Source organism: Oreochromis aureus, linkage group 14, assembly GCF_013358895.1.
Source record: "Oreochromis aureus strain Israel breed Guangdong linkage group 14, ZZ_aureus, whole genome shotgun sequence".
NCBI lineage: Eukaryota > Metazoa > Chordata > Actinopteri > Cichliformes > Cichlidae > Oreochromis > Oreochromis aureus.
Genome location: NC_052955.1, coordinates 10,265,457 through 10,337,545, shown reverse-complemented (window position 1 = coordinate 10,337,545; position 72,089 = coordinate 10,265,457). Strand labels below are relative to the sequence as shown.

The following is a 72,089-nucleotide window of genomic DNA, read 5'->3' as shown; positions in this document are numbered from 1 at the left end:
TCTGAGTCGGGAGCAACCCTCAGCACAAACGAAAACTAAACCATCACTTTCTGGGCTATACTGCGACGGAGATGCTGGCACAACTACCGGCACGGCAGATGGGGCAGCGGGGGATGAAGAGGAGTTTACACCTGCATCACGAACAAAATAAGGCTTCATCAGATTAACATGACACACATGACGTTTTCTCCTACAGTCTGGGGTACCTAAAACATAATCTGTGTCACTGAGTTTCTCTTCAACAGTATAGGGCCCACAGAACTTTGCCTGGAGAGAGGATCCAGGAACGGGTAGGAGAGTCAACACTTTGTCACCCACTTCAAATTTTTTCTGCACAGACTTTTTATCAAATTTCTTTTTCATTTTTCCCTGAGCCGCGGAAAGAGCCTCGTGTGCAATTTCGCATGCTTTATGCAGACGCTCCCTAAAACAACTTACGTAATCTAATACGCTCTGCTCGGAGATAGCTGTGTCGGACAGATATTTCTCTTTAAGCAGGCGCAGGGGACCACGCACTGTGTGTCCAAACACCAGGTCTGCGGGACTGAAACCCGTGGACTCCTGCACACTCTCTCTCACCGCTAGAAGGAGAAGTGGCAGACCCTCGTCCCACTCTCTTCCTGACTCGAGGCAGAACTTCCTCATCATGGCTTTTAAAGTTTGGTGGAAACGCTCAAGCACACCCTGTGATTCGGGATGATACGCACTGGATTTTTGATGCTTGATGGACAGCGATTTTAATACCTGAGCGAAAATCTTGGACATGAAGTTAGACCCTTGGTCCGTTTGAACTGATTTTGGCAAACCGAAAGTGGAGAAAAAGTGTAATAATGCTCTGACGATGGCTTTGACTTTGATAGTGCGTAACGGAATAGCCTCGGGGAAGCGTGTGGCGGCGCACATCAAAGTCAAGATGTACTGATGTCCTGACCTTGTTTTTGGAAGTGGACCTACACAATCAATGATTATTTGCTCAAATGGTTCCCCTAAAGCCGGGATTGGATGCAATGGAGCGGGAGGAATAACCTGGTTGGGTTTTCCAATGACCTGGCAAACATGGCAAGAACGGCAATACTTGGTCACATCAGACTTCAAACCTGGCCAGAAGAAGTGACACAGAATACGATGGTAAGTTTTCCTAATTCCTAAATGTCCAGAGAAACTGTCATGTGCGAGGCTGAGTACCTGGGGACGGAATTTTTGCGGTACAACTACCTGTTGAAATACGTTCCAGCCTAGATCACTAGATGAGGGAGGATGCCATTTGCGCATTAACACGTCATTTTCAATGCTGTAGACACGGTGATTCTGATCGCTGGAATTTGCGGTGAGTAAACAATTGGCCAAAGTCGGGTCATTCTGTTGCACATGAATAAAGTCTGTTTTGTTTATCTCAAAAGACAGGTCAGGTGCAGCAGGTAATATTTTCTCAGACACACATTTTTCAGCTTTTTCCACAGGCAGTTCAGCTTTCTCAGGAACAGCTTCAGAACATAGAAAAGAGTCAGATAAGTCAACATCACCGTATTTGTGCTTGTGGGCGCACGTGACAACACAGGCAGGAATAACAGAGGGCAGACTGTCAGCAGCAGGTTCAGAAACAAAAACAAAATCGTCGACGGGGTTTTCAATTACTTCAGGGATTGGGAAAACCTTTCCGTTGGCTAGATCATTCCCCAGAATCATAGTAACCCCCTGCACGGGCAAGCGAGCGCGCACCCCAACTGTTACCTGGCCTGAAACGAGAGGTGACTGTAGGAAAACTCTGTGCAGCGGAGCTCGTAACACACTCATTTTCACTCCCCACACGAGAGCATCAGCACCACAAAACGAGTTACGTGAAAAAGGCAACGCGCTTTCCAAAATGAGAGACTGGGCAGCCCCAGTGTCGCGCAAAATTACAATCGGCACGCGATCCTCCTCTTTCCCAGTCAGTGAGGCGAACCCTTGTGAAATGAAAGGTCGGTAACTGCTGTCAAGACTGTCATTTCCTGGTTCATCACTGACGGGGTTAGGAGTAGAGACTGACCGAACGAAACCAACACTTATTGGCTTTTTCAATGTGTGAATTTGCTCTTTGCGACGAAGTGACGGGCAATTAGCAATGAGATGGCCAGTATCATGGCAATAAAAGCATTCTCGGACAGACATGGGAACCTGATCAGGGCGCGTTTGACACTTAGGGGAAACCCTCAAACTCCTCGCAGGTTTAGACAATGGAGCACATTCATGGCGCACAGCTGAAAACGTAGCGCGATGGGTTAACACAAACTCATCTGCGAGAACAGCAGCTTTAGACAACGAATCCACCTTTTGCTCATTGAGATACACAACAACATTCTCTGGAAGACACGTTTTGAATTCTTCCAGCAGGACCAATTCTCTTAGCTGAGCAAAGTCCTTCACTTTACTTGCAGCTAACCACTTATCAAACAAGAGAGTCTTCTCCCTGGCAAACTCTACATGTGTTTGGTTGGCAGATTTTTCACATGACCGAAACTTTTGGCGATACGCCTCAGGGACTAGCTCATAAGCCCTTAAAATAGTGGATTTCACAATTTCATAATCCAGACTGTCATCAATGGATAAGCTCGCACACACTTCCTGTGCTTTCCCCACCAATTTACACTGCAGCAACAAGCTCCACACATCCTTGGGCCATTTCAAAGTGGTTGCGATGCGTTCAAAGGCATTAAAGTAAGAGTCAACCTCACTTTCTCTGAAAGGTGGCACTAAAGCAAATTGTTTGCTTGCATTAAATTGGTCAGAGGAGAATGGATCAGAAGATCTACTCACAATTTGGCTCACTGGGGTAGAGGTAACATTGCGTTGTCGGGAAGGATCCAGCTCCATAGCCCTTATGCGGAGATGCATAAGCTCAACTTCTTTGGTTTTAGCCTCAAGCTCCACCTCTTTCAGGCGAAGGGCGAGCCTAAGATCCTCCGTAACCAATCCTGGTAATTGTCTGGCTGGGCTAACGTTTGGGATCTGAATGGCAGCAGGAACCTCCGCCCCTGGCGTCATCCATCCACTGGCAGCTTGTGGGATGGTTGCAGCAGCTTCTGCTCCCGCATCCACCACCAAACCTCCAGTTGCCTCAACCGGCCGAGGTTTCGACTTCACAATTACCCCTTTATCCAATAGCTGTGCTGTCAGACACTGCTTAATTTCTGCCTTTTTGGCATTCAAAGGCACACTAACATTAAACAAATTTGCCACCAACAACAAATCTGCCTTTGTGCATCGATCCAATTTGTCCATGGTGGGTTGTTGTGCAAAATCATCCACTTCAAAAGTCATTGTGACTAGATCACCCCCAACACTACAAGAAAACTGCCAACCAAAAACTGCAGACAACCCACAAAACACAATGAGCAAAAAGAACGGCAAAAGAAAAGAGCGGACGAGCCCCCACTTTATGCTACGCCCCAGTCTAGGGGTACAGGAACGCAACATAAGTTTGAAAAGATGGCCCCGCCCTGGTCCCCAAAACCATACACAGAGAAAACCAATTTCTTAATGAATGGTGGTTTATTTTTGCTACACTGGAATAAAGAAGCTCAGGGGTGAACAAAGGCCAAAATAACAAACAAAACAAGCTAAGTCAGGAGGAGGTGCTGTCTAAACCCTATGTGAAACCAAAAACCAAACAAAAGACAAGCGCTACACCTTACTCCCTGACCGTGATAAACAGGAGAAAACAGTGCAAGGAAAAACAATAGGCAGCTCACCCCTTCTGTTCCAGTGCTATTTACAAAGTGCTATTTACAATGAAAACTAATGTACACACTATATACAAAACTGAGAAAACCGCAAAAAGTCACAGGCACAACTGTCATGGGTTTTGGAGGCCAGGGTCAGGTCTGCTGCTGCCGTCAGTGGCTGCCCCGGGACAACTGCTGGTGATGGATTTTGAATGCGGCCACATGATCTGCGGACCAATCAGGAGCCGTCAGCTCATCCAGTCAGGGCCTGCCAAGATTTAAAGACACAGACAAAGAAAACACAGCCACCAAAACAGATTATGGCCAGGACCATAACAGACGGGAGCAACACGAGATCGGGCGGCTAGGAAGGCTACCTGGATTCCCCCCATATGATCTTCTGTCTGAAGGTAGGCTACAGCTCTGTATGCCTTCTCAGATGCATCGGAGAAGATGTGGATGCTTTGCTTGGAAAGGGATAGGTCTGTCTCTGGCTGCACGTAACAATGTGGCAGGGAGACATCAGGGAGCTGAATCAATTCACTTTCCCATGCATTCCACAGCTCCAGCAGGTCGATTGGCAGATTTGGAACATCCCAGTCTCTCCTTTTCCTCCAGCGATGCTGCACCAGGATTTTGGCCCGAGTGGTGTAAGGAATGAGGAGGCCAAGCGGATCATACTGCTTGGCCAGAACCCAATAGATGTTGCGCTGTGTGGGCTCCACCAACTGCTCAGTGTGCCGAATCTGATATCTGAGCTCGTCAGACTGACAGTGCCATTGCAGGCCCATAGTCCGCTCTGGTACATCAGTCCCATCGGGGGAGAACCACAGTTCACTGCTCTGTGAGATTGATCCAGGTGGCATATGACTGACAAGTTCTGGGCAGTTGGAAGCCCACTGTCGTAATTCGAAGGGGCTGCTGTGATCCAGAACGCGCCGCTGTAGAGCATAGGTGGCACAGCAGGGACTGCATGTCGTCCTGAAGGGCAACACCTGCCATTAGTAGACATCTGGTTGCTTCGTGCGATCAATATCTCTCCAGAGGAACCGGAGGAAAGGCTTGTCCTGAGTCAAGAGGCGGACCTGATGAAACTTCCCCTTGATGTCACTGCTCAGTAACACACCCAGTAACACACCCAGGAGTGTTGAGCCCAGGGTAGGACCAGCTAGGAGATGCTGATTCAGGCTGGTACCATTGTGCACAAAGGAACAGTTGAAGACAATGCGATCCTTGCCATTATGATGAACCATGTGGTGTGGTATGTACCAGGTGCTGCCATCTATCTCCATGTCTGCGATGGTCAGTTTACTCACATAGCCTGCATCCACCAGCTTCTGAATTTCCTGATTATAGGTGGCTGCTCGTACAGGCTCCTTCAGGAGGCCCTTCTCCGTGACTCGCAGGTGACCCAGGACGGAGTCCTTAGTGGAACGAAGCAGGATTGGTTCTTCTTTTCACAGCAAAGGGGTGGCGTATCAGTTGATACCATCCACCTCCACTCTGATGGTCTTCTCCTCTAGCATCTTGACAGCCATGGTATCCTGTTTTGAATGTGTGGCCACCTTCTCATTCTGGTATGGGAGAACATCCATCTGCCAGAGCTTGGCCACATTACTGAGAAGTTCAGCACAGGGAGTCAGGGTGCTTGTGAGTGGAGGCTTGATGTAGGAGAACCTTGGCTGGACCCTGCAGAGTCCAACCCAGCCGGGTCTTGAGTGCAGCTGGTCCTCCCCGTGAACCCAGATGTACAGGCTCTATTGGAGTCAGGAGATGTGGGTAGTCAGAGCCAATCAGCAATAATGGTTGAGCTTGGTGAAACGAATGAAGTGGAAGACTTCGCAGGTGGCTGTATGACCTTTGCAGTGTGTCAACTGGATGTGAGTGTTTGGCAAGCCCAAGCTCAGTGGCAGTGAATGCTCTTTGGATCCGGAACCATTTCCGAGGGTCAGTGGCGGAGGCTATAGAGAAGGAAACGGAATGCCCTTCCACCGTTCTAATGTCCTGTTGGATGGTTCGAAGAGCCAACTCCTCCCTCGTTCCCTGAAGGCCCAGCTCTTGGGCAGCACTGTGAAGAAGGATCGTGCGCTCTGACCCATCGTCTAGGATGGCATATGTCTCTAGCTTCCTTTTGCCGTTATAGAGGCACACCCTGACCATTTTCAGTAGCATGCAACTGGTCCCCCAGATTGGATCAACGTAGTAAGTGATGGGTTGGACAGCTTCCTCCGCCGGTCTGTAAGAGCTAGTGGATCGCAATGCATTACCGTCATGGAGTGTCTCCAAATGCACCTGACTGCATTGCTGGCATCTAGCTTTCAGGTAGCATTGCGCCTCTGGATGGTCCCTTCCGCATCTCCAGCACCGCTTGCCTGTCTGAGTCCAAGACAACTTCTGCTCTGTATTGAGCTTCTTGAAATCTGTGCACTGATTGAAATTGTGCTGAAGATTATTACAGAAGGGGCAGAATTTCTTCTGCTTCCCCAGTTTGGAAACTGGACGTGATGCCTGTTTCGAAGGCTCTGATCCTTTAGCAGGAGGGTCGTAGCCCAATAAGACGGTCGTGGTTGCTGATCTCTGCTTGGGTCTGGCACCCTTCCCACGATCCACACGTGGCTCTCGAGGTTGCTGAGGAGGATGAAAATACACATCATCATCTTGGATTCGGACTTCGTATTCAGGCCACTCTGCCAAATCTGCTAAGGTCGGGATGGGTGTCTGAAGAGGATTGATGAACTGCTTAAACTGCGCTCGACGATTGTGTGGTAGTTTGGACAGCAGTCTGGTGAGGTGTGACCCACACTCTAGTTCTGCTCTCCCCTCTTTCCCAAGCTGTTCCAACATTCCCACGAGAGCCCTCACTTTAAGGTCGAAAAGACGGAATGCTTGGCTGTCACCACTCCGTACCAAAGACTCCGACAACACGTCAGTGATCCGCTGCAGGGCAAGTTTGTGAGGTTGACCATACAGCTCTATTAGAGATGACATGGTCTGGCTGTATGGGTAGCGGCTATTGCTGTAGGAATCTGCAATCAGGAGGACGTCTTCCAACTTGAGGTGATTGACTAGGATCCGGTACTTGAAATGTTCACTTGCATCATGAGGCAGGATATTGTCAAGTGCCATTCGAAAACGAGTGAACTGTCTTGGGTCATCAGACGTGACGTATGGAATGTGTGGTATTTGTCCCTGGTACACGGTCTCTGTACTCGGTAGAGGTTCGTGCTGACCATATTTCCTCCAGTCTTTTGAATCAGTTGGCGGCCAGCGAGGCAGGTCCTCAGTCATCTCCCGGAAGCTTTCTGGTTGTTGGTTGTTGAAAGGTGTATGGCTCTGCATATTCAGGGGTGACCTGCCTCTTCACACATGCTCCAGGGCCATACTCGTCCTTCATGTTAATTTTCCTGACCGGTTCAGTCACACGAAGTTGACTGTACTGATAAGGTGACGTACATCTGAAAGGAGCTAAGGATGCTGCACTAGCAGGAATTTCTGACACTGGAGGTGGTGGAGGAGGGAATGGCTCAGCACTCTGAGGATCAAGTGGAAGTTATGCCTCTGGCCAAGGTAAATCCTGTATGTCATCCTCTGGTATGTGAAAGGAATGTACAGTGTGTGGGTAATGCCTGGAGGCATGGTCAGGATGAGGAGACTGAGGCATGGAATTAGTCCACAAGGATTGCCTCTGGTCCTGGGTACTGGAGCCTAATGCAGAAGGTTGGGGAGCTGGCGACGACTGGAGGGCTGAGGGCTGGAGAGAGAGAGCACCAAGCAGAGTTTGAACCTCTCGTCTGAGCTGATTATTATCTTCCTGCATTTCTCTCAGTGCTGATAATACCACGTCCGAGGTGCCATGCTAAGAAGCCCGGTCAGCTGGAGTGGCTGAGGTGTTGGGATGTGCCCCATGGTCATCAGGGGAGTGGTTGTGCGACGCATTCACCTGTGGTAGTGATCTCCTCGGCAACTGAACCAAGAAGTCATCGAGGTAACGAGGGCGATGACCATCGCGACGAGGACGAGGAGTGGATGAGAAAGCCATCTTGCCTGTGAAACTGTAGATCCGGCTCAAAGGACCATGTAATGGAGGTTGTCACTTTAAGAGGGACGGACTTGACCTCCTGACTATGAATGATGAAGATGATAAGGTGCTGACTCTATGAATCCACAATCTCAACAGGGTTGTCCGATAAGAACGGATGGCTTATCCACAAAATCCACTGCCACTCAGGTATCTGTCGTTCACTCATTTATTTAACAAAAATCCGAGGTACACATCCATAATGTGAGTGAGGGGATTTAATGGGCTGTAAAATGCTATATGCCGTGTGGTGAAGTGATGGTGTGGTTTCTGTTGGAAAGAACATAAAAGTCTTACATAATTACGTGAACAGAGTGAATTAAATGTGTAATACAACAATACTGGGTGGTGGACCATTGAACCAAAATAAGGGAGTATCAACAGATGCTAATTTTACTATTTACATAAATCTTAACTAGGCACTTTACACAAGAGCCAATATTGGAAATTAGTGACGGTCCCTTAATGACTGCATGGCAGAGGCTGCTTTGCAGTAAACGGCAGCAACATTCGGTAAACAAAGTGTGCGCCAAGGATTTAAACAAGGGAGGATAATGGCCGCAGCAAAGAACAAACAGGATAAAAAACAGAAACTTACAGTCTCATGGACGCACACCGCTAACAGCATAAGAAGGAACGAAAATCCACACGGTGAGTAAACTAAACCTCTGCAGACTCTCCCCAACTGCAGCTACTACCGAACTCTCTGCGTCGAAGCGTTTGCGTAATGATGAGGTAGAATTGTGTCTTCTGATTGGTGAGGAGGATGGTTTGCCTCACCGCTGATTGGCTAATCGGCAGCTGTATGCTGATATATTTACTCAGCAGATGTGGCTCTGTTCGTGAGTTCTGTCGACTGGCTGGCCTTTTGTACAGTTCGTCATTATAAGAAGTGTGTGTGAACTAAAAATCAAGAATGTGGGATACTGTTTGTCCGTGATTTGGACAGCCCAGTGCGTGCTCCTGACACAGGGGGAACAAATTCTGTTGGGGATACCTACCTTGGCACTAGGGCTGGTTATCATCACGGATCTCTACAATCAGTTGGATTCGATTAGATTCAATTTTGACTCAGACAGTCAGAAATATTATAATTCTGATCATTTATCAGTATTGACACTTATCATTTTAAAAAAAAAAGAAGAAAAAAAACAGCGACTCACAGCACTGTAGACACAGTAGACTCGTGCGTAATAAGCAAGTAGATGCAAAAAACAGAGATTTTTAGATGGGGAAACTGTTCATGAAGTACACTGAGAAAGAGAGAGAGAGAGAGAGAGCGCTGTGCAGGAAGTGTGATTTTATCTTGGTGGAAGCAAAACAGCCAAAGTAAGAAGGAATTAATGACGATGTTTATCAAATGTGAAGCGTAGTTTTGATCTTCTTTTGCTGCTGGTTCAGTGAATTTGGTCGGAGAGTGACAAAACCGGCAGCATCAGAAGCTATGAGATGTCTGCTTTCAGTAACGACGGCGTGTCTGTGTATGTGCCGTCGAGTGAGAAAGCCGACATCTCACAGATGCGTCTGATGCATCGGGTCCGTGCTTTGTGTTTACGTTTTTGTGTGGAATCCGTTTACCTGCTCTCATTTGCTGTTTTAGCTGTTTGGTGGTTGTTGAAATAGTTTTGTGAGCTTTAACCTGAGAACCTCGCGTTTCTGGCTAAATACAGTTATATTTAAAAATCGATTCAGGATTGAATAAATCGATCGGAAAAATCGGTTATTGAAACCCACCCCTACTTGGCACCACCGTTGTGCAGGTGATGCCAAAGGCAAGATCATGCTTTTTATTTGTTTTTGTTTTTAATGTCTCTGTAAAGCACTTTGAATCACCTTGTTGTTGAATTGTGCTATATAAATAAACTTGCCTTGCCTTGCCTTGCCTTTATCATATTTTCTAGTCTTTGGCTTGGAAGGAAGTTGGTTTGGAAGCATATTTGGTGATGCTTCATTTCTGCTTTGCGTTTGTGTGGGAGCCCTGTTAAAAACCCCGCTATGCTAGCAGTCTTTTGAATCTTAATACATTATTGCATTATGTTTTGAGAAAGGGGTTCTTGATCTATCTTTCGATTTCAGTTCAATTCCATTCAATTCCATTTTATTTATATAGCGCCAAATCACAACAACAGTTGCCTCAAGGCCCTTTATATTGTACAGTAGATCCTACAATAATACATACAGAGAAAAACTGAACAATCATATGACTCCCTATGAGCAAGCACTTTGACGACAGTGGGAAGGAAAAACTCCCTTTCAACAGGAAGAAACCTCCGGGAGAACTAGGCTCAGGGAGGGGCGGCCATCTGCTGTGACCGGTTTGTGTGAGAGAAGGAAAACAGAATAAAGACATGCTGTGGAAGACAGACAGAGATTAATAACAGGTACGATTCGATGCAGAGAGGTCTATTAACACATAGTGAGTGAGAAAGGTGACTGGAAAGGAAAAACTCAATGCATCATGGGAATCCCCCAGCAGCCTATGTCTATTACACCATAACTAAGGGAGGATTCAGGGTCACCTGGTCTAGCCCTAACTGTATGCTTTAGCAAAAAGGAAAGTTTTAAGCCTAATCTTAATAGTAGAGATACTTTCTGTCTCCCGAATACTAACTGGAAGCTGGTTCCAAAGTAGAGGGGCCTGAAAACTGAAGGCTCTCCCTCCCATTCTACTTTTAAATACTCTAGGAACAACAAGTAAGCCTGCAGTGCGAGAGCGAAGTGCTCTAATAGGGTGATATGGTACTGCAAGGTCGTTAAGATAAGATGGGGCCTGATTATTTGAGAATTTGTATGTGAGGAGCAGGATTTTGAATTCAAGCCAATACAGGAGAAATATGTTCTCTCTTTCTAGTCCCTGTCAGTACTCTTGGTGCAGCAATTTGGATTAATTGAAGGCTTTTCAGGGAGTTTTTAGGACTTCCTGATAATAATGAATTACAGTAGTCCAGCCTGGAAGTAATAAATGCATCAACTAGTTTTTCAGCGTCACTCTGAGACAGGATATTTCTAATTTTAGAGATGTTGTGCAAATGGAAGAAAGTAGTCTTACATATTTGTTTAATATGTGCATTGAAGGACATATCTTGGTCAAAAATGACTCCAAGTATCCTCACAGTGTTACTAGAGGCCAAGGTAATGCCATCCAGAGTAAGAATCTGGTTAGATACCATATTTCTAACATTTTCAGGGCCGAATACAATAACCTCAGTTTTATCTGAATTAAGAAGCAGAAAGTTAGCGGCCATCCAGGTCTTTATGTCTTTAAGACATTCCTGCAGTTTAACTAATTGGTGTGTGTTATCTGGCTTCATAGATAGATACAGCTGGATGTCATCTGCATAGCAGTGAAAATGTATACTATGTCTTCTGATGATACTGCCTAAGGGAAGCATGTATAATGTAAACAGAATACATCCCAAAAGGTTGATTCTGTTCATTTGGAGGTAGCTTTGTATTTATATGTGACTTTTTTCCTTAGTTCTTGCAGTCCCTTGTGCTTCCTATGTTAATCATGTAATTTTCTAGTTCTTAGTTATTTGTTTAATTTAGTTCCATTTCATGTCCAGGTTGTCTTGTTTGCACCTGTGTTTTCTCCTTGTATTTAGTCAGCCTCATCACTGAAAATCATCTGCAAAGCGCAGCACAAGCTTGCCAGTGTGTACTGGCGCATGTGATCTACCTTCATACAACCAATACAAAAGCAAAGCCTACAGCCATGCTATCTTCAACCACACAATGAATGAAAACATGGAAGAAAAGTTGATTCTATGCCTATCCAAGTGCAAGCAACTTCATGACACAAGTTTTATGGCATAGAAGTTCAAAGCACACAGGGACCTCTGTAGGAAAGCAGTGTTGTAGTAACATATTCCTAGTGAACAGGGCATGTCATGTTTTTTAAATAGTGAAATAAATAGTTGTATTTTGATGGGTATATGTGTAGTTTCTGTTTATTCACTGAATACCTTGGTTGTTATCTGAAATAATATTAACATTATATTAAATACACTTGCTGGCTGGAGCTGAACAAAAACACCCTGATAACAGAGTGTGCATAGACTGTTTCTTCCTATCCTATGCAAGGCCACCTGGGTTGGCTGAAAGACTGTTTACTTAGCCTGGAAGGGCGAAGGACACTGTCTCAGCTGAACTCTGGACACACATATACACACACACATATATACACATGCAGATATACACTCATCCCCCCCCCTTCTAAACGCCTTCGAGGCTTATTCCCTCCCAATGCAGACGGTGGATGAAAGGGGACCAGCGCATATGCTGCAGGCCTGGATGCACTGTCTACACTGGCTGTCTCTCACCTTTTACCCATCCCCAGGGCCGTGCAGAGACGTTTATAGGGGCGGGTGCTCAAAGCTAAAAAGGGGCACATTGAACCAGGGTGAATAATAACAACACACATTCATCAAGAATCTAATATGGGACTGCATCATACTATATCACTGTTGTGAGGCAAAGCAAACATAGCCTATGTTTTACCTGATGGGTACAATGTTGCTGTTGAGGGGTTGCTGCTGCTCCTGCTGCTGATAGTGCTGGAGGGCAGGGCTGTGTTGATCTGAGACTGTAGACATTAAAAAGTCCATAGGAGAGATGGTAGCTGATTAAAAAAGTGTCATGAGATAATAACAAAATGCAAAGATTGGTGACAGTGCTTGGAACCATAAGGCAACAAAAAACTGAGAAATAAACTAGACTCTGCCTGTGAATCACTCTTTGCCTCTCTTCCTCCTTCCATCCCCTCATTTCATCTATCACTCTCCACTTGCTGTCCATCTGAGAACAAGGCACAACTTGCTAGTGCAATAAACTATTATTTAATTATCCACACTTAACAACTCTTACACTTAATCTATAATAAAATGATGACAGAAAAATGTTATAGAAGCAAAACATTTCAGTTGTGCTTATTATTATTTTTATACTGGAATACCTCTCCAACAACTGGTACATGTGTTAATGTTACCTGTGCTCTTTGTAATCCAGCTGCTGAGGGATCCACTGCCTTTAGTAACCTCACATAGCTCCTACTGTTTCCTCCTCATGTCCTTACCAGCCATGTCTGGACAATGTTATATTATGAGTAATAATTCAAAAATCCATATACATAAAACACACACATGCACGCACACACAGTGACATTTTAGACCTTCTTCAGAATACTGTATATACTGTGGGCACAAGTTTGCATCATGGTGCTGATCCAGAATCCTTCACTTATTATTTATTGCTAGAGCTACAATAATAAAGCAATGAGGAAAAAAAGTAATAAATTTATAATAATGTATTTATGATGATTCCATTTGTTTCACTATCCACTCTGTGCAGGGAGAAAGCTTATTACATTTTTAAACTGTAGAGATACAATAATTTTGCTGCTGTAAAATCAGCATTTTGTCATATTTAAAATATAAATCTAATATAATCTGTTTCTTAATGTATGTTCTTTAAAATACAGCGTGTTTTTTTTAAATATTATAATTATAATAATCCATTATTATGTGGACATGCATATTAGATCGTTTTAAGTGAAATATAAGCCCCCAGAAAGGCAGGAAAAGCCCTGTAACTTACTTTAAAACTAAATATGTTCCCTAAACGGTGACAGAGCTACAGACCCATGACAGCCTTACCCAGTGAGCCAGCAGCTATGACCAGCACTACTTGTGCAGTTAATAAAAGGACAGGTAAAGTTTGTCGCTGTGTTGCACACACAGCACGCTCATTTGTTTCAGTTCGTCAGTTGTCATAAGACAGCTTAAAAGCATGTACGTGATAAGCTAATACTCCTGTGTGCTTTAGACTACAGTGTGCACTGTACACCTACTTACTGGTTTTGTCGCATCAGTCTGTGTCTCTGAGTTAATTTGTGTTTCTCCTACAGCTCCGGACCGCAAAAATGCGCGCACACTTTGTGAGCTTGTTCCCGGCTCGTAACCAGCGCGTTCTGCCGTCAAGGGCGATCATTGGTTAATGGTGATCATGTGACTGATGCAAGCCAGATCCTTTTATTTAGCAAAAATGTGATTAATAGTTAAATATTATTGTTGAGGAGCACAGACAGGACTCCACACGCACACACACATTTAAAAAAAAAATAATTAAAATTTTAAAAAAAAAATTGCCTCAACAAAAGGGCACTTTGGGCACCCAACAGGAAAGGGGCGGGTGCTCAAGCCCCTTCCGCCCCCCCCTCTGCACGTGCCTGCCCATCCCTGTTGCTTGTCATGTGTTTCAATGGTGTATTAAGAGTTTTTCATGTGCTATGTGCAGAGGTGTTTTTTTTTCTGTTCTCAAACTGATCTCCCTCTTCGAGCTCAGTCTGGGGGGAGGTCTTTTTTTTCCTTGTCTTTCCTGATGTTGTGTATTTTCCATTGTTCGGTTCCGGGTCGCTGCTCATGTGGCTGACCGGCCAGCTACCTAGCCTGACCTGTCTTCCCAATGTAATGTTTGTGTATTGTATGTATGGTCGGCAAGGTCAGTTTCTCAATTGCCCCTCGGGCATGAATAAAGTCTTCTGAATCTGAATCTTGTTGTCAGCTGCAAAATAATGTAATTGTCACAACGAGAGCTGTAAGGTACAGATTGGACCCAAAAAAGATTCAAATGAGAAACTCAACGTACGAGGCAAGATTTATTCACAGCAAGTGAGACGGTAGAACACGCTCATGTCAGGTACAGTCACTATATACAGGTAAGTGAAAACAATGACCGTGGGCAAAATCTACTCAAGTCAACTAGTGGCTGGGGATCTATATAAAAGGGCAAGGGCAAACACACATTACTGTGGGCAATGATAAATCTAAATGCACTTGGACTGACATGACAGTTAAATATTACAAAAATGATGTTTATTTCCAAAACATGAACGAAGGTTATAACTATGAGGAGAGCTGAGATGCTAGAACTAGGTACGTGGGCCAAGTACTGTGAGTAGAGCTGTGGGTGAATATGAGCATGAGAATGGGGTCCCAGAATCCGTTTTGAGTAGCGAGGAGCAGAACCACTCTAACAACAGGGGAGAAGACTGAAGAGTTGGTGTCCAAGGGAGAGTAATTTGAGCTTACTTTGTCGGCAGGTATAGGTTTGCGAGAGGGGGAGGCGAGGCCCAGATGAGCATGTGAATGAGGTAGTCCAGAGAGGTTCCGACGAAGAGACAGGCAGATGAGACTAAGTGGGAAATGCATACCAGAGCTGTGGTGGAAAAGGAGCAACCAGTGATCGGGTTGGGGATAAATGCAGGCAGAGTGACTTTATTTTCCGTGGACTTGACTGGAGATAGAGAAAACAAGATTAGTATAAATTTTACGAGAGCAAGAAATATGAGCGGCCGAAACTAATGCTGGTTAGCTGATGTTCTGGCGAAGAATATTTGTCAACGCTGGTCTTAAATACTACAATGTTAATCAGTCTACGGCAGGGGTGTTGTGCTCTGCCTGTGCGTCATTTTTTGCACCCTCTCTAGGTGTTCTAGATGCTCCCTGTCATTTTGAAACATGTATCTCTCATGCATACTTGAATGTATGTAGTTTGAGTTTCATATGTTGTCCTGGTGCAAAGATTAAAACATTACTGTCATGGTCGGCAATGTTTTTCCTGCTCTGCTTCATGTCTCCTCCTCTGGGTGGAGATTGTCATTCCTTGCGGGAGCCACACCGTAGACCACAGGTGTCGAACTCTAGGCCTCGAGGGCCGGTGTTCTGCAGGTTGATTTTTTTAGTACACTCTCTGAACACCTAGATTGCACACTTGTCCTTGGGGGCGACTTCAACCTGGGGCTAGGCTAAATGAAGAAATGGATAGGCTCAATACAGCAGGAACTCAGTGCAATTGGCAGTCCACAAATATAATCAAACAGTATATGAGCAGCTTTGGTCTTTGCGATGCATGCCATTCCCTTCACCCCAACAGTAAGGAATATACTTTCTTTTCACATGTCCATCACTCCTGCGCGATTCTGGATTATCTCCTAGTCAGCAGTTCATTGCTGAGTGAAATCTCCAACACTGAGATTCACCCTATAACTGTCAGTGATCATGCTCCTGTACCTTTAACACTAATACACAAGAATAATACTGCGCCAAGTAAAAACTGGAGATTTAATACATCACTACTCAAAGTTGAAGAGTTTATCAAATACTTTAAAAAAGAATGGACTCTAGGCTATAATGACATTCCTGGAACATCAGCATCTATCCTCTGGGAAGCAGGGAAAGCTGTGATGAGAGGTAAAATAATTTCTTTCTCATCACATAAGAAGAAAGAAGAAAACAAAAATATTCAGGAATTAGAAAAAAACATCAAATCCTTAGAAAAAGCCTATGTGTCCCACCAAGATCAAGAAATATTGAACAAAATACACAAAACAAAACTAGAATTAAATGAAATTATTGATAAAAAGACTCAATTCTTAGTACAAAGACTTCGCCTCCAAAATTTTAAACACGGTAACAAATCCCAACAATTTCTAGCTAACCAGTTAAAAATCAATAAAGAAAAAACAACCACATGTGCTGTTAAAGATTTATCTGGGAACACAATATATGACCATAAAAAAATAAACAAAATCTTTAGGGATTTCTATGAAACTTTATATACACCACAAATAAACCCATCTAAAAACGAAATTGATCAATTTCTCGACACCGTAACTCTTCCAAAATTATTAGACACCCAAGCAATGGCACTGGATTCGCCACTGACGCCAGGTGAACTCCACGAAGCCCTGGTAAGTATGCCCAATAATAAGGCTCCAGGTCCAGACGGCTTTCCAGCAGAATTTTACAAAGAATTCTGGACGATTCTGGCACCAATTCTTCACAGAATGTTATTGGAAATCAAAGGAAATGGCAGACTACCACCAAATATGAACTCTGCAAATATTAGTCTCTTACTAAAACCAGGCAAAGACCCTGTATTTCCTTCAAGCTATCGTCCAATATCCCTTATTAATGTAGACCTTAAGATAATCTGCAAAGCTCTCTCAAAGAGATTAGAGAAAATAACCCCCCTCTTAATTCATCCTGACCAAACTGGTTTCATAAAAGGTAGGCATTCATCAACAAATACACATAGACTACTTAAGTAAAAATATTGAAACCATAATATTGTCTCTTGATGCAGAAAAGGCATTTGACAGAGTTAACTGGAAATTTCTATTTGCAACTTTACACAAATTTGGTTTTGGAAACTCTTTCGTAAGCTGGTTAAAAATGTTATATAATTCCCCAACAGCTTGTGTCAGAACAAATGACCAAACATCCTCCAGCTTCTGTCTCCGAAGGGGCACCAGGCAGGGATGCCCACTCTCCCCTTCACTGTTTGCAATTTTTATTGAACCACTGGCAGCAGCAATTAGACAGGCTACAACAATTAAGGGCATAAAATGTAAGAATGTAGAACATAAAAGCCTTTATGATGTGTTACTTTCTCTCCAAAACTCACAAACCAATCTCTTTGGGGTAATTGCATTGATAAACTTTTTCTCAAGAGTCTCAGATTATTCAATTAACTGGTCAAAATCTACACTTCTTCCGATTAATTACTCCTTCCATAATTCTTCATCTACCCGAATGCAATCTGGAAACATTAAATATTTAGGTATCAATATCTCTCCTAAACTTGCAGAATTAACTAAATTACACCACATCCCACTTGTAAAGACAGTAGAAGGCGATCTGGCTAGATGGAAATCTCTACCCATATCACTCATGGGAAGGGTCGCCACTATAAAAATGATGGTTTTGCCAAAAATAAACTATTTATTTTCAATGATCCCAAGTAAGCCATCACAAGATTGGTTCAGATCTCTAGACTCGTATATTTCTAAACTCCTTTGGAAAGATAAACCTTAAACATTACAAACGACCAAGGATAAAGGAGGACTAGATATGCCTAACTTTAATCACTACTTTTTAGCCAACAGGCTTCAGTTCATCTCTAGATGGTTAAAACACACCTTCTTAGATGAACTCTGGATAGATGTAGAACAGGCACTATGTAATAATCTAGAAATTTCAGACCTACCATTTTTCAGCTCAAACATCAAACGACATGAATGCTTTAAAAGCATCAACATCCGCTCTTCTCTAACTGCATGGTGGGAGTTTCTAAAAATAACAGAGTCTTCATTAATCCCATGCAAACGTACACCTATCTGGAACAATCCGGACATACTACAAAACAATAATATGATCAACTTTCCACATTGGAGTTGTAAAGGAATCAAATACTTAGAACATATATTAGAAGGAACAGAATTTATTCCATTTGACAGACTAGTTACACAATATGGGATCAACAAGAAAAGATTTTTGGAATATCAACAAATTAAATCCATTGTAAAAAAGAAATTTAATCCCAGTGAAGCTGAATTACAAACACCACCAAGTGTGGTACAATTTTTTAATCTTAAAACCCCTAAATTATTGTTTAAAATATACAGAACACTTTCTAAAATAGATGAATCAATATCCCTTCCTATTGCAAAATGGGAAGTGGATTTATCGATCAGCTTAGACCAAAACCTTTGGTCTCGGATATGTTTAAAAACCTTTCAATGGATCAGAAATCCCAATTTGCAATTAATACAATACAAAATATTACATAGAGTGCACTATACTGGTCATAGGATGTTCAAGATGGGCTATACGTCTTCTAACAACTGCTCACACTGTCTGGGGGTGCTCCGCCCATGGGCTGGGACTCTGGCTGGGCCTTGGGGCCTTGGGTCCTGGTTGTTGTGTCACCGGGGTGGTGGGCGGGTGGGTGCATGGGGGCTCAGCCCCGGCGCAGGGGACCTCTGGTACATCGGCCCAACTGCAGGGCTCTCTAACTGGTGGGGAGGCTGTTACATTGCAGGAGGTCTCCTCTCTACAGGAGCTCACTCTGCAGGTGGGGGAGAGATATTGGAAAGGTGGAGAATGACTCAACCTGGGTGTCTATTGTCTTGTGAAGTCTGGGAGAAGATTGGATGATGGGGTGGGTGCAGTTTTCTCTGCAGTGGGGTCAAGTGGGCTGCCCCAGACTCTGTGGGGCGGGGTGGTGCTGCTGCTGAGGGCCCCGGTCCAGATGGGCCTGGGCCCCCTTGCCCTGGTGGGTTCCAGAGTATGGGGGTGCCTACTGGGGTCAGCGGGGGAGCTGGCCCCAGGGAGGGGCCGCTTGCCCCTCCCTTTCTTCCCTCCCCATCCTCAGCTGCCTCCCTCTTCCCGCTCCACCACACCCACACACACGCAGGGCTTGGGGTGCAGGTGTGTCACCAGGGTGCAGGGGAGGCACTTCCCCCTGCTGCGTCCCCTTCTGGCCGCCTGTGCCTCAATTTTATTCCGCAACCTAGACATCCACATTACTCACACTCTCATAACACATACATATAGGGCCTTGGGGGTGGGCACGTTATACAGCGTCCAGAGGATGGTCTGTGTATTCAAACCCACCTCTGGCGCTGGTGCCCTATCCTCAATTTTAAATACATATAGACACTGAGGGTTTTCGGGAGGAGCCGTGCTGCTCTCTGGCAAGAAGCATGATGCCCTCTTGTGTTTTAAATGCACTTTAGAACAGCACGCAGCAAAACAACATATGAGCGGGCGGAGGGAGGTTTGGGGTCTTCACTCACCTCTGTTGTGTTAACCGTCAGGGCTGGGGGGCTGGGAGGAGGTGCTGGCCGTAGGATTGGGGTCTGGGGGCCTCCCTGCTACTGCAAATAAGGAGGCGGTCTGCTTTCCTCCACCCAATAGAGAGAAGGGTTACATCTCCTGGGTCCGGGTACGGTTTGCCCCTCTGGGGGCAGGAGTACCCGGACCTGGGATATAGAGTATGTTTGGGGAGTGTGAATGTGTGTACAGTGTCTATTTGTGTCTGTCTCCACGTCGGGTGAGTGCCGAGTATTTGTTTGTGTATATGGGGGTGGGAATGCACGTTTGTGTCTCCGTGCGCCTGTTCATCTGTGTCTATATGTCAGCTTGGGTCTTAGACTTCACCTCTCTGGGAACATCTCAGGCTCTCCAAGGTATGGAGGCCTATCTCCCCTCACCACACTCCCTGCCAGTGGCTGATTCCCTCAGATGTTGGTTTGTTGGTGGTTCTTGGTGTCTGGGGCTGAGCGCTCATGTATGTACTGGCTCACTCCCGTTGGCCGATTGGCGGGGCCTGGCGCCTGTGGCCCGGCTGGGCCCTTTCCGGGGGGTGGGGTGCCCGCAGGCCTCTGGGCCTGAGGCCCGGTCCTCTCTGGCACAGCTGGCTGCCAGCAGAGCCCACGGGCACGTCACTGCAACCCCCTCTGGCCTCTGCTCCGTGGCTGCTGGGTGACCTCTCGTTTGGGGCTCTCCTCAGCTCTTCCCAGGAGGGTGGCACGGTTACCCCCCAGTGGTCGTCCTTGGGTCCTCGTATTCTGCGGCCTCTGGATGTCTGGGGCCTGGATCTCCTCCATACCTGCTTCATGCCCTGGGGGACGGGGCTATGGCTCCTCACACTCCCTAGCAGATCATTACATGGAGAAACCTTTTGAATACAAGCGTGTGGATCGGCACGCGGGTTTTCACAGACACAAGCTACACCTTTCTTGGTTGCTACCTCAAAGCACATTGTGTGCTGTCGATCTTGCGTACTGCACAATGACATGTAATATTTAGTATCTACCGTTATCTACTGTTAGCTAGTTTATTGTGATGGTGTTGTATTTATTATGTTGCTCTGTTTTGTTTGTTTTCTTGTCTGTTTTTTCTTATCCCTATACAGGTGATCCAGGTGTTTTGTTTGTTTTTCTTTTGGTTTTTTCTCTCTTCCCCCCTTTCTCACCATCTCTTCTCCCCTCTATTTTTCTTTCTCTCCCTCTCTTTCTTTCATTTTTTCTCCCTGTCCTATCCCCCAGTCATGTCTGTCCCGTCTGTAACAACTGAAAAATCAAATCAAATAAATACATAATTATAATAAAGGTCAATCAAATGGACCAATATGGCAAGGCCATGATGATCCAATTGGTAAAGTAAATCCGCTTGGCATCTTTCTTGGCCTTCAGACAACAATTCTGATGGCTAAAGATCCAAACGGGACAGGCAAAAAAAGAAAGAAAAAAAATTAATTAATGACATATCAACTTATTTAATGCAGTTGAGTGCAGTTTAATTTAATTCACTCCATCCAACCCATACAAATTACGTTAGTCCAAGAAAAATACTTAATGCTAAAAGAAAGGCATTTAGAATAGAATAGAATAGAATTCATTAATGTGGAAATCCTTTCTATCATTATTTTAAGTTAATTTAGAGGTATTTTAAATCAAACTAAAAATTATCATGAGAGTAAACCCTGCTTGTCATAAAAGTTGCCACATTTGATCAGGAATAGCAAAAAGTGTTCTCACAGTCATCTATGGGGTTCAGCTGGACATGTGTAATAACTAACTAACAAGTAAACCAAGCCTTGGCCTTCTTAAAAATGTGGGCTTAAGCACAGTTAAGTAAGACTTGGGTATGGAATTTATATAGTGTGACTGCTAGCTGTGCCCAAGTACAGATCCTCAATGCTTCCTCAAGAACAGCTACTTCTGTAAACATTTTTTAAGTAATTTACAAATTTGTTAAAAAAAAAAAATCACAATTTCTCCTATTAAGAAAAAAAACATAGATAAAATCATACATTTTCAAAAGCATGTTATGTGTATAAGCGAGGCTGTATATAAGTCTTTAAAAATCTGCCACAATAGTGTCTTTGTGTCTGATCTTATTGCATATCTGTGTAGAAGTTTCCTTTTCAGAGTGAAAAATTATGGGAGGAGTCTGTATATAAACATGATTTACTAATGTCTGTTGGAGGGAATTTAATGCATATTAGGCTGAATATATCATCAAAAACATGTCTTCTTTTGTCAATGTAGCTGTAAGAGTTGCTGCTAGCAGTGCTAAGGTATTTGGAATGAGAGGGGGATGTTACCAATACAAGCAAGCATTTTCTTTTACTAGGTGTGTGTTTTATGTCTCTCTGATATAGGATCATTTAACAAACCAAACTGAAATGTCTGTCAAAATACAGCAGTCCACTAGCTTAGCTATCTCAACTATGTTAGGCTGGTGTTGGAGCCATTCATTCATTTTGATCATTTTTGAAATGTTATAAAAACTGATTGTTGCTTTCAGGTATTAAATAGTATCCTTGGATTCCAAACACCTGATCAGACATTACTGAAGGTCTGGAAACAAACAAAAGAATTATTGAGGCAGTTCAAATAAATCATTACTAAAGTTGGTTAGTTTTTGTTGAATAAAAAGTTAAGGTAAGGCAAATATCTTTTGTTAAACCCACAAAATAGAATAATTCTCACTTCTGTCTCAGTCCAGGTGAATGGTGTTTCAACCATTTTGTGACAAAATGTTCAGAAAATATGCACCAATGTAAAGTAAGGCTATTACTGTTTTTATCCTTAAAAAAGCACACTCAGTTCGCAGGATTTTAGTCATATGTGTGAAACTTTTTCAAAATCTTAAAGAGCTTATGTTTAATTTCTTTTGTTCTAAGACAGTACACAAAAGGATTTACAAGACATGGACCGAGGACTGCACCAATTACTAAACCTTGGCGTTCCTCAAGAGTTAATACCACGCCAAACCTGGTGAAGATAATGTGAACAAATGCAGGACAGTAATGAAGAATTACACAAATTAAGTGACTCACAAGAGTGCTCCCCATTTTCTTTTTTTCATTATTTGAAGATAATTTTACAAAAAGTAAGATTCCACAATATGAAAGAGAAATGAAAACGAAAGTGAAAAATAAAATAAAAAACATTATTATGGCAGCTTCATTGAAATATTTCTCTGGGTTAACACAGGTTGTTCTTATTATAGCAGCAAAGTCACAGAAGCTGTATATCAGCCTTGAACTGCAGTGTGGGAGGGGGACAACTGTTGCAGGCATATAACACATAAAACACCAGTTAACAAACCACAAGATAAATGTAAGAACAAGAACACGTGTGTTTGTTAAATAACTGTGATACTGGAAAGGATAAATTATTGCAATGAATCTATCCAATGCCATAAATGCTAAAACAAACGACTCCATTGATGTTCCCAAAGTGAAAGCACACATTTGAATTAAACACTCCACATAGGATACAGTATTAACACCTGCAAGTAGAACCCCAATCATTGTTGGACTGCAACTGGAGGTGTACACTATATCAACAACAGCAAGGTTGCAAATCATAAGGTACATTGGTTTATGTAATCTCTTGTCAGAAATAATAAACATAATATTTGCCATATTGGCAAGAACAGCAAGAAGATAGATTATTAGTATAACCACACCAACAGCAATAGGTCTACTGAGCGTGTCAAAACCACCTATAATAAAGTGTGTTACATTGATTGAAGCATTCTGTGAAGACATATTGTTTTGAAAGTTGAAGAAGAAGAAGGAAAAAAGCAAAGCAAATATGGAGAAAGTACGTGGTAAATCTTTATAAGACTTCACAAACACCTCTGAGCTCAGTCAAACACCTTTGCTTTTACTGGCCAATATTTAAACTTTCCATTTTAAGGCTTTGAAAGAACCGTAAGTTTCAATTGGACACCTCCCTCTTCCAATCAAATTAGACATAAGAATGTGAAATATCTTTATTGCATCAGATATTGCAAAAAGATGATATCATCCCCTCAATGGCAGGATAAAAGTCGAAAAGGTAATGCTCACATGATCACAATAACCCAGTGGTTCCCAAACTTTTTGGCACAATAAAGTTGGATTGGAAGTAAATGTTCACATGCTTACAATAACCTTCATTTTGTTTTCAGCAGACTATTTAAATCAATACAAAAAAAAACAAAAAACAAAAGACAAAAGCACAAAATGAAAGAAATCAAGGTTCATGTTAAAAGTGTCCAGCTACAACACTGCACCCTCTTCATGGCTAGGATGGAGCTAATATTAGCAGGAAGTCAAAGTATTTTATTCCATTTTCTGGAGAAGAAAAAGTGTTACAAAACTTTTAGGTAGCTTTTATAGTGAAACTTGGGTCTATGTAGCTATATCTTTTTTCTAGTAAACACCTTTAAAGAGTAGTTATGTGCTGGAACTTTCACAGATGCAGAAGATGGAGAGCCACCTTTATAAAGTAACTTTGTGTCATGTTAACAAATTATTTGTGCCACTCAAAAAAATTAATTACTGTCTGCTATAAAGGAGAACATCACAAGCCTGATACCTGCAGGTCTGACAGCAGCAGGCAGGGGCGGACTGGGCATCTGTGGATTCTGGAGCATCACAGAACGACCGGTACTCCAGGAAGGCCAGCGGGCTGGCCCACCACTCTCCACGCATGCTTTCAACACCTGTTTTTTTTGTCCCACTAATCTCTTTCACACTCCAGTACTCTAGGGGGCAGCACTGCAGATCTAAGTGGGATGCCAGCTGCATTGGCTGTGGCCAACAGGCAAGGACAAGAAGAAGTGGAGTAGGAGGCAAAGACGGTGGAAAGAAAAGATGCAAAACACGGCTGCACGTAAAAAAAGGAAAGAAAAGGGTGGGGCTGAGAAGGCAAGAGAAAAAAAATTGCGGGCATTAGAAGCTGAAGCCTCTAAATGTCACAGACTAACCGACATATTTAGCAGCACAGCTAGCAGCAGCACCTTGCAGCGGGTTCACAGGTTCACAAGTATTTTCTGACCCATGCTGCACTCTATACCGACTTGGCCCTTCTTGATCCAAGAAACTTTGCTGAAGTGGCATCAGGTACTCTGCCTGATTCGGCATTTCAAGAACTTAGCAAATGCCTGCTCAGGTTTGACAGCAGAGCAACAGCTGTCAATTTGCAGTCTGAGTTAAAGTGTCTGCCAGCTCAGTGGCCACGGCTTAAAATGTCTGCACTTGAAGAGTACAAGGTCAGGATGGTAGGGGTTGGCTGTGATGATTGATTGATTGTTAATTGATTGATTGTTAATCTATTTCAAACATGTAAACAATATACAGGTACATTTAGAAAAGAAAATAAGAGAGAAAAAAAATACTATACAAAAGTCAGTACATTTCAATATTGCTACCTTTCTGATTCATTTACATGTTGAAAGGGAACACTTATTTAATCCCACCCCTTTGCCATAAGTTATCAGTTAATATTTAGTCAGCTTCCTTACTGATATAACCTGTAATAAAAATAGTGAACAGATTTCTGATATACTATATACTATAATATCACATCATGAATTTTTTTAAATAGAGACATTAACTTAATTTCAATATTTTCCCTTTCTTTATTTTTTGAGAAGATCATATTTTTATAACTCTTTTTGAACTGTTTTATGTTTGGACATTGCTTTAATTCCATATTCAGACTGTTCCACAGTTTTACTCCATGAACAGACACACAAAAGGTTTTTCTTGTAGTACGTACCTTCCCTGTTTTGAAGTTACAAAAACCCCTTAAATTATAACTTCCTTCTTTCAAAAAAAAACCCAGCAAGAACACCGGGAAGCATTCATGCTTATGACTACAGAGAAAGACATACTCATGTCCCTTGACAATGACTTGGTCATAGACAGAGTTGCAGAAAAAGCGACCTGTTGAAGAAAATACTTATCCCCCAACATTGAGTAAGGTGAGTATTAAAGTTAACCTGCATACTAAAACCTCTTTACTTTGTGATTTATCATAACTCATACAGTACTATGTGTTGTGTGTTTCAGATAACCGTTATGTTTTGGTTCACCCAGAGGCACTGCAGTATGTTGAGACCTCCATTTCTATGTGAGTATTCAAGTTAATCTATAATAATATACTTTCAATACAACATCTAGTCAACATCAGGACTGTTGCTATAATTTTGATGGTTTGATAGCATAAGCCACAATTAAAGTCTTGTAACACTCATGCCAAGCATTATTATTGCCGAGTTTCCACAGGCCGATTGCTTTGGGCCGGGTCCAGTCAAAGTTCAGGGCTGTTTTTTAGTCCCAGTCCCTCCCTGTCTACAGAAATGCTATTGTCGCTAGGTGTAAGTGGTGGAGCTGCAGTTATGTTAAAATTCACGTCTTAATGACATGATTGACAGGCTCAAACGTTTGTACCGAATGTTTAGCATCGCCCCAACCTGCACTTATGAGCTTCAGCCTTTTGAGTTTCACAGTGAAAACACCACTGACCAAAGAGATGCAAATCAAACCACTGAATACGGACAACCCCCAACAAGTGTTCCAGCACCAGCTGTAAATGAATCTGTTCATGAATTAACCTGCAAAACATATACTGAGCAGACACGGAAAACTGTGACTGACACTTTAACCACTGAAGTGACATCATCCAGAGTAGATTGTTCCAATGAGACAGATGCTGCTGAGACGAACAATCGTCTTTCTGATTATTTTGAAAATGAGACCTCTGCAAATTCTGTGATAGAAACTCAGGTAACATCAGATTTTGTTCCTCAGAATGAGTCAAACACTGCCTCATGTTCAACTAAGACAACACAGGAACTCTCACATAACCTGTTGAAACGTAATAAACACCGAAGGCAAAAAATGAGGAGAAGATTATTTTTTTTTAAATTATTTTATTTTCAGTCACAGCAGCATGTTGATAACAAAACTTTGAACATACAGTAGTTTGCTGTTCAGTATTTACAATACCCCAAAAGATAACAGAAAGAGAGAAGGAAAACAAACAAACAAACCAAAGAAACCCCTACAAAACAAAACAAAACCAAAAACAAACAAACAACAACAAACACAAGTATAAAAATAAAATGTTTAAGGGACATTCAGTGTACAGTTAACTATGATAGTAATATAGAGATATGGTATCCGGTCATGATAAGGTGGTCATTTTAAATGTTTCCATGTACATCAGGAATGGCTGCCATGCTTTAAGAAATTTGGTGGTTGAACCTGCCAGTGTATACCTCATCTTTTCTAAATGCAAAAACCTCATGAGCTCTGCAAGCCACTGTTCATGTGTGGGAGGAGCTTCCATCTTAAAAGTATAAGGTGCCTTGCAATAAGTGAAGCAAAGGCAGTAGAATTCGAATAGTATTTTGGCAAAGTGATGTTTTGAGGTATCACCCCAAAGATAGACGTTAGAGCAGAAGGATCATATTTAACGTTATACATCTCTGAAAGGGTGTTAAATATAGACACCCTGTCAAGTTGAGGTGTGAGAGACCGGTGAGTGAACAGCTGAACATAATTGCACTAACGATACACAGGTACACAGGCTGAAACAGGAAACAGGAAGTGAAAAACATGGAAGTGGCAAAATAAACTGAACATGACAAAACAGAAAACACTGGGTCAACGACCCAGGAAACCTGACACACCCAATAGTTATGAAGTTTGGGGCATGTCTGCTATGAAGGAGCAACCTCTGTTGTACATCTGGGGGGTCAGCTCCTGGATAGAATTTGGCTAACTTTTCCTTGGAGATATGTAATCGGTGTAGGACCTTGAATTGGAGGAGCCCGTGCCTGGCACATATCGAAGAAGAGTGTACCCTATGGAGAAAAGATTGCCAGAGTTCATCTGTTATAGTCATCCCAAGGTCTTTCTCCCACTGTATTTTAAGGATGGAGAGAGAAGGACATTGAAGATCTAATAATGTAGCATAGATTTCTTTAATCGCCCCTCTCTTACGAATGTTTATATTAATAATTTTATCCAAAGAAGTTTCCTCAGGTAGTTCCGGAAATGAAGGAAATCGACTCTTTACAAAGTGGCGAATTTGTAAATAGCGGAAAAAATGTTGCCGAGGACCATTAAACTGCTTCAGGAGCTGCGTGAATGAGGCAAAAATTCCATCTACAAAAAGGTCTTTGATATTTCTAAGTCCATTACTTTCCCATATTTTAAAGGCAGAGTCCATCATGGAGGGTGGGAACATATGATTTGAGCTGATATGTCCTTTAATTGACATTAAGTGTAACCCAAACCTTTTCTTACATTGCACCCAGATTCTGAGCGAGTCATACAACAAAGGGTTATGTTTATAGGTGTATAGTTCTAATGGGAGAGCTGAACTCAACAAAGCTGATAGGCATGTTTTGCCACAATTGGGTGACTCAATTTGGAGCTAAGCTGGAGTCTCTGCAGTAAACTTACTCATCCAGTACAGCATATTTTGAATATTTGCTGCCCAATAATAAGACTGAAAGTTTGGCAAGGCTAATCCACCCATTGGCCTAGTTCTCTGCATGAAATCTTTACAAATTCGTGGACTTTTGCCATTCCAAATAAATGCAGAGATATGCTTATTCTGTGTTATAAAATACTTATTGGGTAAGTAGCATGGGATACATTGAAATAAATAAAGGAACTTGGGTAGTATGTTCATTGTGATAGAACTGATGCAGCCAATTAATGACAGAGGTAAATTGTTCCATCTCTGAAGATCTGTCTCAGTATTCTTAAGCAGCGGGACAAAGTTTCTTTCATAAAGACCTTTGTATGAGTGGGTAACCTTAACCCCCAGATAGGCCACATACACTGATCTAACTTTAAATTGAAAATCTGAAAATGAAATCTTCCTGGCTATAGAGTTGACACAGAGAAGTTCATTTTTACGCAGGTTCAACTTGTAACCTGAAATTGTCATGGCTCCGTGTGCGGGCGGGTGGAGATGTGGATCCAAGTGCAGGACTCTGAGACGGAAATGTAACTGAAAACCACAGCTTTATTGCTGGCACCCAAAAAACAGAAACCAAACATGAAACACGGACTGGAACACACAGGCATGGGCTGACGGTGCGACGCGACACACGGTGCACGGGAAAACACAGGGCTTAAATACACGGGGTAGTAATGAGGGAATGGGCAACAGAAGGCAGACACAGCTGGGAGAGATCAGGGCTGACGAGGCGGGGAACAAAGCTGCACACTCTAACATGAGGCACACTCCTTCAAAACAAAACAGGAAACCATAAACCACTAAACAAGGACGCAGACTGAGAGGCAGAATATAACACATGGAACTCTAAATAATCATCATCATCATCACTACAAGAGAATAAGAAAACAATCCATAATACAAAATTAAACCAAAATATAAGAAACACAGATTCCCGACAAAGCACCAGAGAACCAAAGAATAATCCATCATCCAAAAATAAACCAAAACATAACGACTCAAAATACTGGGTCCAACGGACCCAGAACCGTGACAGTACCCCCTCTAAGGGCTGGCTCCCGACAGCCCCAAACAAAAGCACAACAAAAGCACCAAGCCAGGGCGGGTGGAGGGGGTCCAGGATGGAGGGACAGAAACCAAACACAACACAAGTAGCGCTAGTCCAGAAATACATGAATAATGCAAAACAAACTACACAGGGTCAACCCATGAGTCCACATGTCAAAAAGTTCAGGGAGCTGACTGCTCAAAACATCCAGAGACCAGTTCTGGACCAGCTGCCTGAAGGCCGCAGCGGCACGGACACAGTTCAGGCGGCCGACTGCAATGGCGGCGACGGGCAGACAGTTCCGGGGCCGGCGTGCACACGGCAACGGGCGCTGGCAAAACCCTTCAGGAGGCCGGCCACTTGGAAGGCAGTGGCGGCGATGGGCAAACAGTTCGGGCCGACCGTGCACACGGCAACGGTGGCCACTGAGCAGATCCGGGTCGGCTGCAATGCCAGCAGCGGCGATCTCCCTCCGGAGGCCGACCTCGACGGCCATGACGCCAACTTAGAGGCCTGGAAAACGGCCGGCAGAGGCGAGGCGGAGCAGAAGCTGAACCTGACAGCAGCGAGACGGCTGCGGAACCTGACGGCAGCGAGACGGCTGCGGAACCTGACGGCAGCGAGACGGCTGCGGAACCTGACGGCAGCGAGACGGCTGCAGGCGTGGATGAAGCTGCAGGCGTGGATGAAGCTGCAGGCGTGGATGAAGCTGCAGGCGTGGATGAAGCTGCGGCTGCAGGCGTGGATGAGGCTGCGGCTGCAGGCGTGGATGAGGCTGCGGCTGCAGGCGTGGATGAAGACACGGGGGCCGGACCTGACGGCAGCGGGACGGCTGCGGACCCTGACGGCAGCGAGACGGCTGCGGACCCTGACGGCAGCGAGACCGCTGCAGGCGTGGATGAAGCTGCAGGCGTGGATGAAGCTGCAGGCGTGGATGAAGACACGGGGGCCGGACCTGACGGCAGCGAGACGGCTGCGGACCCTGACGGCAGCGAGACGGCTGCGGAACCTGACGGCAGCGAGACCGCTGCAGGCGTGGATGAAGCTGCAGGCGTGGATGAAGCTGCAGGCGTGGATGAAGCTGCGGCTGCAGGCGTGGATGAGGCTGCGGCTGCAGGTGTGGATGAGGCTGCGGCTGCAGGCGTGGATGAAGACACGGGGCCGGACCTGACGGCAGCGAGACGGCTGCGGACCCTGACGGCAGCGAGACGGCTGCGGAACCTGACGGCAGCGAGACCGCTGCAGGCGTGGATGAAGCTGCAGGCGTGGATGAAGCTGCGGCTGCAGGCGTGGATGAGGCTGCGGCTGCAGGCGTGGATGAAGACACGGGGGCCGGACCTGACGGCAGCGAGACGGCTGCGGACCCTGACGGCAGCGAGACGGCTGCAGACCCTGATGGCAGCGAGACGGCTGCAGGCGTGGATGAAGCTGCAGGCGTGGATGCGGCTGCAGGCGTGGATGCGGCTGCGGCTGCAGGCGTGGATGAAGACATGGGGGCCAGACCTGACGGCAGCGGGACGGCTGCGGACCCTGACGGCAGCGGGACGGCTGCGGACCCTGACGGCAGCGAGACGGCTGCGGACCCTGACGGCAGCGAGACGGCTGCGGACCCTGACGGCAGCGAGACGGCTGCAGGCGTGGATGAAGCTGCAGGCGTGGATGCGGCTGCAGGCGTGGATGCGGCTGCAGGCGTGGATGCGGCTGCAGGCGTGGATGAAGCTGCGGCTGCAGGCGAGGATGAAGCTGCGGCTGCAGGCGGCGATGATGATGATGATGAGGCTGCAGGCGGCGATACAGGTGGTGGCTGAACGGTCCTCCCAGAACCGTCAGCAGATGTGAGGAGGTGCTGGCTGGGTCCTCCAGGACCCTCAGCTAACGAGGTGTGGTGCTGGGTGGGCTCCTCGGACCCACCAGCAGACGACACAGGAGCCTGGACGGGCGACTCGGGCCCTCCAGCTGACGAGGCAGGATGCTGGCTGGGTTCTCCTGGACCCCCAGCTGACAACACTTGAGGCTGGACGGGCGCCTCGGGCCCTCCAGCCGGAGTAGACGCAGGGCCAGAGGCAATAGGGACCCCTGACTGAGGGTGAAGATGAGTGAGTGACTGAGCAGTTGACAAGGCTAATGATTCCCCCACTAACTGAGCTGCTGACTGGGTTATGGACTGTAATAAAGTCTGCAGAAAGTCTGATTGAGGTAGCGAATGAGCTATCGGCAGTGGGGGTGAAGACTGAGCTATGGGTGACTGAATTTGAGAAAAAAGTGGTGGTGGAGTTGGTGACTGGGCTACAGGTGGCTGCTGAGCAACGAACAGTGGACACTGGGCTACGGGTGGCTGCTGATCGGCTAGCTGGACTGAAGGTGGCTGCTGATCGGCTAGCTGGACTGAAGGTAGCTGCTGATCGGCTAGCTGGACTGAAGGTGGCTGCTGATCGGCTAGCTGGACTGAAGGTGGCTGCTGATCGGCTAGCTGGACTGAAGGTGTGGAAACGAAAACTGCACTAGTCCGTACTACAGGAGAGAATGGAAGTGTGGTTGGGTGATGGTGGCGAGGGTTGCATCTCTTCTTCAAGGATGGATCAAACGATTTGGCGATAAACCTTGGCAAAAAATGCTGCTGTCGTTGAGAGCACCAAGTGGCGAGGGCCTCCAGGAGAACAACTGAATCCCCTTTCCCTGGGCCGCCCATGCCAAACAGTTCAAAACTTAGCCTCGCTTATATTTAGAAAACTGACAGTGGAGGCAGTGGACGACAAAAAATTATCAAAAAATACTACCTCCAGGTGCCTCTTGTAGGGGCTTGCGGCGTGGGCTATCCTCCAACAATAATCCCATAGGTGCGCGAGATTCTCTCCCTCAGAGGCGAAACGTGAGTCCGCTGGATCCATTACTGGTCGCGTCGTTCTGTCACGGCTCCGTGTGCGGGCGGGTGGAGATGTGGATCCAAGTGCAGGACTCTGAGACGGAAATGTAACTGAAAACCACAGCTTTATTGCTGGCACCCAAAAACAGAAACCAAACATGAAACACGGACTGGAACACACAGGCATGGGCTGACGGTACGACGCGACACCGGTGCAATGGGAAAACACAGGGCTTAAATACACGGGGGTAGTAATGAGGGAATGGGCAACAGAAGGCAGACACAGCTGGGAGAGATCAGGGCTGACGAGGCGGGGAGCAAAGCTGCACACTCTAACATGAGGCACACTCCTTCAAAACAAAACAGGAAACCATAAACCACTAAACAAGGACGCAGACTGAGAGGCAGAATATAACACATGGAACTCTAAATAATCATCATCATCATCACTACAAGAGAATAAGAAAACAATCCATAATACAAAATTAAACCAAAATATAAGAAACACAGATTCCCGACAAAGCACCAGAGAACCAAAGAATAATCCATCATCCAAAAATAAACCAAAACATAACGACTCAAAATACTGGGTCCAACGGACCCAGAACCGTGACAGAAATATTGCCAAAACATTCAAAAATGCCAAGAGCACGGGGAAGAGAACATAAAGGCTTTGACATATACAGCAGGAGATCGTCAGCATATAAGGATATTTTGTGCTCCTGGTCAGCTCTGAAGATGCCCTTAATGCAATTGTCAGCTCACACCTTAATCGCCAATGGTTCAATTGATAACGCAAAAAGAAGAGGGGATAAGGGACATCCCTTGTCTCGTACCACGGAGAAGTGGGAAATAAGTAGAGAATAACGAATTTGTTCTAACACGTGCCATAGGTGAGGAGTAAAGTAACTGAATCCATGAAATGAAATTAGGGCCAAATCCAAATTTATTTAGAGTATAAAACAGATAATCCCACTCCACCTGGTCAAATGCCTTCTCAGCATCGAGTAATAAGGCAATTTCAGGGGCTGTAGTTGACTTGGTGTGTAATATGTTTAAAAACCTGCGCAGGTTGAAAAAACCATGCCTACCCTTCACGAAACCTGTCTGATCGGGAGAAATTCACAACGGTAGATATTGCTCTAACCTGAGAGCAAGTGTTTTTGACAGTATTTTTAAATCTACATTTAAGAGTGATATAAGACGATATGATGAACACTCTAGTGGATCCTTATTTGGCTTCAGTAGGAGTGAGATGGTTGCTTGTCGAAGCGTTAGGGGAAGACATTTTGAAACAAATGACTCAATGAACATGTCTCGTAATAAAGGTGATGAATTGTCTTTAAAGGTCTTGAAAAGTTCAACCGGATACCCATCCGGACCCGGGGAGTTGCCATTCTGCATTGAGCTAATCGCCAATTTAATTTCATCCACTGTAATTTGCTCCTCCAATTGGTCTCTGAATGCCGAGGTTAAAGTCGGAACTGTCATTCCATCAAAAAAAGCCTCAAACAATTCAGAAAAAAAGGAATATTGTTTAGTGGAGGGGTAGAGAAATTGCCACGCATCAACAGCCCCATAGGTTTGTAAATGTGACTGTAATGCTAATGAGAATTTAGGGAGTGAAAGTCTTTTATTTGAGGAGCGATCTAGTACTGGATCCATAACAGTATTCATGTCTCCTCCAAGGATCAATTGGTGTGTATTAATCTGTGGAAGGGAATTAAGAAGGTCATTGAAAAATGCTGAGTCATTCCAATTCGGAGCATATACGTTTGCTAAAATAAGTGAAGTATTAAACAGGGATCCTGTCACAACTCCATAGCGACCATTTGGGTCAGCTATTGTGTGAGAGACTATAAATGGTGTATTCTTATTGATCAAAATTGCTGCGCCTCTGGCTTTACCACTGACTTTGAAATGAAAAATTTGCCCAACCCAATTTCGTCTTAATCTGGCATGATCTTTATTCTTAAGGTGTGTTTCTTGAAGAAAGGCTACATGTACTTTAAGATAAAGAAGATGAGAGTACCTTATTTCATTTCACTGGGTGGTTCAATCCCTTCACATTCAAACTAATAAAGTTAACATGGCAGCCACAGCAGTTGAAGTGTCATCAACAGAAGTCATCACCATATAAGTACATGATGAAAAAGGCGGTCCCAATCGCAAATACCAATTCTATCATGGGTGTACACTGAAATGCTGTTGTTAACAATGATCTGAGCAAATAATATACAACAAAAACGAGAAAAAAAAACAAAAAAACAAAAGAAAAAATAGATAAATCCCTCCCACCCACTTCTCCGTGTTCAGTGTTGTCCCCAAACGACACACACCAATTTCCCAAAGCTCCACTGTTTCTATTAAGAGTCCCATTCACCTTATTCATAACCACAGCCCCACATAAGTAGAAGCATCTGAACTATGAATCACACATGTAGTCCAAAATATATTCAAGTTAGAAAGTCACAAAGTCCAACATAATAGAGTAAAATAATTAAGAGAAGGAAAGAGAAAAAACTCCTACGTCAAATTTACCTGTAACCAAAAACCGGACCTGTTTCACTTCTCATCAAAGCTGACCCCGGAGTCCCTTTTAAGTGACAAGCACTGGAATATAGTTAACCTCCCAGGAAACAAGGGCAAACTCACCAACATCTGAGATTTCTAAATGAACCTTGAACATGAAACTAAGCTAAACCACAGATCGTCCGTTTATTGATTGACAAAAATATAGTCACGTTGGTATGAAAGTCCCGGGCGTTCTTATGTAATGTCATTCGGGAGATGACTCAATCTTGGAGTCAATGAAATCTTTCACTGCTTTAAGAGAGTCGAATACCTGTGTTTCTCCATTAAATGAGATCTGAAGCCGAGCAGGATAAAGAAGACCGTAGCGAACTCCATCTTTTTTCCGTAGTAGTCCCTTTACCTCACTGAAAGCAGCCCGGCGTCTGGCCTGGTCAGCGTTGTAGTCAGGAAAATGAAGATCTGCTTCCCTTGAAACTCCAGCTGGCCTTTTTGTCTGGCTAAGCACTGTATCCGTTCCTTCTCCTGGTAGTAGTGGATACGGACAATGAACGGCCGCAGTCACTATCCCTCCGTGGGGAGCCCAACCGCTGCCCGGAGAGCTCTGTCCAGGATCGGAGCCTGCTCCAAACCGCCGGGACCACCCAGTGCAACGTGCAACACATCAGCAACAAATTTAGTGGGATTCCGTTGTTTGGCTCCCTCAGGCACTCCTAATATACGCAAGTTGCATCGTCTTCCCCAATTCTCCAAGTCGTCCGTTTTCAGCAGTAACTTCTTGTATTGGTTACTCAGATCTGCGAAACATGTCTCCGTAACTTCTAGCCGCTTATCCAGATTATTCAGGCCTTCTTCGTGTTCGCCGAACTTCTCAGTACATTCGCCAAGAGCGGTTTGGATGGGCAAAATGGCTCATTTAATTTCCTCCCGTAGGTTGCCATTTTCCTCTTGAATCACTTCTTTGAGAATATTGCGAAAAGCTAGCAGTGTCGCCGGATCAACGGTAGTTTTGCTAGCGGTTTCTAAACAGCTAGCCTGTGCTCCTTTAGCAGACTGCTTAGGAGGCATTTCACTTTGAGATAAGCCAAAAAGACAGAAAAAACAACAGCTAAAACAATGCTGACTTTCCTAATAGAGCTTAAGGCAGTGGTTCCCAAACTTTTTTTCCCAGGCCCCTTTTTTACAAGAAAAATGTTCGCGCCCCCGCACAAACACATCCTCCAAACACACACCCCATATTTTGTTTACAAACTCCATTGCGGTTTATTTCACACCTCAAACATTTAGTAAACAATTAAGCAAATACAAGTAAACGGCAATAAATTACAGGCAGTAATAAACACTACTACTAGTAACACTACTAACTCTTTTACGCTACGTCCACACCTCTGCGGTATTTTTGAAAACTCAGCTGTTTCTATGCGTTTGGGCTTTTCGTCAACACGTAAACGGCGTTATGCGATTCACCGCGGAGATTATTTAAAACTCCTTTTTGCGTTTACGTGGACGAGGATTACAGAGTTCGTCACGCATAACGTCAAAAGTATGTGGCTCCTTTCACGTCATGCTGTGCGCCACATTATTGTTTACATGAGATGAATTGCAGAATGGCAGATAGAGACAAAATACTGTTAATCTGACTATCTTCAGGTTTTACACGCTTACATACACACACGCAGTTACTGTCCCTCCATTTAGAAAGGCAGAGGCGTCACTGTGTAATTATTTTACGAGTAGTTGTTTTTTTCCTGTGTAATAATATTCAACATTGCTATCAATACATTTTCAAAAATGCCTCTCTGTGCAAAATGGGTTTAAACACATAAACAGCTGTGGGATACTGTTTGTCCGTGATTTGAACCGGGGAACAAATTACGGCAGGATCAGCTTGATATTATTTGTATCTCACTGTAACTTTACTGCATAAAGAGCTAACATGTCCAAAAATGTCAGGAGTAGTTAGTTATTACAAGAAGTGTTTGTGAACTAAAAATCAAGAATGTGGGATACTGTTTGTCCGTGATTTGGAGAGCCCAGCGCATGCTCCCCGGACGCAGGGAAACTAATTTTGCAGGGGAGACCTACCTTGGCACTTGGCAGGTGAAGCCAAAGGAAGATATGCTTCACCATATTTTCTAGTCTTTGGCTTGGAAGGAAGTTGGTTTGGAAACATATTTGGCGATGCTTCATCTCCTGCTTTATGCTTGTGTGGGAGCCCCGTCAAAACCTGTCCACAGTGTCCAAGCGCTCTTTTTTTTTTTTCCTTTTCATACCGCGCCCCCCCTGCAATGGCTCTGCGCCCCCCCCCCTAGGGGGCGGGCCCCACACTTTGGGAACCTCTGGCTTAAGGAATCTCTGAATTGGGCCACAATAGGTGAACCATAAAGTAATTTAACAGATAAGTGGGACCTTGTGGTTTACGTGTGTACTCCATAACGCGCTTCCTACTGGACCCAAGGTCGAGGAGAAGATTATTGTCCCAACAAAAACTACCACAAAGGAAGGAAAATCAGAAAAAGAAAGAAAGGCAGATGTACACTTTTGATGAAAGCTTTATATGCAAGCTATATAAAGAAAGTGAAGCCTTTAAACAGAAAAAACGATCTTACATTACTAACCGTTACGGAGAAGAGAGAAAATTTCAGCAACAACACAAGGACAATATGAGGGGACGAATGAGAGAAAAATATTGAAACGGTTTTTCTTTTAGACAGATGCACAATATCAGATGTGCAATGAACATAAAAAGAAAATATCGTCAAATGCATCGACCAGCTGAAAGTTTACAGTGTCATCCAGATAACACTTTAATGAATGAGGCCGTATCTCGTTTCAGATCAAATATTAAGTCAGCACCATCTTATGTTTGTACTGTTTGTCTAAAAAGATTCTTTTCCTAATCAGGTGAAAACCTGCAAAAGAAAAAATTACTCTAAACACCAAACTGTAGCTCAGCAGTGTTAACTGGTAAATTTGTTCATGTGTATGATGAAGCATGTAATGATCACTGCAGTTTTCCTGCTGAGAGAAAAAAAAGAGTATATCTGTCACACGTGTCACAGTTCCCTAAAAAGTGGACGCATGCCAAGGCTTGTTGCTGTCAATGGTTTAGAATTGCAGGATATTCCAGCTGAACTGTGTGATCTGAATATTCTCGAGAGACATCTGATTGCCAAATGCATACCATTTGCTAAGATTATTCCACTTCCAAAGGGCAGACAAAGGTTCATACGTGGTAATGTGGTGTGTGTACCATCTGAAGTCCAAGAAAGAGTTGAATGTTTACTCAGACTCAGAAGTCATTCACAGATAATGAGGGTGAAATTGAAAAGATGACTGTGCTACAAAGGCCATCAGCTGTTCCAGACTGTCACCTGGTCTAAACTGATCTAAGCCCTGCGTAAACTGAAACAAATTCATCCACAGTACACAGACATCAATATCAGAGATGATGCATTGCTTTGTGATCCAACGTTACCTGATGATGACAGCAGTGATGAAGCCAGCATGGGAAGCGGGGATTATGATGAAGCAGATTTAATGGAAATTGACACGTATGAAAAAGATGCCCTTTTGTGTGAAACTCAGTCTGAAAGTGAACAAGATATTAATATGGTATCGTGTTAAGAACAACCAGAGGAACAAAATCCAGAGGAACCAGAAAGTGATTTGAACAATGGAGGTTTTGCTCTAGAAAGTTGTCTGCAGCCTATAGACATTTCAGAAGAGATTCTCTGTTTCACTGATAACACATATTGTATGGCTCCTGCAGAAAGAAACAATCCCGTTAGTTTTTTCAGAACTCCTCACTTGGAAGCCATGGCATTTCCTGTGCAGTTTCCTACTGGTCAGAATACACTTGATGAAAAGAGACGTCTCAAACTCACACCAAGTGCTTACTTCAAGTCCAGGCTTTTCAACATTGATGCAAGATTTTTTATAAAGATACAAATTACCTGTTTTTCTCACAGTTTGTTACTGAAATACACTTGGCTAATTCCAGCATGACAATACAGCTAAGGAAAGGTAAAACTATGACCAAAGATGGACAGAAAATCACATCAGGAATGTTAAAAAGTAAAACAGAAGTAGAGAAGCTGGTAAGAAATAAAGACGCAATCAGATTTATGCAACCACTCAGAGGAACTCCATACGGTGGCCCTGAGAGGCCAAACGGACTGCAACTTCAGAAAACACTTGCAAAAAGAAAAACGCTGCAAAAAGAAAAACACCTGCAAAAAGAAAAATGCTGCAAAAGAAAAACACCTGCAAAAAGAAAAACGCTGCAAAAAGAAAAACACTGCAAAAAGAAAACACCTGCAAAAAGAAAAACGCTGCAAAAGCACACAAAACACAACGGAAATGTTTCTGGGGAGACAATAACCCGACGGACCAGTTGCATGAACCAAAACATGTATGTATGGCTGTATCCCAATTCAGGAGCTGTGTCCAAATTCATGGGCTGCATCCTCCTGAGGACGCATTTGTAGACCGATTACGTCACAGCGACGCACCGAAGGCTGTCCAAATTCGTAGACTCCTCCGAATGCAGCCGACAAATGCGTCCTCCTTTTCCCCGAATTTGAAGGATGGTTCGGGTGTGTCCTTCGTGGCCCAACATATCCCAGAATTCATAGTGCGGCCCAGCCAAGCTCCAGTTTCCGGCAATGGCGGCCGCTACTAAGTTTTAAAATGACTCTTATTAATCTTTCTGGGTCACAAATTAAACTTTTAACATATTTTCAGGCGAGAATGTGGGTGTGTAAACTTCAAATATCTGCTCGGTTTGTCAAGATATCGCATATTTGCAGAAGTGCTTCGACGTTTTCGGTGACGTCTGTCACCCCACCAGCTCGATAGCTAGCCGGCCCAGAATTCATTGCACAGAACTTCATTCACGTAACGATGGCGGCACAAAAAGATAAACCGGGAGACAAATACACTTTTAAATGTAAGTATATGAAAATCTGGTGGTATAAAAGTTAATTTTTTATAGCAGTTATGTTGTTAGGGTTGTGAATTTGCATAGACTTGTAATATTGATTTAAACAATCTTCATAAAAAGTGTCCGTAAACTAGCTTATATGGTGGGTCCCGCGGTTTTTCATTGCCGCTTACATTTTTCCCAATCAACTTTTTTGTGATATGTTTATAGGGACCAAAGAGCAAACGGCAGACTTCATTAAAACTAGAGGAGAAAATGATCACCTCTTCACCGGGGTAAAAAATTCAGCAACTGTGGGATGGAGGTACATGAATAAATCAATTTACACATCATATTCATCTGAGTACGGTTTCAATAACCCTCATTCTGTACAGAAGCTGTGATGTCCAGACAATATTCCTCTTGTGTTCTGCTGTGAAAACTTTTGGATTTAGGGATTATCATAGTTGTTATGGTTTTCTCTCTTCTCTTATTTTTTTGTGTGCGATCAGGACTATTCTCAAGAAGATAGGCCTGCAAGGGAAAGTCACCCCCTTGCAGGCCAAAAAGAAGTGGGACAACTTAAAGAAAAGATACAAAGTATGTGTGCTGTCAAGAAGATAATTTTTAAGAATGAAATTTAATAAATGTCCATTTACTAAAAGCACGGTGGCACAGTGGTTAGCACTGTTGCCGCACAGCAAGTGTCCAGGTCCTGAGTTCAATTCCACCATCAGGCCGGGGTCTTTCTGTGTGGAGTTGATGCATGTTCTCCCGTGTTTGCGTGGGTTCCCTCCGGTACTCCGGACTTCCTCCCACCGTCCAAAGACATGCAGTTTGAGGGGATAGGTTAATTGGATAATCAAATTGTCACTAGGAGTGAATGTGAGCGTGAATGGTTGTCTGTCCCTGTGTGTTGGCCCCAAAGGAAGGCTGAGAGACAGACTGGCGACCTGTCCAGGATGTACCCCTCTCCATACCTATGACAGCTGGGATAGGCTCCAGCGCCCCAGCTTACCCTGGAAAGGATAAGCGAAGCGAATGGATGGATGGATGGATGGACATTTACTAAAAGTTGTATTGTTTATATTTGTCTGTCATTTCTGATTTCCTCTGCCTTTAGGATTGCAAGTGTCCAGGGTCAGGTGAGGGAGTCATGGGAAGCCTACTGCTGCTACTTGGCCCTGGTTTGGCCTCATGGATGAGGTGATGGGACAGAGGCCTTCCATTGGATCAAAATCCCTGTCCTTCGGATCGGATCTCTCCTGAGGACATTCCACGGCCAAGTACAGCAGTGGGTGACCAAAGCGAGAGGGAAGAGGAGACAGATGAGGAAGGAGGTCAGCCAGCAACAACCGGAAGGAAGAGGAGAAGGGAAAGGGGGGATGAGCTCCTTGAGCTCATCAAAGAGGACATGCAGTACCAAAGGAAGGCTGAGAGGAGAGAGCAGGGACAGGATGGACAGACTTTTTTTCCATACTAGAAAGATTAGTTCCTAAATAAGTTAAAAATATATTCAGATAATGTTCTTACTTTGTTCTATTTGTTATGTCATACTAAAAGTTTATTTTGATTAATGAAAATTAGTTCCCAAATTGGTTGTGCCTTCAGATATTCTTTTTTTGAATACATTTCTTACTTTTTTCTATGTGTTATTTTAAGTTTTTCATTATGAATAAATTGATGAAAACAAATTTCACTGAACTCATTTTATTTACAGTTGTTTTTAACATGTATGAACATAATCAAACTTTGAAGAGTTTTCTATTGACATTTAAAGGTAAATAACAATAAAACAAGAATATTTCTAAAACATGAATTTTAGTCAGAGAAAGAAAAATATATACAAATATTTACAAATTTTCACACAGGATTAACCAAAGTGACCTGTTCCTGGACCGTTTTCTTAAAAATATACTTTGAAAGATCACACAAACAGAAAATCTCTGGCAGTGTTGCTGGATTTGCTGAAGGAAGATCAGACATGGATGGGGTGCTGCGACTGTGAAGCGTGGTTTGTCTTTTCTGGTCAGAAAGTGGAGAATCGCACAGGGTGGTCTGCAAAGAGAGTTTTAGGATGCTTCCTCCCTCTGTCCACGGCATCGTCCATCCACTGGTTTGCAGGGCTGACTTAATCGACGGCTGCCACACCACTAAGAGGTTTGTCAGAAATATGCAAACCAGAGAAAGTGGATTCACTACTAGTATAATACTTGTGACTCTGTAGCAGACAACAGTTTGAAAAAGTGGTATTAAAAAAGATGCTTAGATAAATGTTTACTTGCCTGTTAACAGTAGTCATGGTCTGGTGGTACCTCCTCCAGGGCAGACACCTCGGGAGACAGCTGGTCCCGCCACAGAGCACCACTGACTGCCTCCAATCCAGCATCCCCCTCATCATCCTCTGCTCCATCTTCCTCAGGTTCATCCTCAGGAGCCACAATGTCGCCAGCACTGAGGCAAATGTTGTGGAGGATGGCACATGCTGTTATTACCTGTAGTCATATACATACACACATTATTCTTTCATACACACACATACATATACACACATATATACATATATATATACACATATATGTATATATATATATATATATATATATATATGTGTATATGTATATATATATATATATATATATATATATATATATATATATATATATATACACATATATAAAAACACCCAGCACGCCCCTGCGGGCGGTTTATCCTTCAAGCTCGGGTCCTCTACCAGAGGCCTGGGAGCTTGAGGGTCCTCTATAGGGCATCTTAGCTGTTCCCAGGACTGCGCTCTTCTGGACAGAGATCTCCGATGTTGTTCCCGGGATCTGCTGGAGCCACTCGCCTAGCTTGGGAGTCACCGCACCTAGTGCTCCGATTACCACGGGACCACCGTCACCTTCACCCTCCACATCCTCTCGAGCTCTTCTCTGAGCCCTTGGTATTTCTCCAGCTTCTCGTGTTCCTTCTTCCTGATATTGCTGTCATTCGAACCGCTACATCGATCACTACAGCCGTCTTCTTCTGTTTGTCTACCACCACTATGTCCGGTTGGTTAGCCACCACCATTTTGTCCGTCTGCATCTGGAAGTCCCACAGGATCTTAGCTCGGTCATTCTCCACCACCCTTGGGGCATCTCCCATTTTGACCTCAGGACTTCCAGGTTATACTGGCACAGATGTTCCTGTACACTATGCCGGCCACTTGGTTATGGCGCTCCATGTATGCCTTGCCTGCTAGCATCTTGCACCCTGCTGTTATGTGCTGGATTGTCTCTGGGGCATCTTTACACAGCCTGCACCTGGGGTCTTGCCTGGTGTGATAGACCCCAGCCTCTATGGATCTTGTACTCAGAGCTTGTTCTTGTGCTGCCATGATTAGTGCCTCTGTGCTGTCTTTCAGTCCAGCTTTGTCCAGCCACTGGTAGGATTTCTGGATATCAGCCACCTCCTCTATCTGCCGGTGGTACATACCGCAGGGCCTGTCCTTCCATGATGGTTCCTCGCCTTCCTCCTCTTTCTTGGGTTTCTGCTGCCTGAGGTATTCACTGAGCACACTGTCAGTTGGGGCCATCTTCGTGATGTATTCGTGGATGTTTCTTGTCTCATCCTGGACTGTGGTGCTGACACTCACCAGTCCCCGGCCCCTTCCTTCCGCTTAGCATACAGCCTCAGGGTGCTGGACTTGGGGTGAAACCCTCCATGCATGGTAAGGAGCTTTCTTGTCTTTATGTCAGTGGCTTCTATCTCCTCCTTTGGCCAGCCTATTACCCCAGCAGGGTACCTGATCACGGGCAGGGGCGTGGTGTTGATGGCCCGGATCTTGTTCTTACCATTCAGCTGACTCCTCAGGACTTGCCTGACCCTCTGCAGGTACTTGGTGGTTGCAGCTTTCCTAGCGCCCTCTTCATGGTTCCCATTCGCCTGCGGGATCCCCAGGTACTTGTAACTGTCCTCTATGTCTGCAATGTTGCCTTCTGGTAGTTCAATCCCCTCAGTTCTGACTACCTTCCTCTTTTTGTTACCATCCGACTACACTTCTCCAGTCCGAACGACATTCCAATGTCATTGCTGTATAGCCTGGTAGTGTGTATCAGTGAATCGATGTCTCGTTCACTCTTGGCATACAGCTTGATGTCATCCATGTACAGGAGGTGGCTGACAACCGCTCCGTTTCGTAGTCGGTATCCGTAGCCAGTCTTGTTAATGATCTCACTGAGGGGTTCAGGCCTATGCAGAACAGCAGTGGGGACAGAGCATCTCCTTGGTAGATCCCGCACTTGATGGTGACTTGTGCTATGGGCTTGGGTTGGCCTCTAGTGTTGTACGCCACATCCCCATTGAGTTCCTGATGAAGGCTCTTAGGGTCCTGTTGATCTTGTACAATTCTAGGCATTCCAGTATCCAGCTGTGGGGCATTGAGTCATAGGCCTTCTTGTAATCAATCCAGGCTGTGCACAGGTTGGTCAGTCTGGTCTTGCAGTCTCGGCTGACCGTTCTGTCTACCAGTAGCTGGTGTTTTGCGCCTCTGGTATTCTTGCCAATCCCTTTCTGTGCCTCGGTCATTCTCCATCACCCTTGGGGGCCGCTCATGTATTGACCCATGTGCCTGTTCATCTTAGCCGATATGATGCCTGACAGGAGCTTCCATGTAGTACTGAGGCAGGTTATTGGTCGGTAGTTGGATGGGACCGGTCCTTCTTGGGGTCCTTGGGGATCAGGACCGTCCGACCTTGGATAGCCATTCCGGTGTCTCTCGTTAACTAGCAGCTGGTTCATTTGTGCTGCCAGGCGCTTTCGTGGAGTGCAGTCAGCTTCTTCAGCCAGTAGGCGTGAACCATGTCGGGCCCTGGTGCTGTCCAACTCTTCATACTGGAGACCCTTTCTTGGATATCTGCCACTGTGATGGTTACTGGACCCTGTTCAGGAGGTCGCTATGGTCTGCCCTCAGATCCACTAGCCACTGAGCATTGCCGTTATGGGTTGCGTCCTTCTCCCATATGCTCTTCCAGTATTGCTCCGTCTCCAGCCTTGGTGGTGCTGTTCTGTTATTGTTCCCTTGCCACTGAGAGTACACCTTTGCTGGTTCTGTGAAGAACAGCTGGTTTATTCTCCTGCCTTCTCTCTCTCTGGTGTACCTCCTCAAGCGGGTGGCCAAGGCTGTGAGTCTTTGCTTGGCAGTTTCCAAGGCCTCAGGTATGGACAGCTTGCTGTATTTCTTATGCACCTTCTTTGTCGCACCTTTCTGCAACTCCGTTAGTTGGCTAACCTCCCTCCGTGCTACTTTTGATCTTGCCCTCAGCCTCCTTCTCCATGGAGGGTATTGCCCCTTGTGGCTGTTCAACTTGTAGCCAAGCATCTCACTGATCACTGCTGCCGTAGTGTAGATCAGCTTGTTAGTGTCGGTAATCGTGGTTGTAGGTATCATCCGTAGTGCTGCGTTAACATCATCTAGCAGACCTTCTGAGGTACTTCACGTAATCTTGGTAACCGTATCACGGGGATCCAGGTTTCAAGCTTGGCCATGATCCTATCCTTCAGGTCAGTTCCTCTGGCACTCAACGATCCTTCTCTTATCGCGCCTTGGGGCTATGTACCCAATCTCGGTGGGGTGATGATATCTCCCCTGACCTGGCGCCCTGACTCCTCCTTGCCGTAGCATTTATGTTGTACCTCGTCAATCTCTAGCTGTGATAGCAGTCCCTTCTTTCTAATGTTGGAACACTGAGCTACTAGTTGTTTCGCCGTCATTGTGGATGTTGGGTATCCTGAAGAATCCATAGGTCCTCATCCTATTCATGTAACCCCTTCCGCCAGGGTTACTTGCGTAGTAGCATTCCAACAACGCCTGTTTTAATCTCTGCCCACCGATGCCTTCTTGTTCCAGTAGCCCACTTGTCATCAGGGTGCCCTGGTTCCTCAACACCTGACGCGGACCTTGTTGATCCTTGTTGATATATATATATATATATATATATATATATGTATATATATATATTCTATATATATATATATATATATATATATATATATATATATATATATATATATATATCTATATATGTACACACATACATACACAATTAATTTGACATTGGGTGGTGACTTACATGAGGTACAAAGGTGTGGTGCACCTCCAGCGCTTGCAGGAAGATGGCCCTGAACCTGCTCTTCATCATCCCAAAAGCACGCTCTGTTATGGAGCGTGCCCTGGAATGATGGCTGTTAAAGCGCTGGGCTCCCACACCTTGGACTGGCCTCTTGTAGGGTGTGATGAGGGGGAGTGGATGCTGGAGGCATGGGTACCCTCCATCTGCGAGGATGAAATGCCCTGGAGGAGGGTAGACTGACTGACTGTACAGTGGGCTGTGGCGGAGCACCCTGGAATCATGCACCAACCCAGGCCAGCCCACGTATGTGTCGATGAAGCGGCACGTATGTGCAGGCGGTTTGTGACCATCTTGCAGGTCACAAACCGCCTGCAAGATGATTGATGGAAACAGTTTTCTGTTCCTATAGCACTGACCATCAGGGCCACTTGGACACTTGATGCGTATGTGGCAGCCGTCGATTGCACCCACCGCTTTCATAAAGGCTCTGTGGCGTGCCAGCCCTGCAAACCCACGGGACACTACCTCCAGGTCCTCTGGGGTTGTTGGGAGGTGGATGACCAGGTAGCGAATGGCCAACACCTCTTTCGTGACTCGGTGGACGATGTAGTGGACAGTGGAACGAGGCATCCCAAACACTCTTGAGACCACCCTGTAGGATGCTCCACTTGCCAACCAGAAAAGAAACACCAGGATCTCAATTGTGGCACCCCATCCATGCCGCCGATCCTGGTTCAGGAGATTTAACAACACTGCCAGGGACTCCCTGCTTAGCCGAAAATCAGGCCTGGGATCCTCCTGGCTAAAAAAATGGTCCAGGACTGGTACACTTTGGTTAATCCTGCAGTACAACGGCCTTGTCTGGTTAAGGAAAAGGTGGAGAACAGCATAAACAGTTTTAATAGAAAGGTATGACTTCATTTATTTTATGACATCAAAGCATTATTCTGATTACTAAGCTTGAGTAAAATATGCTAACACTGAGAAATAACATTTTATACATTTCATCTGTTTAGCTGAGCTTTTTTGTGAACTCAAAACTTTTCTAGAAGAACGTTTTCTAAGAGATTTTGTTCATATATTTTGAATGACCGCCGTCATCCAGTCACTGAAATTATCCATAAAACTAGCTAAGTAATTCCTAAATGCGTCTAGATTACCTGGATATGATTTTCTCTGACGAGCCTGGAGTACAAAACATGCCGGCGATGACGACCGCGACACAGTTTTCTTAGCTCGTTGATAATTAAAAATGAACACAAAAAACGGAGCAGGATTTCGGGGTCCATTTTCGATTTTCGTGCCGTGGCGCTGACAACCGGAAATACTCTGAATTAAGGGCGGGAGTAGATCGAGAAGGCTAGACCGTCCAATTTCACAGCTGTTTACTTCCGGACTACCCGACCGCGGCCGGGTCCTCAGGAGGATGCAGCCCATGAATTTGGACACAGCTAGGGTCTGCAGCCTTAAAGTACGCAGTAGTGGTGTGCGATACTGCATATTTTGGTATCGATCCGATACCAAGTAAATACGGGCCAGTATTGCCGATACCAATACCGATACCGATACTTTTCAATAAATAAGGTGGATGCCTCATTGAATTGCTAAATCGCAATTAATTTTCATGACCTTAAGTGTTTTTGTGATTTTCCTTTTGTATTATTAATTACTTAAAATCCAGGACATAATTAGGAGAAATAATTAATTTATAATTAAATAAAAATGCTTTATTATTGTGGCAGCCGTGGTCTGCGATGCTGCTGCAGGTGAGATGGACTCACCTTCATTGCATCTACAATCATGCCTCACCGGCTTAAAACCTGTGCGCTGCTTGTGCTGTTGTTGTTTTTTGGTGTTGATGTGTATAGCTGGCAGCAGGAGGGCTGCAGCCGTTTAATGTAGGCTACTGTTACAGCAACCGTGTGATCACTGTGTGGGTGGACAGCGGCGGGCTCGGGGTGAGCCGGAGGCTGGCGCGCCAGCGGGACCTGCCAAGCTGGAGATGGAGGTCGAGGTGCGCGGGGTCCTGCCTGAGGGCGGCATGCTGTCCGCTTGGCCGTCTGCCCAGCTGCCTCTGAGCCCCGGCTCACTTCCACTCCTGCTCCGCCGCCTCTGCTTGCCATATGGCTGGCCATCAGGCCAGCTCCCGGGCTTCCACTGGAGGCGCGGGCGACCGCCAAGTGGACACTTCCCGTCGCTGGGCGGGGAATGGGCGCCGACGGTCCGGGCGATTCCCTCGCCCGCTCGCGGGGTGGGGTGAAGCTGGCAGGGGTATGTGGCAGGGTGTGTTCTGCGATGCCGCTGCAGGTTTGGTGGTGGTGATGTGTACGGCTGCCAGCGGAGAGCTGCAGCTGTTGAATGTACTATTACAGCAACCGTGGGATTATTGTAAGAATAAATGATGCGCCAAGCATGAAAATACCATCGGGTCTGCCGTGGTGGCGATCTTTTTTTTTCTTTTTCTTCTAAATCTTAAGTGCACGCAAACCAGTAAACAAATTAAAACAAATACTGTTGATAAACTATAATACAAAAATGACAATTAAAATTCTCAACAACAAAAACAATATATATTATTAATATCTAAACAACTTAACAACCCCCAAAGTGTCTAAGTCACGTGACGTGTCAGCGCAACACCGACACATAAGAAGGGGGGGGGGGAGCAAAGTGTGCCTGCTCTCCGCTGTCACAGGAGCGGCGAGTCCAGCGACCTGGCTGTTTCATTTTTGCCGAAAGCACAGCGTAGCAAGCAAGCAGAACTCAAAGTAAAGAATCGATCTAACCAGGCTAGTATCGATCCGATACCGATCCCGACTTGGGATTGATACTATCGATATTTGGATCGATCCGCCCACCACTAGTACGCAGCCTTAACGGTCCTCAAGGGCCGCGTACTCAAAGACCGCTAAGGCTGGAAGTGCGAGGCTTGTAGGCTTGTGAAATGGGACGGTCTAGCCTCCGTTGCGCTGCCCAGGTTGCCTAGCAACCATGATACTAACAGCTGGAAACGTTTCATACAGCTTTGTTTGACAGAAATGAAGGAGAACATATTTTGTACATTTGTTTCTACATGAGCTTTGTGTGATTTGATAAGTATCTGAGGCAGAGACCACAGGACTGTAAAACATGATTGTTGGGCTTCATTTCTGTACTGAACAGTCATTTTAAGATTAGCTAGTAAATAACAATTACCTACTGTTGTTCATGAGACTAAAGTCATCTCACTTTGGTAATGTAAATATAATAACTATAATATTGGCCATATTATATTAATCATTATTAGTTATTACAGCAGTGAATTTGAACTCCGTGTCAAATACTGAGCTTCAGTAAAGATTCAATTTGCATTTATTTATATTTCCTATCACCTTAAATCTTCACTCAAAGACAAGTATCTCTGACAGTGTATCTATAGATGTATCATATATATAAGAGACAAATATTGTTCTTTTAATGTGTTGGCATTACTAAATTTGGCTCAATGCTTACATATATGTGTAAAAAGAAAATGTACGAGCTGTGATAACTGTTTCTGATAGAATGAAGATCAGACTGATATATGAAATATTCCTTTATTGGGTGAGAAAATCAGACCATGTCATAACTGCTTCAAGTCATACAGAATAGATATCAGAGCCTTAAACAGGCTGACTTCTGCTAAATGGGTCAAACTGGGCAGAAAGTGTACAAACACATAACATCCTTATAAAATATGATGTAACACTATAGATCAAGTTACCTCAGAATATATAAAGCATATAAACAATTACAGCAATATGATGCAACAAACACAGCAGTACTACTAATCCAAAATACTCAAAGCTTCATAGAACTGAAACAAACATTTATTTTTAGGTCCATTCTGCTGCTGATACATACTTTAGGTTTTCTGAATATGAAACTTGTTGCTGCCTTTCATAGTGTTTAACTTGAAGGCCCTGAGTACTTTCTCCCACACTGAAAACACTGGAATGATAACATTATTTGAACATTACCTAATAAGACTGATTCAGGACAGACAATTAGTTATTTTAAACTTTTCTAGCAGTCCTTCACAAACAGGGAACAGTCTGTCTATTCTCTCCATCTGTCAGCTGCTGCTGGCTCTTCCTCCTCCTCTTCCTCACACACTGCTGAGTTTGTCCTGGTGGTCATCAGGGGTGCAAAGCCTCACAGATGATGTGCAGCAGTGGGTCCCTCAGTCTGTCCTCACTCTGGACACTTGCAGTTGTCACACATGGAAATCAAATGTGTGATAAGCTGCAGGATTCAAACACAAGTGTAACTTATAAATACATGTTCATACTTTTATTACACAGTCAGAGAAAAAGAAAAAGAGAGAGAGTGCAGGACAGACAGACAGGTGACAGTCTCAGGTGTACACACTGCTACAAAACAGCACAAGAGAAGGAGGATTTAGTGTTTGTGTTATTACGAGTGCTAAACAAGATGTGATTAAAGCATCTTTCTTTCAGCTTAACGAGTGAACCGTCAGCTCGTTCAAACACACGTTAAAGTCCGTTTGGCTCGACACCACCGAACAGAGGCAGCAATATAACATAGCTAACATTAACAGTGCAGTGAATCCTGCTTGTGCCATCATATTCAGGACTGCAAACCGAGCAGCATCACTGACTTTCAGCTTGTTGTGTTTGTGGATATATGACTGACTTTAATTATCTATAAAATCATCACATTCTCTGTAAGATTAAGGTCAACTATATATGTATTTAGAAGTAGAGGCTTTAAAACCAAGTAAACGCTGAAAGTACAAACATCACTAATGCCACATAACTTTGCCGACATGTGGCCAACAGTAATGTTTTAATGTTCTTAAACATTCGCACATAAATAAGTGACATAATATTCAGTACTTACTTTTGACAGTTCACTCTTGGCCGCTCCCTTCTGCCGTATTTTGCGGCAAAATTATCCACACCCACCACGGCGCTATGGATTGTGGGATATATGGGACCACCAAGCGTGCACCGGACCACGCTTGATATTTGGGGAAATCGACGGCGCATTTGGAGTATGCATTTGAAGTACACTTTGAATTGGGACAGCCGTCGTCGGCGTGGTGGTGACGTAATCGCACTTGAAATGCGTGCTTCAAGCGTGCATACCCTGAATTGGGACACAGCCATAGGCCGCTTTATCAATGCCTGAATGCGCGATGCGTACTATCGCGTGCTTTCGGTGAGCACGTACTCGCCGAGAACGCACGGGAGCGTACCCGCCGAGAACGCGACACGGACTCGTGGGATGTTTCTCAATTCTCAAATGCACGCGAGCACAGACCTGTGATTTGTACAGTCGGAACACCTGCGTGCGTGATGATGTCACAAGTCCGGAGTTTTACTGCCGTCCCCTCCTAATTTAACTGTGAGTAACATGTTATGAAGCTTAACTTTAATCACAGCCAAACCGGTTTACTCAGGAACAAATAAAACACTGAAATGAACCAAACATTAACATTTAGAAGTGATCTAAGTGACTTATATATCATTTTTAACCTCAGTAGTGAAACCTCTATTAATAAAAATAGTGTACATGTACATACGTGTACATACCTTAATAAAAACAAGCAGGTGAGATGTTAGAACGCTTTTATTTCTATTCTAGTGGACACTCAATACTATAGACAGCTGCTGGGGTTTCTTTAACCTGAGTAGAGAAGTCCGCGAGCGGGGGAACGACGATGTGCCGGGAGTCCGCTGTTGAGTTTTGGACGAAATGCATTCTGGGATATTTAGCTGTCCCAAGTCTACACCGATGCATGCTCGATAAAATGGGCGGATCGAGAACACATCCGGGACTTTTCGCGTTCTCGGCGTGATGCGTGCCAATTGGAACAGTACTTGGTCTCCGACTGATGACGTTTCACGAGTACACAAGAACGCAAAACGCACAAGCACGCATATTGATAAATGCCCATACTGACGAGAGACTGTCAAAGTAAAACAGGAAGTACACAGAGGTTCAGACAGGAGGAGAGAGCGCACGGACATAACGGGCAGGGGAAAACATGGAATAAAACACAAGGAGGGGAAACAAGGGTTCACAGATACACAAAAGGGCACACAGGAGGTAACCAAATAAGGAACATCTTAACTAAACAACCTAGGAACCAAGGCATAAATAAAGAACAAAATACAAAACACACAAAACTAAGAATACTGGGCCAACATGGCCCAGGACCATGACAGTAACACCTGTAGCTTTTGTGTCTCTTTGCTTTCTGATGTCAAACAAAACTCATAAATACCTTTCTGCGGTTCCCGCTTAAAAATGACAGGCCACAAAAAAAAAACAGGCCTGTCTAAAAGTATTTTTCTGATATTAAATACAATGTTGGTTTTAAAATAAAGCTAACAGTTCATTGAATTAATGCAAATATTACAGCAGAGAGAGTTGGTCAAAGTAACTGAAGACTGAACTCATAGAACCAATGAGATGTTTTTTCTCACCAAATTGTTATTCATTTATTTTTTGTATTTTCTAGCATATAATCTCCTTTGAAAATATGCTGACAATACACTCCAGAAAACAAGGAATCATCATATGAATATAATCTTTGCAAAGATTGATGCTGCTGAAGTGAAACAGTGAAACTACAGTTTTAGTGAAGACAAAGCCAGGTATTCATAATTTGTGAATACCTTCTGTGGCTTAAAATTTCTGAACCAACTTTCTATAGGTCCCCTTTGTTAATCATTTGAGCCAATAGAATGACAGTAATGTATCCTGCTTTCATGTCAGTCCCACCCTCTGTAACTGCGCAGAAAATGGCCTTTTTTTGATGAGAAATGGCTCTGAGGCATTGTGGGAAATGAAGTTATTCAGAATATGGTTTACATTAGGTTTCTGTTTAACTCTTTTAGCTATTGGTTATTCAGTTTTTGTACAGCTTAATTGAGAAAGTGCTAGAAAGTGTTGTTGCCAGGGCAGAGTGCCAGCCTTAAGTAAATTTAGATACTCACAGCTCAAACTTAGCATCTTAAAGTTTATAAAACTCTTATAGATCTTGAAGATTTGTCAGAATCTTTAAGATCTTAATATTTCATATAAAAAATTAGGACTGAAATTATTTTTCATTTATACATTTAGGTCTTTTTTCAATTTAATACCCACAAAACAATAAGTTCATCAAACTATGACACCCACTAATACATTACTGTCAATAGTACATGTGAATTTATCGGTAATGAATTTCTCTTCAATAGAAACATTAACATAGGAAAAAGAAAGAAAAGCCAGATTAAATTTTCGGGTACTTTGACAGTCTTTATATTGACAGCAAGTTAAATATCTAGATCTTGTGTCTTGCCCTATATGTGTCTTGACCTTGTATTGTACATATTATAAAGGCAGTAAAAAACTCAAAATTCAATACTTACGTTTTATGAAGTTGTTAAGAGCAGTAAGATCTTAGAAAGATCAAATAAGGTTCCCACCAGTTTTTAAGTTACAACTTGTGATATAATCTGTTGTCACCCGCCCTGATTGGTTAACTACGATTGTTGTGTTTCATGATTGGACTGCCTTGTGTTGATTTTGTGTTTGCTTCTCTGTTTTGTTTTTTTGTTGTTAATGTTTTTTTGGGTGAACTCATCTAATTTTAATTATGGAATTATCATTACTATTTTATAAGTCTCAAACGTAAAATTTGAGACTTATAAAATCAGTTATAGGGCTTTGGAGTTGACGTCAGGCCGCAATGCATTGTGGGACCGTGGTACCAATTTAGCAGGTCACGAATCAAAACAAACACACTGTGTTGGAAGGAAGATTGCTACGAACCATACTTAAAAGCAGCTCATAAGAAAAAGGACTTTATAGAGTCAGATTGCGTCCGGATGCAAAGACATGGTACTTGCAAAAATAGCGTGCATTGGAAATGTGGACCCGTATGAAATAACAAATAAAACCCTGAAGACCAACCGCTATTGACTTAGCCTGATATATTTTCGTACCTTGTCTGTGGAGTCAGCGCATACATGGCGAACCAATTTCACAATTATAAATCTACAGTACAAATAAAATGTTCACGTTTCTCCAACGTTGTCTTCCCAACATTTTCACTAACATCTACACAGGATGGCCAGGAAGGGTTCGCGATGTGTTATCGGGCGCTTCTCCGGCGCTGATCATTGGCGTCTGTCTTGTATCAGTGACATAAAAGACGGATTTAATGTGACATGACCAAACAGCAGTCGCTTTCTAAAACATCAGATATGTATCTGATTCAGTACCACATACGAAAGTGACCCAGATCGGATTTGAAAATATTGAATTTGTGCCGTTCACACTGTCATACCATGATCGGATATGGGTGGCATAGGGTCAAAACAGTCGGATTTGATGCTGTTTCGCCTGCAGTGTGAACGTAGCCAAAGACTAAGTGAACCAGCATTGCAGACCTGGGTCATTGTAAGCATCACAGGGAAGGTTGAAGCCGCCTACTGTGCCTGTATGGCCAGAGTTGCGGACACCTGCACCCATGTCACTCCTCTTCTGTTTAAAGTAGAAGCAACAGTGCAGATCCGTGGCACAAGGACTGTTACAGATGAACCTGCATACTGGGTTTTGCTGGGTAATATGACCAAGATACAGCCAGAGGTTGGCCATAAGATAGATGCCCAAAAAAAGGCTCTCAATCAAAACATAAACAGACCATCCGTAGTGACAGGTAAAAGAAGCCGTCCTCAAGAAAGAAAAATTCCACCTGCTACTGTGGAGGAGTTGTCTCAGCTGATGGAAAATATTTCTCCAAGCATAGTTCTGTTCTGAATAACCCATAATGTTGTATTTAGGGGGTCTACATTTATGCCTGAAGTGCATCCATCCATCCATCCATCCATCTTCATCCGCTTTATCCGAGGCCGGGTCGCGGGGGCAGCAGCCTAAGCAGAAAAGCCCAGACCTCCCTCTCCCCAGCCACCTCCTCCAGTTTATCCGGGGGAACACCAAGGCATTCCCAGGCCAGCCGAGAGATATAATCTCTCCAGCATGTCCTGGGTCTGCCCCGGGCCTCCTCCGGTGGGACATGCCGAACACCTCACCCAGGAGGCGCCCAGGAGGCATCCTTGTCAGATGCCCGAACCACCTCAACTGGCTCCTTTCAATGTGGAGGAGCAGCGGCTCTACTCTGAGCCCCTCCCGGATGTCCGAACTTTTTGCCATGTAAATAATTTGCATTTACTGAATATGTACTTACTAAGTAACACTGTTCAAAAGTTGAATAAATTTTTTTTAAAATTAAAACCACTTTGTAGGACATCACATCAGTTACAATTTAGAATCCATGTTGTTTATAGTTTACAAATGACAAAATGTTCACATAAAATCATGACAGCATTTAAATAATATCACCCACTACTAGCATTCTGTAATTTACTGTCTCTTTTGAAAACTTATCACGACATATACAGTAAAAGACTTAAGGTCAGAAATCTTTAGAGGTCTGTTCATTGAAAAGCTGTTGTTTAGGGTCTGTTAAAAAATGTATTGTGTAGTTGCATCATTATGAAATGGAGAAATTCAAGCACATAAAAGCTTGTTAGCATTGTTGGAGTTTTGGCTAGGTGAGCTTACAGACTCTTTAAAATCTGTCGGAATTTTGCACAGACAGACAGTTTTCAACTCATATAACCATTTAACTTAACAACTCTATGAAGATATATGTCAAAGTTAGTATGACTTTAAATGTATCATAAACAGCGCTGATGTGAAGAAAATCTTCCAAACGAGTATAACTACAACTCCCAGAATGCACCGGATGAGGGAGCGAGCAAGGTGTGCTGCTCTAGCCAGCTTACCCATGGGGGCAGTGACAGTGGGAGAGTTTACATGTGATGAGTTTTTTCAAGCGTGCAAAAAAACAATAATATCACGGCTTGTTTTTGATAAAAATCTAATTCTGTAGTAAAGAGACACGGCAGAGATTCGGGATGAAGGGTTGTATGAGTTTGTAGCCATCTGCTGAGCAGCGAAACAGCAATACTAACACGTATGCTGCACTGACGGTATTTGCAGTCCAGTTACATTTGTAAGAGAAGCTGCAGGTGATATAACACGTTTTCAGTGAGTCACTTTCATGTTGCCTGAAAACAGAACAGACGAAAGAGCGCACTTCCATTGTCTGGAGTCTGGTGACTCCGTGTCTATGTTTTGTCATTATTAATATTCTTTGATTTAATTAGTTTCCTGGATACTGGTTATGTTTGCAGTGTTTATGTGTTCTCTGTGCATCCCTTGTGTTCTTGGTTAGGGATGGGTATCGTTTAGGTTTTATCTGATACCGGTGCCAAACCGGTACTTTTGAAACGGTGCCGGTGCTTAAACGGTGCTCAAACCGGTGCTTAAAGAATGGAGAACACAAAATTGGTCCAAAAACCTCTCATGTTCAGCTGTTTTTTTGTAAAAAGATAACAATGTTAGCCTTTTCTGCAGCTATAGGGCATATATGGTCTCACTCTTGGCTGGAAGCAGTGCTTAAACAATGGAAAAAACACAAACTTTGTCCAAAAACCTCTCATGTTTAACTGTTTTCCACTTTTTCTTTGTTCATTTTAGCCTTTTTGGCCAGGGTGAAGGGAGTATCTGCCATCAAACAAGAAGACAGCGGCATGTAACTACGACGGTGTTTGCTAGTTCACCTTACATGCATAATATAATAACGTGGTTAGCGTACTCAACGTAAATTACACACGAACAACATGAAGCTACTCACGCAGAGAAGAACGGCTGCTGCTGCCATCATCATCCGTCATCATTTCTGCTACGCTGACAGGGCTAGGGGCCAGGACTCTCCTCTTCGGGTTTTTGGGGGATGTTGCTAACTCTGGGTCCGATAACAGGCACCACACCCGCAGTAGATGTGCACGGTGTGAGGTCTCGCAGCAAGCTATCAAACACGCGCATTTCTCGGCTTTAAAAAAAAAACGCTATGCGTCGCCAGGTGTTTCATCAGATTTGAGGTGTTACCTCCTTTGACAGTATCACAGTATCAGCTTAAAGCACTTGTTGCAGGCTGCTGAGTTTGCATCTTTTGCTGTGAAGTACAGCCAGACTTTTGACCGCTTCGCCTTGGGCATTTTTAATCTGTAGCTCTGCTCTAAAAGAACGTCCGTACCTGGCCCCGCCTACTATCCTCGGAAACGTAAATTGATTGGCTAGAATTGGCTCAGGAAAAAAAAAAGCACCGAAATAAAGCACCGAAATGTGCGCTGCTTTTCGGTCTGGTTACTACCGTTTATGTCAGAACGGACACCGGTACCCATCCCTATTCTTGGTTCTATGTTCATGTTTCCTGTTTTACTTTGGAGAGTCTTGCGCCCTGTGCTTCAGTGTAATCTGTTCTTCTTCCTACCTGTCTCCTCTCATCTGATTAGTGTCAGCTGTGTCTCCCTCCTGTGTGCCATTTCCTCGTTTCCCTCTGTGTGTATATATAGTGTGTGTTCACCTCTGTCTTGTTTGGGCCTCTTAGATCAGACTGAGTATTTAAAATGTCTGCAATTCTTGATTGTGGTATCTTTTATTGTAGTTTCAACACTGATTAATCAGTTGTCATAAATGAAGCAAACCTTTCAGTTATCCATGCTAATAAGTAATAATAATAGTAAGGCTTGTGATTTGTTTTGCTGTCATCAGGTCAGGTTAGGTTAGATATGGGCTGGGCTGGGTGTTCAGTTCTCACCTGTTCCTGTTCAGGGACAGGCATTAAGCCTCTCGGGGGAGAACAGTACAGCATTCAGCGATTATGACAGGTCCCTCATCAACACTGTGTCTCACAACCAATGCCATTTTTTCCCTTAAGCCTAAAGCTTAACCATATTATTTTTTATTAAACTGGAAGAAATGTGTTTTCTTATAAATCATACACAAAATGCCACATTTAAAAAAAAAAAAAAAAAGGTTTTATTATCATTTTGACACTTGAAGTAAATTTATTTCCAGAAATAACTTTTGATACGTAGGTAAATTTAATATCAGTTACTTGTATTCAAGTGCTATTTATTGAAATTACATTTTAATAAAGCCATGCTGTTTGGGTACTCTGTAGGAACCTGAGAAAGGACAGAGAGATTATACTCTGAGAGACTTGGTAAACAGTGCATGCATGGCTGTTCAATTCAGTTCAGTGTTGCTGTTTGTCTACTTGTAAAAAGATGAGTTCACAGAATTATAAATGACTCTGACTCTAACTCCAGCTCCATTTTGAGTGCCATCATCTAGCCATCTTGGTACCTGGTGGATGTCACAGGCTCTGCCTCTGAGTAATTGTCTAGCCATTGTCAGTGTGTGTAAGACTACCTCTCTATGTGCTTTAGTGCAGACAGAGCTTCGGGACCCTGTTGTCCTTATTTCTGATCTATTTCTGTTGGTGTGTAGCTCACAATGCATTGTCTAAACACACAGTTGCTTTGCTCTTTCAAACAGCACATTAATCAGAACTGAAGCTGCAGGTTGTCTCTTCACACCTGCACTGAGACAGAGCAACAGTGGGACAAACCCAAACAGCACTAAGTGCTGAGATTCATATTCAGGACTGACCCTTTAATCTTCTTTTCTAACCTGCTATAAATAATATGTTATATGCTTGTTTGACAAGTATTTTTTTAAAAATATTTGTTATTGCTTTTTTTTTTCAGGGGTTGGAACCAGGGCCAGTTATTAAAATGGTCATCACCCGACCAAGGTCTAAATCAAGTCATGGAAGGAGGAATCAGGTGAGATAGTAAGCTGCTGTTATATACAATATTAGTGTACAACAGTCAGGTAACATGCTCCAAGCACAATAGACAGTGCAATGTTTAAATATAAATAAATATAACATCCTATGGCAGGTATTCACAAAAGTAAAGACAAACAAACATAAACAGTAAAACTTGTAAACAGACCAAAAACTGTCAGACATTGACAGTCCAGTTAAAAGTGATTTAAGTGATGAATAAAGTGCTCTGACTTTAAGTGCTCAGGTGGAAAACTATTGTGTGCAGTAGTTTTTAAGTGTATATATTGTTGTTAGTATTATTATTTTTATTGATATTATTATTTTCATTATTGCACAGATGACTTTCACAGTGCCTCGTTTTACCCTCATATTATTATGTGAGGTCTTTAACAGAAATAAACTGTACAACAACTTGGCTGCTGACCCACTTCACATCTCCTTGCTAAACACTGGAGAATCACGCAAAGACTTTGATGTAACAGATTGACCTCTAACAGCAACCATGGGCATCAGTGATGAGAAGACCCGTGTTGTGACGGCGTTGGTGAGTGTGCTCTCTTACCAGCAGCCCAAATTAGCCACAAAATCTGTAAACATTTACCAAGATCCTCCTCTTTACCCGCCACTGCCACTCAGTGAGTACAGGCTGGACCCCGCAGAGTGTTTGCATGTCTGCAGTGAGGATGAACTCTTCCACCTTGAAAGCTTAATGGTCACAGAGGACATGGCAAATAAGATTGAGACAACAACAGGAGAACAGGCGGCTGACCAGCATTGGCATCAGCTCCACAGGCCAAGGATTACATCTTCATGTCTACATGCAAAGTGAACTGTGCAACTTCACTAACAGTGGAAAGTTTAGCCAAGGTTTTAACCAGGGGTTTGTTTTGATAATACTTGGGAAGCAGACGTGTGCACTGCCAGCACCGGTCAGAGGGATAATGGTGTCAAATATTGTGTTCGCCTTGATGCTTCTAATTGCTCTCTCCACATGTATTATTAGATGTGCAATATTCTAAGTGAATAGTTTGTGGTGATAAATCGTATCATTCGATTCAGAGTATGCTATGATATAACATTTGTGTTAAGTTATATTTCTGCTGAGTTACACTGTTTTCCAAAGTTGTTACTTTTCTGCTAAATTATAGTATTTCTGCTATGTTATAGTATTGTATACTAAGTTATACTTTTAAACCATTACTTTCAAGTTGTTATGTTTGTGCTAAATATTAACATTTCAGCTGAATTACAATACTTCTGCTATATTATACTATTTCTGCTAGTTACATTTCAGCTAGTTACATTTCAGCTAAGTTTTTAAATTTTTGCTAAATTGTTATACTTCTGCAAAATGATTAAAAGTTCAACTACTTTTCAAATACTGACTTCAGCTTCTTCAGCTGTTTTCAGCAGACAGCTTCAACTTTACAGCATTCACACAGCATTTTCGCAGGAAATGCAAATTTTTCTAGTCTTCCATATGTTCCACTTCCTGTTTTATTATGTTAGCCTTATTCTGTGTGCATTATGTTATAGTTCTCATCCCATTTATCATTAGTCAGATTAAGTCCAGCTGTTTACTCACCTGCCCCTAATCACTCATCATTCAGCCTGTGCATTTAAGTTCCTCAGTTTCATCAATCCATGGTCTTGTCATTGATGTTGTCATTGCTGTGTGATCAGTTCAGTCAGCCAACCAGTTGTATCAGTCAGTCAGCCATTTCGTGTTCTCTTCATTTGTCCATTAGAATAAACACCCTTAATCCTCACCACGAGTCCTGCGTTTGGGTCCCCTCTTCTCCACATCCACACAGCAACCCCTTGACAGTTTTTAGGACTTCCTGATAATAAATAAATTACAGTAGTCCAGCCTGGAAGTAATAAATGCATCAGCTAGTTTTTCAAGGTCACTCTGAGATAGGATATTTCTAATTTTAGAGATGTTGGACAAATGGAAGAAAGCAGTCCTACACATTTGTTTAATATGTGCAGTGAAGGACATATTTTGGTCAAAAATGACTCCAAGGTTCCTTACAGGGTTACTGGAGGCCAAGGTAATGCCATCCAGAGTAAGACTATGGTTAGATACCATATTTCTAAGATTTTCAGGGCCGAATAACCTCATCTGAATTAGAAGCAGAAAGTTAGCAGCCATCCAGGTCTTTAAGACATTCCTGCAGTTTAAGTAATTGGTGTGCGTTATCTGGCTTCATAGATAGATACAGCTGGGTGTCACTGCATAGCAGTGAAAATGTATACTATGTCTTCTGATGATACTGCCTAAGGCAAGGGTCCCCAATCTCAGTGTCCCTGCAGGTTTTAGATGTGTCCTTGATCCATCACAGCTGATTTAAATGGATAAATTACCTTCTCAACATGAAGTTCTCCAGAGGCCTGGTAATGAGCTAATCATGTGATTCAGGTGTGTTGACCCAGGGTGAGATCTAAAACCTGCAGGGACACCGGCCCTCGTGGACTGAGATTGGGGACCCCTGGCCTAAGGGAAGCATGTATAATGTAAACAGAATTGGTCCTTGCACTGAACCTTGTGGAACACCGTAGTTGACCTTAGCGTATGAAGAGGACTCTTCATTTACATCCCAAAAGGTTGATTCTGTTCATTTGGAGGTAGCTTTGTATTTCTATGCTACTTTTTTCCTTAGTTCTTAGAGTTCCATCCCATATGGAAAAGAAATAGTAAAAACTTATAAAAGACTTGCATAAGATGTGGCCTACTTCATGTAGTGAATCATATAAGGCTTATATGATTTACTCATGAAAGTGGCCACTTTCTAATTACTTTCATATATTGCTTTAGTAAATATCCAAAACATACAAGTTTCATTTATATGATTTTTCAAGGGATCTTATATCTGTTTTCACTCTTTAATGCTTTTCATACAAGTTTCACACAAGACAGAGATATATATATATATATATATACACATACATATCTTATAAAGTTTGTATCTTTTCCATATGGGCCATGTGCTTCCTATGTTAATCATGTACGTTTCTGGTTCTTATTTATTTTTTAAATTTAGTTCCATTTCATGTCCAGGTTGTCTTGTTTGCACCTGTGTTTTCTCTTTGTATTTAGTCAGTCTCATCACAGAAAATCATCTGCAAAGCACAGCACAAGCATCCCAGCATGTACTGGCGCATGTGATCTACCTTCATACAACCAATAGAAACAAAGCCTACAGCAGCATTAAGTTCAACCACACAATGAATGAAAACATGGAAGAAAAGTTGATTCTATGCCTATCCAAGTGCAAGCAACTTCATGACACAAGTTTTATGGCATAGAAGTTCAAGGCATAAAGGGACCTCTGTAGGAAAGCAGTGTTGCGGTAACATATTTCTAGTGAATTGGGCATGTCATGTTTTTTAAACACACTCATAAAAATTAGTCATTGGATGAACTCAATTTGATTGATGGCAGGTTTTCCACGTAATACATTTATTTTGGTTCAACCAAATCTGTATACATCATGACAATTTAATTAAATTGAGTCAGTAGAACACAATTTTTTAAACACATTTAAAAGGAAAAAAATTACATTAATAAGATGTGAAAGGTTTTGGTTGGTTCAACTCAATACAATGTCATTCATTTGAGCTAGATTTTCTTTCGAATTGAAATGATTATTTTAAGTTCAACTAAATCATAATTTTAATTACCAGAAAACTAATTTAATTATTAAAATAATGACAAAATAAATTTGTTTTTTCAACTCAGTTTTATTCACTTGAATTAAACGCAGAAACAGAATATTTTGTGAATAAACATACATATCACATGGTCAAATTAACCTTAACAAAATCAAAGTGCTCACAAAAAGTGCCTTACATTTGAAATGAATATCAAATCTGAATAGCACACACCTTTGTATTACTAGGCAAGACTGAAAACAAACTGGAATTTGTAAAATCTGATTTCACGTAAGAATCATTGTATATATATTTATAGTGACACTTGCAGTTATAGGTTTTCAGCAAATTCACAATGATAACCTACTAAACATTGCAATTCACACCATATTATGCCAGTCACTGAACATTTTAAACAACCCAAAATACTTAATTACAAATATATAATGTATATATATATAAATAGGTTTTTATTAAGAACATTTTGTGTTACCAAAGGGAGGTATTTTAATAAAATAAAAAAAAACTTTCAACTTTACTTCTCTAAAACCAATTACATTCAAACTTTTACAAGCTTATAAGAACAGGAACACCAACTTTAAAACACTGGAAGACACCAAACTTGTCAACATTTGTTTTGTCTCTTTGAAAATCCCAAAAGCAATTAAAAAGAAGATGCTGGTTATAACCATTAAACTTTTTTTTGAGCTAAATTCCCACAGTCCTTTTATCTATCGATAGTAGTATAGATTAAAGGTTACATCACTCACAACAGAACAGCAGACAAAAATAGACAACTTGCATTTTCAAAAAAAAAAAGAAAGGAAAAAAAAAAAAGGTCACAGTTTGAATAAAAGAGATAAAAAGGCCAAAATCAACTTTTGTGCTGGGGTCTTGTTTGCCTAAGCAAACATCTTCAATTTCATTTGCTGCATCTTTGTACTGAGCCTTTGTCCATCCAGATTCATTAAAATCTTCTGACAAAACTCGAAAGTGTACTTGAGGTCATTTGGATAGCTCAGATCAAGTGCATAAATCAGTCCAAAGAGGACGATGAATGCCATGATGACACTACCGAGGTTGTTCATAACTGTAGTACCTTCAATGACAACTCCAACATCCTCTGGCTCCTGAACGCCTTCTCTTCTGATGGTGTAAATACCCATGACAGTTGCTGCATGGATCTCAGCCGTTGTCCTCAGTGGAGGATGATGAAAACAGTTCTGAGGTTTAAGGGTAGTAACTTGACCGGAAAATTATGCAAAACTCAGCTTTGTCACAGTGTTTGATATGGGTCTCTACTGCCTCTACCTCACAACATGCCCATCAATCTGTTTTCAGGTGTGGTGCCTGTTATCGGACCCCCTTGGAGTTAAATAGAACATCCCCTCAAAACCCGAAGAGTAGAGTCCTGGCCCCTAGCCCTGTCAGTGTATTTCATGACAATGATGAGGATGATGATGGCAGCAGCTTCTTTCAGGCACGTTCGAAACCAGAAGATTGCTGCATGTTGTTCGTGTCTCAATTAACGTTGAGTAGGCTAACCAAGACTTTACATTAATGCATAATTAACTGAACTGAACTGGAGTGTTTACACTGCCGTGAGATGACATGTTGTGTCTTCTTATTTGATGGCAGATGCTCCTTCACCCTGGCCAAAAATGGATAAATGTTTTCCAAACCGTGTTTATAGTGGAAATGGCAGTTAAACATGAACAGAGGTTTTGGACAAAGTTTGTGTTTTTTTCAACATTGTTTATTAAGAATAATACTTCCAGCCATAGAGTGATTTGAATATATGCCCATATAGCTGCAATGAAAACTCAAATTGAAGCTAACATTGTTGATAAGCGTACAAAAATACAGCTGAATATGAGAGGTTTTGGACCAGGCTTTTAAGTATTCTCCATTCTTTACACTAATGCAAGGGTGAAAAAAAGGTTGAAAAAATGTAATTCATTGATTGCAAAATTACCGGGTTTATCACCGGTACTGACCAAACTACTGATCGCCATGATACCCTTGATCCCTACCAAAAATGACAGTTGCTAAATTGTCCAGTGGATCTCAGCCTGAAGGGGTTTTGTAGTGATCCACAGGAACTCTGCATTCACCTGGAAATAAAACATACATAAATATAGTAAACTAGAAGTTTAATTACATTTCCGGTAGCTTTACTTTGCGGTCAATCGCTACTGCGAAGATATACTCCAAAATCATGTCCAAAACTCGAAAACGGAAAGATTGCTTTAAGTTACAAAGAGAAGGTGGGAACACTCACCACTGTTGGGTCATAAAAAATCTGATGGTCAATTTTGACGTTTAAAGAGTTTAGATCGATCAGTTGTTTACATCACTCAACACAAGCAGAACTGCATTACTGCATGCAGAAGACATTTAAACAGGCAAATTCAAACTACAGGTGAACAACAGTCAAACCAGATGTTCCCCCATTATGTCAATATCAGCAAGTCAAGTACACACCTACACAGCATGTTAACAAACCATGAAAAAAAGCCACACAAAAAAATGAAAAAAATGAACGATTGCTGGTAAGGGTTTCTCTACATTAGTATTTATGAAGGGTGTGTTGTGACTTACCTTCAAAATTACAGTGGTCCCTCGCTATAACGCAGTTCACCTTTCACCTCGCTGTTTTGCAGATTTTTAGTGCAAGTTTGCATGCCTTTTTTTTTTAACATCACATTGTGTCCTGCGTCCTGATCGCTGCAGACAATCTCCTCCGTGACGTCTCTCCTGTACAGTACAGAATCGCTGCATCGATTGCTAGCAGTGTGACTCTGAAGTGCAGTACTGTATGTCCACGATGTCCACGCATCAAAAAATAAAACTGGCTACTTGATTTCACCCATCGCTGGTTATTTTTAGAACATAACACCCGCGATAAACGAGGGACAGCTGAGAAATATAACATTTGAATCCCTTTTCTCTTTTGCCCTGAGGTGCAGGGGAAAAATATCAACAAGTCGATGAACATCATTTACAGATATATTGGGTAATGCCCAAGACATCTATAGAAATGTAAATCGCAGCTTGATTCAGTCATTTGCTTAACTTGTTTTGGACCTTAAACAAGGCGTGAATAGGACACCGGAAACAAAGCTCCCCACAGGAGTTTCCGCACCGGAAGTAGCATATGCTAACGTGCACATAGTCAATAGCATTGCCATACATTCAGCTCATAAAGAAATACACAATTGGATATATGAAAAAAATAATATGTTACCTTACCTGACGGTGTAGTTTTATCCAAAAAGTACAGAGAGGCCAAGAGCAGCTGCATTCATTTAGGTGATCCTGAAAGAGCGCAAAATTTTCGAAGAGGGCGGACCATTGTGTAACTCAATAACTTTGTGTTCTTGTAACAAAGACTGCTTTAAGAGAAAATAATTTAGGTTCACCACACGAATAATAATTGCAGTAACGCTGGAGTGCTACATTTGCGTTGAGTGAGATTAAAAAAAATGTTTAAGCTTAAAGAGGGCTTGAATTTTTTCTTTGAGTTTACAAATGCGCAAGTGAAAAATGTACTCCCCTACCCCAGTGCCTCAACAAACTCATTCATTTTGTGTTCAGAATCAGCCTCTGCTGGTTTAGAATAACTTTAGGTTTACACAAAGAAAATCAAATTAATTTGGTATTTTTTAATTACATTTCTGAACAACTAACAAAATTTGTATGTGTTCTTTGAAAGAAGGACCTGAATCTGTTTTTTGAGTGTAGTGAAATAAATTGTTGTATTTAGATGGGTATATGTGTAGTTTCTCTTTATTCATTGAATACCTTGTTTTGTTTTCTGAAATAATATTAACATTAACATTATTTCTAACCTCTAATCTAGTGATTTACACTACCCTTTTTAAACACTAGAAATATACAGTGCACCATTGTCCGCTGGTTTTGCTGACATGTAATGTAGATGAACAGAATCAACTTTTGGAGAATATTAACATTATATTAAATACACTTGTTGTCAGCTCCAAAATAATGTAAATGTCACGAGAGAGCTGTAAGGTACAGATTGGACCCAAAACAGATTCAACTCAGAAACTCAACGTACGTGGCAAGATTTATTTACAACAAGTGACACGGTAGAACACGCTCATGACAGGTACAGTGACTAAACAGGTAAGTGAAAACAATGACCATGGGCAAAATCTACACAAGTGAACTAGTGGCTGGGGACCTACATACAAGGGCAAGGGTAAACACACACTACTGTGGGCAATGATAAATCTAAATGCACTTGGACTGACGTGACAGTTAAATATTACAAAAATGACGTTTATTTCTGAAATATGAACGAACGTTATAACTATGAGGAGAGCTGAGATGCTAGAACTAGGTACGTGGGCTAAGTACTGTGAGTAGAGCTGTGGGTGAATATGAGCATGAGAATGGGGTCCCAGAATCCGGTTTTGCCACTCCAACAACAGGGTAGGAGACTTAACACAGAGCCAGGAGAAGACTCAAGAGATGGTATCAGGTATAGGTTTGTGAGGGAGAGTAGAGAAAAAGGTGGTCCAGAGAGGTTCCGACAAAAGAGACAGGCAGAAATCTGATAAAGAATATTTGTCAACGATGGTCTTAAATACTGCCATGTTAATCAGTCTACAGTGTGTAGTGATGGTAAATTTGATTCTTTTTACTGAATCGAGTTTTAGTGAGTCACTCACCAAAGTGAATCGGGTTTTTTGAGTCATTTGATTCAGTGAGTCAGTTGACCAGAGAGTGTAAAAAAATGTACATTTTCACTCAAACTTAATTTCGTTCTTTCTTTTCATGTGTATCCTACTGCTAAGATGAGTGATTCTAAAAGAAAACAACTATTTTATAGAGCAAAAAAAATTTCTAAAGGGAACATTTATTTTGTTTATTTTTATTTTATTAGTATTTTCCTTAAATGTGTCAAATATATATTTTCTCAACTAAATGTCCACTGAGCTGTGAGCCAGGGGGCGGTAATGCACCTTAACATTGGTTGCCAACCAAGAAGAAGAAGAAGAAGCTGTGAGCCAGGAGGGAGGGGGTGAGTGAGCGAGCGAGTGAGTGATTCATTCGTTCACTCTATGATTCAGTACAGGAGGGAGGGGGTGAGCGAGTGATTCGTTCGCTCTATGATTCAGCACAGGAAAGGAGGGTGTGAGTAGCTCAAATATGCTGTTAGCAGAGCGATGCTACTGTGAACCGAGGAGCTATTGTCTTGATGTGAGCTTCTACTCCAGGTTTTTTCTTCCAGTTCAGAGCAGAAATGTTTTTGTTAAGATACTGGATGTTGTGTTTTTCTCCACAATTTTAATTATAAGCTAGATATATTGCTGTTAACAGCAACAGGGATGAGTCAGTGAGTCAGTTGGGCTTGTGAATCATGATTCATGAGTCAGTAAAGTGATTCTCGAGTATTGAATGATTCGTTCATGATTCACGCATCACTAACAGTGTGTCAAGGAATGACATTCTCCACCCAGAGGAGGAGACATGAAGCACAGCAGGAAAAACATTGCCGACCATGACAGTAATGTTTTAATCTTTGCACCAGGACATCATATGAAACTCAAACTACATGCATTCAAGTATGCATGAGAGATACATGTTTCAAAATGACAGGGAGCATCGAGAACACCTAGAGAGGGTGCAAAAAATGATGCACAGTCAGAGCACAGCAGCAAGCACAGCAGCAAGCACAACACAGATTTTGGGCCATTCGCTCTAGCTAGTGGTCATTGCAACGCTTGCATGTGTGTGTTGCGTCTGATTGGGCAGTGCATGCAAAATACTTCTGTACTCTGTACTGTTGTTTGACTCAGTTGCAAAGATAAATAAAACTCACAAAGACAGCTTGGTTATGGGCACCTTGACTTAGATCAGACTACCTCAACTCTATCCATTTGTTTCCTCCTGTTTATTTATGAGCTGTGAAAGGTCTGGAGCCTGATTGCTGTATTTTAGCATTACGCAGTTCTGTTATTCCAACTCAGTGTAATTGAGTTGGACAAACTTAATTAATTGATCACATATCAACTTATTTACTACAGCTGAGTGCAGTTTAATTTAATTCACTCCATCTAACCCATACAAATTACGTTATTCCAAGAAAAATACTTAATGCTAAAAGAAAGGCATTTACTAATGTGGAAATCCTTTCTAGGATTACCATGAAAACATTACCATGAGAGTAAACTCTGTTAATCAAAAAAGTTACCACATGTGATCGTGTATAGCAAAAAGTGTACTCACAGTCATCTATCTATACCATGCCTGTGATCACTTGACCAACCAGAGAGTTGCTTGACTACAAATGCAAGTTGTGACCTAAGGGGTTCAGCTGGACATGGGAAATAACTACATAAGTAAACCAAGCCTTGGCATTCTTAAAAAAGTGGGCTTAGGCACAGTTAAGTAAGATTTGGGCATGGAATTTATATAGTGTGACGGCTTGCTGTGCCCAAGTACAGATCCTCAATGATTCCTCAACAACAGCTACTTCTGTTAAAAAAAAAAAAAAAAGTGTAAGTAAATAACAAATTTGTTTTAAAAAGAAACAATTTCACAGTTTCTTCAATTGAGAAAAGAAATAGATAAAGTCATTCATTTTCAACAGCCTGTTATGTGTATAAGAGAGGCTGTGTCCTCCCATAATATGTATTAGTAAAGTCTGTGGCAGGCAATTTACTGCATATTGGGTTGAATTTATCAACAGAAACATGTCTTATTTTGCACATGTAGCTGTAAGAGTTGCTGCTAGCAGTGTTCAGATATCTGGCATGAGAGGGGGGTGACACCAAGACAAACATGCATGTTCTTTTACAAGGTGCCAAGTTACTTATGTCATTTTTTCCAGGTGTGCCCAAACAGAGCAACTCTTTTTGTTTGTTTGTTTTATGTCTCTCTGATATAGGTTCATTTAACAAACCAAACTGAAATGTCTGTCAAAATGTAGAAGTCCACTTCCTTAGCTATCTCAACTATGTTAGGGCTGGTGTTGGAGCCATTCATTCATTCATTCATTTTGATCACATTTGAAATGTAATAATGTAATAAAAACTGATTGTTGCTTTCAGATATTAAAAACTATCCTTGGGTTCCAAACAACTGATCGGACATTACTGAAGGTCTGGAAACAAGCAAAAGAATTATTGAGGGAGTTCAAATAAATAATTACTAAAGTTGATTACTTTTTGTTGAATAAAATGTGATCATTTACACCATAGGAGGGAAAAAACAACAACAACAACAACAACAAAAACACCATACTGTTGCTGACACAGTTTCACTAAATTAAAAAAACCAATCAAAATCTTTTGTTCTAAATTTTGTATGAACTGAATTGAATAGTTAAGGTAAGCAAATATCTTGTGTTAAACCCACAAAATAGAATAATTCTCACTTCTCTCTCAGTCAAGGTGAATGGTGTTTCAAACATTTTGTCATAAAATGTTCAGAAAATATGCACCAATGTAAGGGAAGGCTATTACTGTTTTATATTTAAAAAAAAAGAAAAAAAAGAAAAAAAAAAGCACACTCAGTTCACAAGATTTTACTCAGATGTGTTAAACTTTTTGAAAATCTTAAAAAGCTTTTGTTTAATTTCTTTCGTTCTAAGACAGTACACAAACGGATTTACAAGACATGGACCGAGGACTGCACCAATTACTAAACCTTGGCGTTCCTCAAGAGTTAGTACCACGCCAAACCTGGTGAAGATAATGCGCACAAACGCAGGACAGTAATGAACGATTACACAAATTAAGTGACTCACAAGAGTGCTCCCCATTTTCTTTTTTTCATTATTTGAAAGTAATTTCACATAAAGTAAGATTCCACAATATGAAAGACAAATGAAAACAAAAGTGAAAAATAAAATAAAAAACATTATAATGGCAGCTTCATTGAAATATTTCTCTGGGTCAACACAGGTGGTTCTTAACACAGCAGGAAAGTCACAGAAAGTGTACCTGAGCCTGGAGCTGCAGTGTGGGAGGGGGACAACAGTTGCAGGCATATAAAACACAAAACACCAGGCAATGAACCACACGATAAATGTAAGAATAAGAACACGCGTGTTTGTTAAATAACTGTGATACTGGAAAGGATAAATTATTGCAATGAATCTATCCAATGCCATAAATGCTAAAACAAATGACTCCATCAATGTTCCTAAAGCGAAAACACACATTTGAATTAAACACTCCACATAGGATACAGTATTAACACCTGCGAGTAGAACCCCAATCATTGTTGGATTGCAACTGGAGGTGTACATTATATCAACAACAGCAAGGTTGCAAATCAGAAGATACATTGGTTTATGTAATCTCTTGTCAGAAATAATAAACATGATATTTATCATATTGGCAAGAACAGCAAGAAGATACATTATTAGTATAGCCACACCAACAGCAGTAGGTCTACTGAGTGTGTCAAAACCACCAATAATAAAGTGTGTTATATTGATTGAAGCATTCTGTGAAGACATATTGTTTTGAAGTTGAAGAAGAAGGAAAAAACCAAAGCAAATATGGAGAAAGTACGTGGTAAATCTTCTTTATCAGATTTCACAAACACCTCTGAGCTCAGTCAAACACCTTTGCTTTTACTTGGCAGTATTTAAACTTCTCATTTTAAGGCTTGGAAGAACAGTAAGTTTTGATTGGACAGCTCCCTCTTCCAATCAAATTAGATATAAAAATGTGAAACGTTTATATTGCATCAGACATTGCAAAAAGATTATGTCATCCCCTCAGTAGCAGGATAAAAGTTGAAAAGTTAGTGCTCACATGATTACAATAACTCAGTGGTTCCCAAACTTTTTTTGCTAGTAGTCAGCCTGATATTATTTGCATCCCATTGTTACTTTACAGTATAAAGAGCTAACATCTCCAAAATTTCAAGTGTAGTTAGTCATTATAACTAAATCAAGAATGTGGTATACTGTTTTTTTCGTCATTTGGACAGCCTAGTGCATGCTCCTGACACAGGGGAAACGAATTCCGCCGGGGATACCTACCTTGGCACTAGGGCTGGTTATCATCACTGATTTCTACAATCGATTGGATTCGATTCGATTCAATTTTGACTCAGACATATTATAATTCTGATCATTTATCAGTATTGACACTTGTGAGACTGATGGTGCTGAAGCGAAGCAGAGCAATGTTCAAGAGATTTTATTAGAAACACAGCCAAGCATTTTGCAATTTGGCATAATTTTAAAATTTTGGAATTTCATCTGTATCGAACCGCAGAAATTAGGCTTACTTGTCATTTAAAAGAAAAAAACCACCGACTGACAGCACCGTAGACATGGTAGACTCGCGTGTAATAAGCAGGCAAATAATGCAAAAAACAGATTTTTAGATGGGGAAACTGTTCATGAAGTACACTGAGAGAGAGAGCGAGAGCGCTGTGCAGGAAGTGTGATTTTATTGTGGTGGAAGAGAAACAGCCAAAGTAAGAAGGAAATAATGACGATGTTTATCAAATGTAAAGCGTAGTATGATCTTTTTTTGCTGCAGGTTCAGTGAATTTGGTCGGAGAGTGACACTGGCACCATCAGAAGCTATGAGATATCTGCTTTCAGTACCGACGGCTTAATACACTATTGCATTGTGTTTTGAGAAAGGGGTTCTTGATTTATCTTTGGATTTCAATTCAATTCAATTTATATAGCGCCAAATCACAACAGTTGCCTCAACGCACTTTATATTGTACAGTAGATCCTACAATAATACATACAGAGAAAAACCTAACAGTCGTATGACCCCCTATGAGCAAGCACTTTGGCGACAGTGAGAAGGAAAAACTCCCTTTTAACAGGAAGAAACCTCTGGCAGAACCAGGCTCAGGGAGGGGCGGCCATCTGCCGTGACCGATTTGGGTGAGAGAAGGAAAACAGGATAAAGACATGCTGTGGAAGAGCGACAGAGATTAATAACAGGTACGATTCAATGCAGAGAGGTCTATTAACACATAGTGAGTGAAAAAGGACAGAGATTATTTTCCGTGGACTTGACTGGAGATAGAGAAAACAAGATTAGTACAAATTTTACGAGAGCAAGAAATATGAGCGGCCATAACTAATGCTGGGTAGCTGATGTTCTGGCGAAGAATATTTGTCAACGCTGGTCTTAAATACTGCCATGTTAATCAGTCTCAGGTGTGGCTCCCACAAGGAATGACAGTCTCCACCCGGAGGAGGAGACATGAAGCACAGCAGGAAAACGAAAGTTAATCTGACCATTTATCATTAGTCAGATTAAGTCCAGCTGTTTACTCACCTGCC

The 72,089-nt window shown here is 42.6% G+C and overlaps 2 protein-coding genes across 2 annotated transcripts; both read right to left on the bottom strand.

Annotated features, from left to right (window-relative positions):
- Positions 1-22,251: 22,251 nt before the first annotated feature.
- LOC116316501 (olfactory receptor 1019-like) lies at positions 22,252-23,190 on the bottom strand. The gene has a single exon (XM_039598021.1). The coding sequence runs from the start codon at positions 23,188-23,190 to the stop codon at positions 22,252-22,254; it is 939 nt and encodes a 312-aa protein (XP_039453955.1).
- A 17,955-nt stretch (positions 23,191-41,145) lies between these two features.
- LOC120432812 (protein ALP1-like) lies at positions 41,146-48,117 on the bottom strand. The gene is made up of 5 exons (XM_039598020.1): positions 48,067-48,117; positions 47,304-47,753; positions 45,391-46,251; positions 41,563-41,772; positions 41,146-41,430 (listed from the first exon to the last, which is right to left on the bottom strand). The coding sequence occupies exons 1-4, from the start codon at positions 48,115-48,117 to the stop codon at positions 41,566-41,568; spliced, it is 1,569 nt and encodes a 522-aa protein (XP_039453954.1). The 3' UTR covers positions 41,146-41,430; positions 41,563-41,565.
- Between the last annotated feature and the right edge of the window lie 23,972 nt (positions 48,118-72,089).

Bases quoted from the DNA above. Each gene is read 5' to 3' on its own strand.
- LOC116316501 (XM_039598021.1), bottom strand. From the start codon at position 23,190: ATGTCTTCACAGAATGCTTCAATCAATGTAACACACTTTATTATAGGT.
- LOC120432812 (XM_039598020.1), bottom strand. From the start codon at position 48,117: ATGAAACAGCCAGGTCGCTGGACTCGCCGCTCCTGTGACAGCGGAGAG. The intron at 47,754-48,066 runs GCACACTTTGCT...TTGCTGTAATAG, and splicing joins CCTGTGACAGCGGAGAGCAG to TACATTCAACAGCTGCAGCT. The intron at 46,252-47,303 runs GTAACAGTAGCC...TTCCTTAACCAG, and splicing joins ACAGTGATCACACGGTTGCT to ACAAGGCCGTTGTACTGCAG.